The sequence below is a fragment of the Neofelis nebulosa genome, chromosome 10 (assembly GCF_028018385.1).
Source record: "Neofelis nebulosa isolate mNeoNeb1 chromosome 10, mNeoNeb1.pri, whole genome shotgun sequence".
NCBI classification, from domain to species: Eukaryota; Metazoa; Chordata; class Mammalia; order Carnivora; family Felidae; genus Neofelis; species Neofelis nebulosa.
Window position 1 is genome coordinate 80,668,833 of NC_080791.1, and position 72,089 is coordinate 80,740,921.

Genomic DNA, 72,089 nt, shown 5'->3' on the forward strand with positions numbered 1-72,089 from the left:
TTTAGTGGACAAAGTGGATACAGATTGGTCACAAGGGAGAGAAAACACACAATCTTCTGCTGATGTGTGCTTAGAGGGAAAAAAGTTTTAGAAAAGGGAGGAAAGGGGATTTCTGTTGTTTCTAAATGGTTTCCAACACGATTTACTAGGGTAAATGGCCTCATACGTGTCTGAGACAAATGAGGGAAAGAAAGCATAATTTTGATATCATAGTATATCCTAACATAACCCTCAAGAAAAAAGACAGATGAAGGATCCTGGCTTTTATCTCAGCATATATTCCTAGTTTCATGACAACTTTAATAGAAAACTCTTGCATAGCTTTGCTCTATAGCTATCAATCCACTGTAGGAAGTAATCATGGTGCCTCCCTCTTGATATCTGCTGTGAGGATGAAGACAATGACTGCTACAAGGTAAGCATGAGCTACTCAAGATGACTAGCATATTAATTCACTAATGGGTTGGGAGGCTATTATTTTAATTATTACTTTCCCTTGGAAGCTATTTCCAGATTCTACACTCCAAATCTTCTCCTCCATCTTTCCTATATTCTGTTTTCTCCACTCTGGATGATAGTGTTATTTACCCTTGGTTCCATTCTATGCACAACAATCAAAAGTATCAATTCCATAATTGGACTTTAATCCAGCCATTCCCACCACAACTCGGCCAAGGAAGACCAGAATTTATTTTAAAGATAGTTATCTGAGGGGCGCCTGGATGGCTCAGTCAGTTAAGCGTTTGACTTCAGCTCAGGTCATGATCTCACAGTTTGTGAGTTTGAACCCCACATCAGGCTCTGTGCTGACAGCTCAGAGCCTGGAACCTGCTTCAGATTCTGTGTCTCCCTCTCTCTTTGCCCCTCCCCTGCCCATACTCACTCTCTCTCTCTCTCTCTCTCTCTCTCTCTCTCTCTCTCAAAAAATAAACAGTAAACAATTTTTTTAATTAAAAAAGATAGCTATCTGAGTAGTTATTAAATCAATTTGGTCAATTTAGACAGCAAAGTAAGAGGATGCTAGTTAAAGAAACACCAGACTCATTTTCATCAACTGTTACATTTACATCTTAATATATCTGTAATTCTCTACTTCACTTGGGCAGAATATTAAAATGACACATAAACTTACTCATTTTTTTTATTCAGCAGTTACTTGTTGAACACCTACTAGGTCCCAGATATTATTCTAGGCACTGGATATATTAATGTACAAATTAGAGACTGTCTCTGCTTCATGAATTTTCCTTCTGGTACTGAAAAAAAGGATAATAAGCAAGTGAACTAATATTCAGCACTAGTAGGTATCATGTAGAAAATATGAGTAACTTAGAACATGGTGGCTGCAGGTGGGACAGGATGGAGTGGATGAGTGTTCAGGAAGTCTTGGCATGTCTGTACACATCTTGGAACTTGAGGACACAGAAGATCCAGCCATGTGAAGAATAGGGGAAACAGGAGTCCTGACAAAGGTGGTAGTAAGAGAAAGAACATCTTGGGATGCAAGAGTTCTCAGAGTGTTTGAGGAAGACAGAAAATGTCAGTATGGCTGGCTTGGTGGAGTGGGGTGGTTAGAAATAGTAGGGATGAAAAGGAAAGAGGAAGGCCAAGTTTCAATCATAGAGCACATGGTAACACAGCATTTCACCCTAGAAACCAAACACAAATATATAGAAGAAGGTAAAATAGAAGAAAAAAATGAAAGAAAGAGAAAAGAAAGAAACAACCATGGAGACAACTAGTAGCATTTCAGCAGATATTCAACAGTTTCTGTCTTTGAGTATTTTTGTGTTTCTGTTCTCTAATTCATATTATTTTTCTATTTCTGCTACCTCTTTCACTGTATGTATTTTGGAGATCGCAGTTTCCTCACATGTTCTCTCCCATGTTCTAATTGTTCTATGCCTCCCCATTTGACATATCCACAAGACACAGAACTTATTAACTCTCCTTCAGGATCCTTTAGTTTAAAGCTCTATATATGGAGCCCCAGCCATGTATCAGGCCTAAGCTAAGTTGCTTGGGCTATAAACATGTGTAAGACACCATCATTGCCTTCTTTCAAGCCATAGCCCTTACTTCAGACTCTACTGACTTTGGCATGAGTCAATGGCCTGGGCTTCACATCTCTCTGATTTTAGCTGAAGGGACAGGCCCAGGGGGTATTGGCTTTATCAGATCATTAAGGCCCTTAATTATATTGTCAGAGTTTTGAGGGAGGAAACTCTAGATAAGCATGGACTTTATCCTCATATGACATTCAAATAAAATATTAAAACTATTATAATAAAATAGGGTTTAATCTGTCACTATTTTACCAGATCATTTTGGACTTGTTCATGAAGAATGTTTATTCTCCTGAGAAATAGTTACTATAGAGACAAAGCAGTAGAATACAATAGGAAAAGACTGAAGGATCTTTTATATAGTAAGCTTGAAATATCAGGACTACAAGTCTGCCTTCCAGACCCTGACAATTTTGATCCTACAGAGAAAGTATAGCATTCGACATCCTTTTAAATTGAAGGTTGTTCACCCTCTCACTCCATCCCTACTTTCAGCATTATAAGACTTTTTAAGTAATAAAAAGTGAGATGACAGAATCATAAATTCTAAGAAGAATAAAGGCTCTTAAAGGTCGTATCACCTACATTTTATGAGTTGGATGGATATCTTCTATACCATAAAAATTCAGCATACTTGGCTGAATGTTGGCAAAAAATTTGTGATCAAATTTCATTCTTATAACTTGTGCTAGAAGTAAGGCATTAGACAAATGGCTTCTCTGAGAACTGTTAAATTATTTTAGTGCAGCCTTTATCCCTATCTTGCCAGTATGATATAATTACCATAACAACTTTGTTCTAAAATTTCTGGGTAATTCAATCTGACAAACAAAATGCAATATACTGACTACAAATTATGGGTTATAGGAAGATAAATTAAAATTAAAAAATTAAAAAAAAATGTTAGAAATAATATTGTTCTTTAAGAGATAAATTTTGAGATCAATATATAATTGGGCAACTACAAATCTACTATGTCTATGGATTTTTCTATTTTGAACATTTCATATAAATGAATCATACAATGTATGATCTTTTGTGAATGGATTCTTTCACTTGGGTAAATGTTTTAAAAGTTTATCCTTGTTGTATCATATATCAATATTTCAGTCCTTTTATTATCAAATAACATTCCATTGTATGATTATACCACATTTTACCTATTTATCAGTTGACAGACATTTGTGTTGTTTCTTCTTTTTGGCTATTATGTATAATGTTGCCATGAATGTTTATGCACACGTTTCTGCATGGACATATGTTTTCATCTATCTTGGGTGTATACCTAGGAGTGTTTTCATTTCTCTTGGGTATATATCAAGAAATTGCTGGGAAATAGAGTAAGTCTATGTTCAATCACTTAAGGAACTTCCAGATTGTTTTCCAAAACTCCTACATCAGTTTATGTTCCCAACAGCAAAGAATGACTATTTTCTAATTTTTTCACCTTCTTACCAACAATTATTATTTTAAGTCTTTTAAATTCTGTAGCTTCAAAGACAAGTTTTGGGAATGAATTCACACTTTATTTTTATTTGAGTCACAAAAGTTGGTTTCAGCAAGGACAATCATAAATAATTATGGTTGTGTGTGTGTGTATGTGTGTGTGTGTGTGTGTGTTTCAATATAGACACTCAAAGACAAAATGAAATTGACAAAAATAAGCCATAATCCCACCTCCCAGAAAAACTTTGGGCTTGTTGATGATGAACATTTAAAGAAAACAGAAAATTACACTATGAGAAGTGAAAAGCATTCCTATCAAATATTAGTGGTTTTATTTCAAAAGCATTCTCTATTCACATTTAGATTTTCTTGCTTTCAGAAACACTCTGGTTTATATACCCGATACATGCATAACACACCCACAAGCACATATCTGTGTTCTTGTCTTTTGTACAAAAGAGATAGATCATGCTTTATACTCTTATGTTCCCTTTTTTTCAAACCAAAAATATTTCTTCAAATTGATATTTTATATCAATAATGACCCAGCTCACTTTTAAGTAGCTAGTTTTTCATTCTAAGAATATATATATGTTCATATATATATATATACATATATATATATGAACACACATATGTTATATATACTTTTTAATTTTTTAAATGTTTATTTTGAGAGAGAGAGCACACACGGATGCAAGCAGGGGAAGGGCAGAGAGGGAGAGAGAGAGGGAGAGTGAGAGAGAGAGAGAGAGAAGGAGAGAGAGAGAGAGAGAGAGAGAGAGAGAGAGAGACAAGAGAGAGAGAATCCTAAACAGGCTCCACACTGTCAGAGAAGAGCCCAACATGGGGCTCAATCTCACCAACCATTGTGAGGAGTTGGATGCTTAATTGACTAAACCATCCAGGCACCTCTAATCTGTTACATATTGATGGATATCTTTGTTGTTTTTAATTATTTACTGACATAAAAAATACCACAATAAAATCCTTGTGCCTATGTCCTGGTAACTGTTTGAGAATATATCTGACGGAGAAATTTCTTTAAATGGGGATTGTCGGGCAAACAAAAAAGAGATGAATTTTTTTTAATTTTAGATACATAAAACTAAATTTTTCCTCCAATTACATTGTCTCAATTTACAGTCCAACTAAAATCTTCCTACACCCACTCTTTCCTCTCCCAAATATCATGAAAGAATATTTATAAAGTTTGTAGTTAGCTTTACTGTTTAATTAGAGGTTTATGTTTAGAGTGACACATACTGAACAGGTAAGTATTGATACTTCTATAATTTAAAAAAAAATGGGAGCAGATCCTCTGCCCATTTTTTAATTTTTTTTTGTTGTTAAGTTGTATAAGTTCTTTATATATTTCAGATATTAACCCTTTATGGGATATGTCATTTGAAAATATCTTCTCCCATTCCACAGGTTGCTTTTTGTGTTTGTTGATGGTTTCTTCATGATGCAAAAGATTTTATTTTGATGTAGTCTGGATTGTTATTTTTTGCTTTTGTTTCCCTTGCCTTAGGAGATAGATCTTGAAAAATGTTGCTACAACCAATGCCAGAGAAATGGCTACCATATGCTTTCATTCATATGTGGAATCTAAAAAACAAAACAAATGAATAAACAAACAAAAAAAAAGGGAAATCAGACCTATAAATACAGAGAACAAACTTATGGTTACCAGAAAGAAGAGGAGTGGGAAGATGGGCAAAGTGCATAAAGGGGAGTGGGAGACACAGGCTTGCAGTTATGGAATGAATAAGTCACAGGAATAAAAGACACCACCAAGGGAATATAGTCAATGAGATTGTAATAGTGTTGTGTGGTGACAGATGGTAGTTAAACCCATGGTGAGCAGAGCATAATGTATAGAGATGTTGAATCACTATGTTGTACCCTTGAAACTAATATAAATTGTGTGTCAACTATACTCAAATGAAAAAATATATATATTTAATTAAATTAAACTAAATTAAAAATACAAGTATTTTAAAATTAGAACAGAAAGATAAAAATGTCATCTAGAGCAATGGCTTCTATTAAATTTAACATGGCAGCAAGAGAAATTTACAATTTCTATTTAATATCTTCCTAAGATTTGTGGATTAATCAGCAGTGCGAAATTTATCTTCTACTTTGACTTTTAATTTTTTTTTCAACGTTTTTTATTTATTTTTGGGACAGAGAGAGACAGAGCATGACCGGGGGAGGGGCAGAGAGAGAGGGAGACACAGAATCGGAAACAGGCTCCAGGCTCCGAGCCATCAGCCCAGAGCCTGACGCGGGGCTTGAACTCACGGACCGCGAGATCATGACCTGGCTGAAGTCGGACGCTTAACCGACTGCACCACCCAGGCGCCCCATCTTCTACTTTGACTTTTATTCCTACACCTTGTTAGATTATTTTCAAGCTCCAGCTCCTTGGCACATTGATCCAAAAACACTTCCATGGATTCAATAGCCATCCTCCAAATAAGTCTATTTCCACAATTTAAGTATATTAAAGGGTTATGCAATGAACCCAGAAATACCAAGAAACGGTAACGGTAAATATATAAATGCACAACTGGGGAATCAGACCTTCCACTAATGTGAGTAACCCTAGTAAGTCCCTTCTCCTCCCTGGCCCTCAATTTGTCTATCATGAGAGACAGCAGATGCCCATGACTCCTCCTTGTCCTCACTATGAATCTCACACTGAGAAAGGATACTCAATAATAGAGCTTTCAGCCACAGAGAACTGCCCTGGAGATGGAGATACACACCAGGCCTCCTGCCACCACTGCCATCATCACCATCTCTTAAATATAAATTAAATGTAAGATTATACTGCCTTTAATAGTGTCTTTTTCTGACAAGAGCTGGCTTCTTTACAAGAAGATTTCCATTGTAAATGAATTTTAATCTTGATAACATTTCATGATGTATTCTCTCTCTCTCTCTCTCTCTCTCTCTCTCTCTCTTATGGAGAGAAGAAAACCAACACATTAAGAGCCATACCACTAAGGATAGTGGAGGTGATATTCAAACTTATGTCTGTCCAACCTCAGTTTCCTGAAAATCTGGAGTGTATAGCAGGAGGACTGAGATTCCATCCCATTAATCTGTGTTCTGCCTCAAAAAATAATCCAAAAATTTCAGAACATATGCTTACTCATATGAGGACCTGTCTTCCCTAGCTCTTCAAGGGTTTTTTTTTTTTAATTTTTTTAATGTTTATTTATTTTTGAGAGAGATAGAGAATGAGCAGGGGAGAGGGAGGGGAGGGAAGGAGGAAGGGAGGGAGGGAGGGAGGGAGAGAGAGAGAGAGAGAGAGAGAGAGAGAATGAATATGAAGCAGGCAGGCTCCAGGGTCTGACCTGCCAACACAGAGCCGATGTGGGGCTTGAACCCACAGACCGCAAGATCATGACCTGAGCCGAAATCAGTTGCTTAACCGACTCAGCCACCCAGGTGCCCCAAGTGTTTTTTTTAAAGGTGATGAATCAACAAATTCAGGAATGGAAGAAAGATAGTTAGTCACGGATAGCAAAATGAGCTGGGGTGTATCTATTCCACACTTCTTAGGAGTGTCAGTTAGCCTCAATTTAAGAATCAAACCTAACCATGCAGGAGATTTTTCTCAGCCATAAGAGGAAATATATCTTCAGAGTAGTCTCTGAATGTTCAGAGTATTCTCTCAGCTCCTACCTTTTGCTTTCTATTACAAGTGAGAAGGAAGCATGTTTACATATGACAAAATAAAATTACATTCTTGGCTAATCTGTGGAAGTTACTTACTCAGGTATATTATTTTTCTCTCCAGGAATTACCACTGATGGAATAGGGATAATTTAAGTGGAAGATCTATAATTTCTTTATTTTCTTATGCCAAAATTCCTTTTTCCCTTTCCTTTCATGTCTCACCCTTACTTTGCTAGTCTCTTGATTTATGCTTTCCTGTAAACATTGCAATCTACTACATTGTAAAGCAACTGTCCATGTAATTTATGTTGTGTACTCAGAATTATTGTCTTTTGAAAATGAGTATTCAGGAGAAATCCAATCTGTTTGTTCCTTGACCGCCTTTTAAATGGTAGTTTTAAAACTTTTATTCTGCCTTTTAAACATGTTAAGCCTAGTTAATAAGGCAACTATATCAGACGAGCTTCTGGAAGCATAGGAAAACTCCAAATGCTCTAAGAATTTTGTAAAACATTAGAGATCTTTTAGACATCTAGCATCATGACATGATGTATCACTTTATCAAGCGATTAAAAAACAAAAAAAACGCAAACAGTTCATGATTACCAAATGCGAGATAAGGTTTACACGTAATCTCCTACGTTCGATGCTAAAATTTGAAAAGTTAAATGAGTGCCAAATAATTAGTTAACATAAAAAAAACAGATAGTAAATATGGCTAAAATGCTCCCTTTTGAGAGTAACAATGTTTATAAATGTAACTGTCAGATCAAAGAAAATGTGGACATATGTATATTGAGGCATTATTTTTATAATAACAAATTGTAAAAAATTATAATTATAGTATCCATTGCTAGCAACATGCAGTAAAATTGAAGCATAATTACATTACTTCTCACATTGTAAAGTGGTAAAAACTTTTTTAAAAAAACAAGGTAATATGTAGTCATAGTTTGAATTACTTCATATTCTCTCTTCAGGGAATTTATTTAACAATTACAGCTCAATAGAGGAAAAAAATTTAGAGCTCACTAGTGTATCATTTATTTTTAGAAAAAAAAGATTATGAAAAGGTGAATTGTATAATAGCATTGAAAACATACATTAATACAACTGATATTACATATCTATTAAATTCTCATTACTATAATGGGTAAAGAGAACCATGAGAAACAGTTTTTATAAGGTTATATGAAATCATAAAACAAAGTTCTATTTATCTAATAACTATAATTGTATGTGTATGTGCACTACATACATATGTGCGTATACACATATTTTGTAACTCACCTTCCCTGTCAGAATAACGGAGAAAAATATGATTTACTTCATAATTGTGTTGGAAAGATTAAATGTGATAATGCAAAGAAAGTGCTGAAAGCACTTTCTAACTCAAAGTAAGCCTTCTATAGATGCAGTTTATTATTTTGTTTGTTATAAACTGACAAAAGTCAATTTGAACTTCACCACTGTAGGTAGTTTGGGTATATGGGCAGATAGCATCTAAAATCACATAAACTATGTGACAAATACTAAATTTGTAATTAATTTTTGTTCATTTTTTAAAAATAGTTGCATGTGGCTAGCTTCTATCAAAGTGGACTGCCCAGCTCTGCACAGGTGCTTGGACACAGGACCAAAACTGAATCTCCACCTGGGAGAACTAGCTGTTAAATTCAGTAGATTTCTATATCTTAATAATATCAAAGTACATTTCTAATTAACCCCCATATCTTAATACCATGTATTTCTTCAATGCAAAATATTTATTATCATTACTGTAATTAGGAAACAGTCTAGTGAAGGCTAGATTAAAGCACTTGTAGAGCAGCACATTGGAGGGTACGTTACTGATTAGAGAGCTACTAAATTGACTATCACAAGGTAGAGATGAGACCAAACTAACACCTATAGGCTTTTTACATTGCTTATAAAGAAGCAGCTTAAAACAAATTACAAATGACATGATAAATATAATTATTTACAATTTTATTTCACATAGAAGAGTAGAAATATTCATTATACAACAAAATTCTGGACTACTGGAGTGAGAAGAAGAGGAGACTTGAATTATAATATATGAAGTAATAGAGTCAATAACTTCTACACAGAATAAGATCATTTTATAGAGATAATTCTATTAGACGATATTCTGCTGAGTCAGCCCCTCCTTTAACTCTCCCAATGGTGCTGAGCTGCAGAGAAAGTGCTTCAGGAAGCTGCAACAGGCATTTTTAAAAAAGAGTAGAGTATCCTAAGCTTATGTTTTATCAAACTTGCACAGTAGCTAAAAAGGACCAGAGTAGACAAGTTAATGTAATTAGCCAATAAAGACCGTGACTGAGCTACCACACACAGAGAGACTGAGATCTTTTTATAATTAATACAGATGCTCCAGTGTAAAAAAAATAAATAAATTACTAGTAGCCATTTCAATGCAAAATGATGTGAGAGTCAAAAGATCAATAGATGACATAAAATTACGATGCATTAAAAAAGAAAAATATATGAGTAGCATCAGATATGTGCTATTTCCTTTGCTATATCTGCATAATGGTCTCAGCAATTACCTAGTGAAAAGACACTAGATATTAATATGAGAACTCACTAAACATTGTATTTAAAATTGAAGATCTCTGGGCGCCTGGGTGGCTCAATCAGTTAAGCATTTGACTCTTGATTTTGGCTCAGGCCATGATCTCATGGTTTGTGAGTTTGAGCCCCATGTCTGGCTCTGTGCTGACAATGCAGAGCCTGCTTGGAACTCTCTCTCTCTCTCTCTCTCTCTCTCTCTCTCTCTCTCTCTCTCAAAAATAAACTTAAAAAAAAATTTAAACTAAAATTGAAGATCTCTCTATACATACATGAAAATACATATTAAAGTCTGTACATGCTTACGTTACTATTAAAGCAAATGTATATAATACCAATATTTGCATATGCCTATTGCAGATGCAGATGCAGGACTCTGCTGACAGTGCAGAAACTGCTTAGGATTCTGTCTCCCTGTCTCTCTGCCCCTCCCCTGCTTGTTCTCTCTCTCTCTCTCTCTCTCTCTCTCTCTCTCTCTCAAACAAAACAACAACGAAACCAACTTCACTTCATTGCTAAAAATGGCTAACCATCATCTGAACTAACTAATAAGCAAGTTGTAATCTTTTTGCTGGTGGAAGATCTTGCCTTGATATTGATGGCTGCTGATTGATCAGGGTGGTGGTTGCTAAATGTTGGGATGGTTGCAACAACTTCCTAAAATAAGACAACAGTAAAATTTACTACAGTGACTGACTCTTCCTTTCATGAATGTTTTCCATACAGCTGGTGATGTTAATACCATTTTACCTACCACAGAACTCCTTTCAGAATTGGAGTTGACCCTCTCAAACCCTGCCATTACTTTATCAACTATGTTTATGTAACATTCTAAATTCTTTTCTGTCATTTCAACAATTTTCACAGCATTTTCACCAGGAGTAGATTCCACCTCAAAAAACCATGTTATTTACTCATCCGTAAGAAACAACTCATTCATTCAGGTTTTATCATGAGATTGCAGCCATTCAGTCACATCTTCAGGCTCTACCTCTAAGTCTAGCTCTTTTGCTATTTCCAACACATCAGAAGTTATTTCCTCTGGTGTGCCTGGGTGGCTCAGTCAGTTGAGCTTGAACGTCAGACTCTTGATTTTGGCTCAGCTCATGATCCCAGTGTTATGGGATCAAGCCCTGCGTCGCACTCCATGCTAAGCATGGATCCTGCTCAGCATTCTCTTTCTCTTTCTCCTTCTGCCCCTCTCCCCTGCTCTCTCTCCCTAAAAATAAAAAAAAATACAATTTAAATTTTTTAAAAAATTAAAAAAAGGAGTTACTTCCTCCAATGAAATGGTGAACTCCTCAAAGTCGTCCATGAGCGTTGGGCTCAACTTCCAAACTCTTCTGTTAGTGTTGATATTTTGACCTCTTCCCATGGATCCTGAATGTTCTTAATGGCATCTACAATGGTGAACCTTTTCCAGAAAGTTTTTAATTTACTTTGCGAGATCCATCAGAGAAATTACTATCTATGGCAGCTACAGCCCTAGGAAATGTATTTCTTAAATAATAAGACTTGAAAGTTCAACTTACTCCTTGCTCTATGTTAGCAGTTATGAAAGTAATATGAATCTCACTAAACATTTCCATCAGAGCCCTTGGGTAACCAGGTGCATTATCAGTAAACAGAAATATTTTGAAAGAATTTTTTTTTTCTGAATAGCAATTCTCAGCAGTGGGCTTAAAATACTCAGTAAACCATTTTGTAAACAGATATATTGTCAGCCAGGCTTATTAACTGGCCTAATTTCAATTAATATTGTCATGTCTCAGGGAATAGGAAGTCCCAAGGAAAGGGAGAAAGAGGGGAACAGCTGGTAAGTGGAGCAGGCAGAACACAGACATTTATCGATTAAGTTTTCCATCTTATATGGGCTCAGTTCATGGTGCCTCAAAACAATTACAATACTAACACCAAATATCACTGACCACAGATCATCACAACAAGTAATAACAGGAAAATTCAAAACATTGTGAGAACTATCAAAATGTGATACAGAGACACAAAGTGGGTAGATGCTGTTGGAAAAATGGCGCTGATAGACTTGCTCGACGCAGGGTTGCCACAAAACCTCAATTTGTAAGAAATGCAATATCTGTGAAGTGCAGTAAAACAAAGCACAAGAAAACGAGGTATGTTTGTAGTACCTTCTTCCAGGGGAAACTCATGAGTACAAGTCAGCACCTCATTTCTTGGGTGCCAAATAAAATAGGTAGATTGTAATTTATTACTTGTACTGTTTAATATTATCTGAATAACATTGGATAGAAAAAAGCCAAAGGTGCGACTGGGTGGCTCAGTCGGTTATACATCTGACTCTTGATTTCATCTCATGTCATGAACTCATGGTTCGTGAGTTTGAGCCCCGCACTGGGCTCTATGCTGACACCGTGGATCGGCTTAGGATTCTGTCTCCCTCTCTCTCTGCCCCTTCCCCACTTGCTCTCTATCTCCCTTTCAAAATAAATAAAAATAAATTTAAGAAAAAAAAAAAGAAAAAAGCCAAAACTGTTTAGGGCATGGTTCAGCATGGAGGATGTGGACCAGCACCCAGTAATCCTCAAATTCACTTTTCACAGACTGATTGAAACTCCTCCCAATTTGTAAGGCTTTATAAATGGGAAATTATTATCACAACCATGTACTGAGCACTTGCTTTGTATCAGCCATTTGGGGGTGGCCAACTGTTATACATACTGTATACTACACAATCCTAGGGAGCACCATTTTCTTGGTGATGACTGCAATTATATATTACAACAATTTACTGGTAAAGTGTATTGAGGAAGAATCTTCTTCAAAAACATACGAAGTTATCACATAAGTTACCTGTTCTCTGAGCTGTGCTTAAATATTATATGCATTATCGTTTTTTCCTTAAAATATTCTTATAATAAATATTACATAAATTTACATATATAATATATAATAATATATAATAAATGTTAACTTAAATTTTTCAGATGAAGAAACTGAAGCTAAGAAAAATAGGTATTTGCTCAAGATCAAATAGCTGGTTACTTGACAGACCTAAGATTTGAAACTAGGACATTGTAATTCCAAAGCCAATACTTTCAACCCAAATTCCACATGAAAATGATGAATACGGAGGGGTTTCAGACAAAAATATTTTAGTGTGAATAAAAGGTCTAGAATTATATTTAGAATATATCTGATAGCATTTACCAAGTTACTTGGTTTACAGAGAAGATGAAAAGAGCATCTGCCGTGTTGATAGATGTAGTTTGTCATTCATGTAACAGAGAATATCCATCAACAAGCCAAGTCTCTCTCTCCATGGAGAAATACTTTCATGTAAATTATTCTGAAGACATCATATACTGAGAAGACAATATGAGAATGCATGTCACATTTACTTATCCAATATGATTATTTGTTCCTAATGTATAGACACTAATTCAAAAGGGCTTTTGGAAATAGGATAATTACAGTTGCTATAAAAAAAATTTAATGTTTTATTTATTTTGAAGAGACACAGAGAGAGAAAGAGTGCAAGAGAGGGAAGGGCAGAGAGAGAGAAACACAGAATCCGAAGCAGTCTCTAGGCTCTAAGCTGCCAGCAGATCCAGAAACGGGGATCGAACCCACAAACCATGAGATCATGACCTGAGCCGAAGTTGGATGCTTAACCGACTGAGCCACCCGGGTGCCCCTAAAAAACAAATTTTTAAATATAATAACTCACTGATGGAAAAATCATTTCAAAGATCTATCTGTTGTCAGTTTGTATTTTCCAAAGTTCGTCTTTGAATGCATCCGCATTTTCACATCTTGCGTCTGCTGACTATTTTCATACAAAATCAGCTGACAGACTCCTGGACTATTGACTAGTCTGGTTACCAGAATGCTTCTGTAAGCACAGAGTGTATTTTGAAGACTGAATGTGCCCTATACTGTTCAAATCACATTAGAAACAGCTTGAAAATGTAATTCTCAGTTACTTTAACTGAAGAATGTACTATACTTGGAATTTCCAGGACAACATATTAATCTTTCATCTCCATTATCTGATGGTCTTTATTACACAATGATGAACATTATTGTGATGAATCATATTACCTGAAAAATATAACTATTAAATCTTTTAGAATGTTACTGGATACAATAATTTTCAGCATCCACGAAATATATCCATTGAATACTCCATGAGATTTCTTTTAAAACTCACAATAAGCCCCGGCTTAGATACAATTATTAATATTTTAATAATGAGGAAATTAAGACAGAGAGAAATGTGTAACTTATTTAAGGGCCCAAAGCTATCAAGTGCTGGACTCAGGAAACAAATACAGTCTTCATCATTGCAACGCTCTTACTATTAAACATTATTCTGTACTTTTTATTCATGTTTGTTTTCTATTTGTTTTAATCAAATATCAAATCATACATATAAATAGGGTCTGAAATGTAACTTGTGCTTCTGTGTTTCATCAATTCCATCTTAACCCCTTTGTTTTAGGCTGGCGCCATTCTTCCCGAGATGCAGCTTCCTTTCCAAAATTTCTAAAGTCTAGCCAATGGGTTACCCTTCTGAAAACATAGATCTAATCACACATAACTCCCTTGCTTAAGAGTGTCTCTCTGTTGTATACTGAATAAAATTAACATCCTTAACTCCATGTTTTCAATATTTAATTGTCTAAATACTATCTGAATATTTATTTAAAATGAAGATTCCCGGGGCACCTGGGTGACTCAATTGGTTAAGCATCCGACTTCAGCTCAGGTCATGATCTCACGGTTTGTGAGTTCAAGCCCCGCATTGGGCTCTGTACTGACAGCTCAGAGCCTGGAGCCTGCTTCAGAATCTGTGTCTCCCTTTCTCTCTGCCCCTTCCCCACTCATGCTCTGTCTCTCTCCCTCAAAAATGAATAAACGTTAAAAAAATTATAAATTTGTCTGTTTTCCACCTAAATATGCTCATCCCAAAGAGCAAAGCCCCTAACTTCACACCTTACCACCTTTTGCCCACACTTTACTGCTTTAACAACACGCCATTTAGATCCCAGTGTCCGGTGGTCTTGGAACTCCTAAGCTCAGTTCTCAGGAATATGCCACCATCTTTTGGCTCCCCCAAAATGATGATGCTATTGATTTTTTCTCAGATCAGTGCCCTTCTTTCTCATGCTCTAGCCCAAGGCACTATCATCATCTTTCATATCACGTTAGCTTTCAGAGAACGTCATAAAAGAACCTCCCACAGTCATTACTGTTTCCAATTATTTTGTAAATTCCTCCAAGCTTTCACATTAAGCTCTTCTTGTGTTGGGATTCCATCCTTTCCCTAAAGTAGTAGTTAAAACCCATTTAGCGTCTGCAAATGGCTTATCCTACAAAGATAAATGCCATTGGCTTCCTTGCTTATCCATATACTGTTACTACAGTGGGCGCAAGGTGGACTTCAGTGTCTGTAGTCTCTCACGGATAAGAGGAGAGCACTGATGAACCCGGGGGAATTTGGGGAGAAGGGTCAAGTTTGAAGGAAAACATACTGAATCTGTCATTCTGGCTGTGGCTTGTCTTTTTATTGCTCAGCTATAATAGTATTATACCAAAACTATTAATTCAATTTTAAAACCCCACAATATTTCAACATCAAGCATATTTGAGAAATCTATGTCTTCTTTTTGAGGAAGTTTTGACTTCATATGAATATATATACTGACCATATTGTGTCTTGCCCTAGCTACTTCATAAAGTTTTGGCTTATTTGAAACTGGAGGTAAGTAGATTTTATTACCTCAAGGTTAAGCATAGGTAAATGGCCTGTTAAAACATTTTCTATATAAAGCCATGTTTTTATACCTTTTTAGATAATCATGTTTACTTTAATTAGCTACATATTTTAGGCCATAAATAAATATATTTCAGACATCATTATTACCTATTCTTTGGGTTGATCTCTTAATATAGTGCATTTTCTAACTAATTTCCATTTCCTCAAAGTATTAGTGATTAAAAAATAATAATATAGGGCACCTGAGTGGCTCAGTTGGTTAAGCATATGACTTCAGCTCAGGTTATGATCTCACAGTCCGTGAGTTTGAGCCCCACATCGGGCTCTGTGCTGAAGCTCAGAGCCTGGAGCCTGCTTCGGATTCTGTGTCTTCCTCTCTCTCTCTGCCCCTCCCCCACTCACGTTCTGTCTCTGTCTCAAGAATAAACATTAAAAAAAAAGTTGCTAAAAAAAAATAATAATATAGAGCACTTTTCACCTGGAATTCTTTATTCCTTCCTTCCTTCCTTCCTTCCTTCCTTCCTTCCTTCCTTCCTTCCTTCCCTCATTTGTTCTTTTCTCCTTCCTTCCTTTTTTCTCTCCTATCATATTTGTGGCAACTTGTCATGTATGATCTATAGTTAGATGAATCAGATTAGGAAGCTGAGGGCCAAAATAAAGGAAATAGGAATTCATGTTATTAATAAACAGTTACACAGACATGTGGAAATATTCTGTTCCCTGAAGCCTATCTTTTGGCTATGGAATACTCACACCTTCTCAAACCATTCACATGATATTTAGAATAACAATGTAGGAAATTGTGTTCTGTAATATAGCAAACATTTCACTTTAATAGTAGATGTGCTTGTCAGTAAGTCTGAACCTTCCAAACCAAGGATAGCGTTATACTCTGTGGTTCTTTGTCCCAATACATAATCAAACCCCAAATCCAAGGTATGGAAAGAGTAAACTGATTCCTTGGTTAAACAGAGCATCATTTTATATTTTCCCTCAAAAGTATTAGTAATTTTTCCTAAGAACACAGCTTTTATTGATTTTCTTAGAGCATTTACCAGTCATATGAGAAACAATTTATCAGTACAGGTTCTGATGTATGGGAATTTTCCTGATTAGTGTCAATTTCGATCATCTCTGTAGAAAAACTCTGCATGGTTGGTATTGCCTTCCTACCTGCCTGTGTTCTTTCTTCTCTCTCTCTGTCTCTCTCTCTCAAGATATCTAGTAAATAAAAAAGTGGAAGGTCCCATGTGTTTTATGGCAACTCTTTTTTGAAATCAGGGTAGACTGGATGCAAATCCTAGATTTGGCAGTAAGCTTCATAACAATGATTGCATTCGTTTTTTTATTTGTTTGCGAAACAAATTACCATAAACTTATTTTAAGAACACCCATTTATTATCTCATAGTTTCCTTAGGTCAGAAGTCTTGGTATGACATTAGTTCTCTGCTTAAGGTTGCATGAATTTAAAATTAAGGTGTCATCCAGGGCCGAGGTGTCATCTGAGACTAGGGGTCCACTTCCAAGCTCATGTGGTTGTTACAAGAATCAATTTCCTTGTAGCCACAGAATTTATGAAGGCTGATTCTTCAAGAAAAGAATCTCTCTGACCTTTAGACCTTGAATTGAAAACTCATCTAATCAGGTCAGGGCCGCTGATAATATCATATTTTATTAACGAAACTGATTAGGGATCTTAATTCCATCTGCAATATTACATTTTACCATAAGTATACACAATCCAAGAACGATGCTCTGTCATATTCAAATGTCTCACCTGTATTAAAATGGAGGACATTATTTAAGGTTGAGAATCTTTGGGAGTTACATTAGAACTCTGCTTACCTCTCCACATAAACTTGATAATAACTCTGTATTTTTAGCTTCCTGACTTAATATGGAAGGTTACTGAAAGAATTGAATACTATAATTCATATAAGCCACCCTGTATATTGCTGCATTATCTGCAAAATGATCTATTACTTGAAAATAATGATCATCAAGCCTACAATTTTCACTACAGATTTATAAATGTCAAATTGAGGCATAAGGACTATAAGAATTTGACAGTGTTACTTTGTATATCATCTCTTCCTGACAAGAAGCCTCAAGTTAGGTGTAAGTAAGTAACTGAGTGGAAGTAAGAAGAATTGGTAAGAAAAAGGTAAAAATATACTGAGTAATATCACTAATAATATGAATCAAAACTAACAGTTTATAAAACAGTAAAAGAAAAATAATGAAACTTGAAAATTATAAACTTCTGAATTTATAATATTTTGGACATTTGTGTTAGGGCTCACTCAAAGAATAATTAGTATAAATATTACGGAATTAATAGATTTATATGAGAATCAGATCTTATACATGGTGGGAGGTGATTTAGGGAAGCGAGGATCTGTAACAGAAAGTTGGAGGATTATAGAAAGAGACCTTAACCATTCATCTAAAGCACGGGCTTGAGTGAACAAGTTGGAGTAGATAAGGAAAGAGGAAAAAGAATGTGCATCAACAGAATAAAATAAAATCACAAAGGAAGAGTTTGTGTTTAAGTCTGGGGGAAGCTATTCCCTTTATGCAGATGCTGCCTCTATTGGTCTATAGCCAAGCACCTGGTGATGCACCTGGGCTTGCTATTCAGGGAGATGAGACGATTAGTTGAATATAAAGTCAGGAGCATGAGTTCAAATGGAACCCAACGAACATTTCTGTGATTGTCAATCCTGTATCTTATGGCAATGACCTTCCAAGTGTAATGCTTCTGTTTCACTTCTGCCTTCCAAAGTTTGTGGAAGTTTCTTTTTTTGGCCAACCTAACTTGGAACCATAAGGCAAAGTTGATACCAGGAACATAGTTCCCAGCTTCACCAATTGGCAATGTGCAATCCATCAAAACATCAGCTTAATAGAAATTAACCATGAACAAATTCAGCCCTAACCATAAATTCAATAAACCAGTAAGTTATGGTTAATCATTTATAAGTCTATGATATGAAAGGACTATGGATATCATTCTCATACATGGATTTCTTTTTTTTTTATTTAATTAAGAAGGGCATCTGAAAAGGAAATATTTTTTGAATCTTATAATAGATGAGTCAATATACCAGGAGGTCTCCCTATAGATGGTCTCCCTCAAGTCTAAAACAAACCTTCACAATTCAATAGTAACATACCTTTTTTAAAGATGTCAAAACTGAACCTAAGAGTCACATACAAACTTTCATTTATTTAATATTGTTTGTTGCAATAGTACATAAGCGAAACAGATTTAATAATATCGAATTGCATACAAATAGCTTACGATGAACCATTACTGAAATAAGGACAACAATAGAAACATAATTTTGTAAAACTTGTCCGTTATATAGTCCAATGCTCTTATGCAAAGTCCTCATATAATGCATTCTCCAATGGATATAAATGCAAACATCATGACAACAAAATGTAATTTGCTTTTGACCTTTAGAGACTGATGACCTTAGATTAGTTACATAAACCTTTATAAATCTCTATTATCTTTTCTGTACAAAAAGGGTAATTATATCACACAACTCACATTTGTTGAGAGAATTAAATGAGAGGATAATTTTTCATAATACCTAGGTAATATTAAATACTCAAATAATGCCAACCACTATGAGTGAAATAAAAATACCAAAAATCTGATCATCCGTTTATCCATCCATGCATCCATCCATTCATCGTTGACTGCCAAGTAGTTCAGCAGAGGTAAATGTAATGCCAAACTACAGCTATCATATTAGTCCAGAAGATTTTGCCATAAAATGCTCATATATCCTCTTTGCCATTGTATTTTATTTCATTCTCATCAGTACCACTCCACATATCTTTTATAATAAAGTCCTCCAGAAAACTTTTGAGGAAAAGAGTGGTAATAAATCAATAATTAAAGAAATGCCATTAGCCTTGTCTTTCATGGGCAGTAATTTTGCCCATTGAGTATGACATGATTACTATTTTTAATTTGGAATATTTACTATGGTTGCAATATTACCTTGCAATCAAAATGTTAGAAGCCTTCATAACTCTCTGAACCATATAAAACCCAATGATGCATTTCTCATAATGGCAAGGACAGGTTTTTTGTGTGTGAATCTCTCAGTAAGCTGACTTAGTAATAATTCACCTGCCTTCTGAGAGCTGATCTAAGCAGCCTGTGCATATCAAAACTTTGAACTGTAAACCATTTGGAGGAATGTAAAAAGAACAGCACATGCACTGGTGTTAGTGGCTCCTTAAGAAACTTCAATGAAACTGGTAAGAAACCCCAGATCATATACTAGTGATGGTGAGAATTGCTTTTCATTAAATTTAATATCAGACAAGATGATTTTATTCATAATCATTAAATAGACTTATTTCCTATAGTCTTCTATTAACATTATGTACTGGGACTCCTTGTCTTTTAAGGATGCAACTGGATGGAAAAACTAGTAATATCATTTCATGGTTCAGTGCTGCAAAACTGCTGCACCTAATAGAGTATTGACTGAGGCAAGCAGATATACAGACAAACAGTTAAGAACAGTCCCAGGACACCTAAGAAGTTAAGTGGCATTACATTTTAGTTTGGCAAAGTGTGCACACAATTCCCTTAAGAGCTGCTGTCACACTATTTCCAGTTGTTCCCTTAGAATAAAAATGCTGACAAACATCTAGAAGGCAATCAAGAGCTCCTGGGAACAGAAGTTCCTTGGCCTTAACACAATCAACAGAATATCCAGTGACTCTTCTGGCAAGATTATTTTCTTCCTGTAATATATGAATGAAACATGTCCTTCGAGCTTTCTATGGCATTTGCTCTAAGTAATTTCTGTATAAAATGAAAATATAAGTGTAGGTCAACAATTAGGTAAGTTAAAATTTATTAATGGCCACTTTTTTGCAGGTTCTCAAAAATAGTCATTATTGTTATTATATCAGCTGGGTTTCTATTAAGACTGTTTTAAATCACAAGAGGAGGATCATTTTTTTTCCCCAACAGTGACTCCATGCAAACTAGGGAAAGAGAGTTCTGGAGACAAATTTGGCAGTTGGTAGGAGAAAGCAGAACAAATAATATACCTTTCCTTATGTAAAGAACTAAAAGAAACCAAACAAACCTGATAGTATAGAAATGTAAAATAAGATTCAGAGATTCTAAAATTATTTTTCCTGCATCAAAGCTTAGCAAATTTAAGAAACATAACTAGAATAAATACCTTCTGATTACCAATTACTATTTTGCATATTCAAATATTGATAATGGCAGGGTTTTTACTTAGTGTTTTCATGTACTTCATTAAATCCTTAATTTAATTAAATTGTATTTAATACAGCACTAATTTTAAATTAATTTAATCCTTAAAAAAATTTATAGCCCAAATTTCCTTGTGTTTAAGTTCTCCAACATTTGAGATCACATTTTCTCTTACTATTTAGAGAAAACAAAGATGGGAAGAACTATTTTCACATTTGATGGTAATTCCAAATCTTTACCAAGATTTCTGTAAGTTTCCAAAACGGATCTGTTGGACTAATCTTACTGCAATTCCATGTTCTTTTTGAATTTGATGAATTTTTTTTCTCAACTACTCTGTATGTTCTCTTCTTTCTACCTAATATGAATGCAAATATGGGTGTTTCTTAATCCTAATAGTTCATCAACTTAATAGATTTATGGGTAGCATATTTCCTGAAAGTTTAAAATCATGATGCAATTTGAATATTGCATATTAAATTATATACAGAGTTCATGAGATCAATAAAAATCTATATATATATATATATATATATATATATATATATACACAAACATACATGATCATGTGTGTGTGTGTTCATCCTAAAGACACTCCTGCCGTGACATTTTCTCACTCATCAACTTTTTCCAGCATATCTTCTAGGCCTTCCTATTACTGTGATTGTGACTCCCTTCTTCTCTTCTTATCCTGGTAAACACTGATTCTGCAATGCTTAATGAAGTGCCTTTTAGCATGCAAGTTTGTTCATATAATTCCTTATCAAAAGTTTTAATGTTCCCCTCCGAAAGCAAGAGCACACTGTATATACTGTATGTTAGCTAACTTGACAATAAGTTATATTTAAAAAAAAAGAAAAGAGAGAGAAGACAGAGTAATACTAAGAATAAAGAGGAGGACCAAAATACAGATATCAAGGTGGAGTTTAAATCTCACAAAGACTACTCAAACAATTCTAGAGTGAATGATCTTTTATGTATACCATTTTGCAAGTATATTCATAGATTAAATTGGTGGAATTAAGAGTTACTGTGTCAAAGAATTAAAAAAAAAAGTTTTAATCTTCCTCTTTGCTTTCAGAATAAAATCTACATCTTGCCTAACACACAAGACAATATTGAATGGTAACTCTGCTTATAGTAACTATTTCAACTCCAGTAATTCTTGTATCAAAATTAACTTTCTTTTGGTGAATACTTTTATCTGAAACTAAAAAAAACAAAAAAACAAAAAAAAAACCCTCTCATGAGTTATGTTACATACTGAACACAGATTTTTAAGTAAGTGCATCATATTTCTCTGCAGTCACTTGGGTCTTGGGCTTGTGCCTGCCTTGGACCACAACAGAGGCAGATGCAGGGCTTGGCCACTGCAAAATGTCCAGATTCCAAAAGGAATTTTTCATTATGGCAATTTAATTAACAGATTTCTGTAGTTCAGCAGAATTCTTCTTTTAGTGTGAAGGAGCAAAGTGACCCACAGTAATAAATGAATGACTACAGTTAATTGCTAAAAGTTAAACAGGATGAGAATAGCTGTTCATAAAGTAATATATAATAATGAGGAAATATAATGGTAGTTAAATATGTCAAATTGGTTATGAAAGGAAGAAGACTTGATTATACTTAAATACATAAAACTATAACAAAAACTATAATTAGTATTACAAAACAAGTGACAACTTAATCATAAGAAATAGTAATATCTATGCTCATTTTATCCAACGGCATGCAATATTTTATGTTCTTGATGTTTTATTAGAGTAGAAATTGTATATAGTTTAGATAGAAGCACATAGAAAGCAAATGTTATGCTGTGGAGTAGGAGTAGTTAGAAAGTAAGATCCAACCACCCACTTTTATGGTGTCCAGTATATAAAACAGCAGTGTAACTAGTAATTATGTTCTTTGGTGCTTCAATAATAGAAGAGTTTATCTGTAAGTTCATCTCAGTCATCAAAAGGGAATACGCTTTCATTTTTTGGTTAACATTTTTATTAAGATTTAATTTATATTCAATATGTTGTACATAGGATAAGTATATTGTCAAATGTCTTGACACACGTATATACCCATGATTCCATCACCACAATCATGAAAATAAGCGTACATATTATTCCAGAAGTTTCCCTGTGCCCTTGGTAATCTCTTTGTTCTGCCCCTACCTGGAATCTCAGCTCCACATTATCAGTTTCAGGGAGTTCAGTGACCCATCTGTGCTCCCAGTTCCTAAGCACTGACCCAGATACTTTTATAAGACAGAAATACGGGAAATTTTTAGAGATTTCCCTACTTGTTTTGCATCCCTTAGCGATCCCTGCTCTTCATTGTCTGATGCCTAGTATCATGAACATTATTGTTTCACTTATTTCGTCTGTTTTGTTATTGTTGTTACCGCTTCAGATGGGAGCTTAAACATAGTCCCTAATACTTTAGCTTGTCCAGAAGACCATGCTTTCATTTTTAATTAATTAAGCAGCCTTTTGTTTTTTGAATAGCTCACTCTACATAGGAACAAAAACATTCTTGTCACTTAGGAAAAGAGGTCGAGGTTACTTCCCAGGAGCTAGGGACAAACGCTAACCAAATTCTATATTATACTATACATTATCCATATTAATTTATGCTTTCCTGACAGTAAATATGAGGTTTCTGGATCAGAGACAGACCAACTATGTATTTACAGAATACCTTAGGGCTAGTTCCCCATGCCCCTTTCCCCCTTGGCATAACACAGGACATGCCATATAGACCTTAAACATACAGGAGAAGAATCCCCAAATTATGCATCTCAGAGCTTATATAGGAGTTAATACATCATTCTTTCTTCTCCTTCTGAGAAAGGCAGACAGTGCTTGGAGCATTTGACTTCAGATACACACACACATACATATATGTGTGTATATTATATATATAGTAATATATAATATATAATACATATATATAGTAATAATCATGTATATTATATAGTAATAATCATATATAGTAATCTGTGTTAGTCTGCTGAATCTGCCATAACAAAACCAAAATCCCATAAACTGGGTGGCTTAAACAAAAGATTCCTCTCCTATAGTATAGACACCTCTGTGTGTGCAAGGTCTATGTGGCATACGTTATATTTGACCTGCAAATATGGTTTCTATTTATACCATATATTGACTGCCTACTCTGTTACTGACAGTGTGTTGTACATCTCCGACACACACATGTACACACGCATGTACTCATACACACCCACACATAAGCAGTCCAGTGCATGGGATGCTTCCTTCCTGTGTTCAGTGAGAACTGACCATATCTCAGTTACCAATTCTGATAATTAATATTTTATTTCAATTTAACGATAATGTGCAGTAACCTATAATGTCATTAATGAATTTATTCAAGTTTGTTATGAGTTATTTATACATGATATATATTTTAAACATGTGTATGTATGCATAAACTATACTGTATATACTACACAATGTATTTGTGAATACAGTGTATTCAGTTTTTTCATTCTACAGCAGTAATTAAAATATTTAGCCAGTGTTGTAAACAGAATTGAATCTTAATGCCTGCTCTATATTCTTACTCTTCTAGTTTTTACAGATGCTCTTTTGCTTTTTTCATAATTCTTGTTCTACATCTTTTGTTCTAGGATTCTTAATATTGTACTTCAGAAAATAGATTTCTATTTTCGATAATTCCTAATTTATGAATTGATAAGGGCTCCAAACTCAATTAAATAAAGTCTTGATTAATTGGTATCTTAAGACACTTTGTTTTTCTTAGACACACAGAGCAAAGTGCTAGCTGTTCTGTATTTCTAAGAACAACTCCTGTCTTTAATCTGAGTGTTATATACTGGTGACAAGATGTAAATATTTTCTGCATGATCAGAGCGTTATAAGCAATGGAAATTGACTTGCACTTACATAAGATTGGCCAGAATCTGGTCAAATAGCGACTTTCAGAAGTAAGACTGCTGTAAAATCAGGAAATATGACTGACAGACAATCATGATCCAAGACACGAAGACACACTGGAAAGAAAAACAGATATTGTGTACGTCCCTAATATATTTTTACCTTTTTGAAGAGTTATTGAGAGAATTAAGTGAGAATGTATGCAAGTAACCGTCTCAAGGGGAGTACTCAATGTATATCAGAAAATACTGGATATAGTTGCTTTTCCTACCTAATATTACTCATTTATATCTTAATTAGAAGCAGAAACTCTTTTAAATTCATTTTTCAATATTTTTCACTATCTAGAATATTGAAACTGAAATTAACATCTTAGCAATTAGTATATTTACATGCCTTTTTTTTTCAGTTTAATTCCTATGACTGCCACTGTTTGTCACTTGTTACCATTTGTTGGAAAATCCAAAATTAGATTGTACTACAAGCCTAATGAGACTTGGAATCATGGGTACTTTTTTTCCTGAGTAAATTCTTTGTATTATAAGCATTCAGTCTGTTTCTGAATAAAATTGGGTAGCTATATATTAAAACCAAACATAATTTATGTTTGTCATCTTTAACAGTCATCTTGTTAGGTTGACTGACTAAATTTCCCTAAATTGTCTTGATAAAGCCATAGACTTGACTTCTTATTTGTCTTAAAGAGTGTCTACCAAGACTTTCTAATCCATGCTACTAAGATATTCTTCATATGCACTTCTTCTCACACACTCCTTAACTGACACAGAAGGAGAAGAGTTAGAAACAAAAAGAGACTTCTCCTTGGAGATCTTTAAATTGACTATGGATTGCTAACAGTTTTCTAATATTTTTTATCAAGATGAAATTCCAGTAGATAAAGCACACATAATCAAAGACTTCCTGTTATACGATGGAAATTGTTAAAGAAATCCTTGGAACAGATGGACACACTCCATCTGCAAAATAGGCCAGTTCTCTTGAAAACAAAAATTATTTGCCACGACTAGTTTTTCTAAAAACTTTCCAACAGCGGACATCTTGAACGCCACTCAAAAAGGGATTCTGGGGCATGTGGGTGGCTCAGTTGGTTAAGCATCTGACTTTAGATCAGGTCATGATTTTGCAGTCCGTGAGTTTGAGTCCCACATAGGGCTCTGTGCCTACAGCTCAGAGCCTGGAGCCTGTTTCAGATTCTGTGTCTCCCTCTCTCTCTGCCCTTCCCCCCTCTCGCATTCTTTTTCTCTCTCTATCTCAAAAAATAAACAAACATTGAATTTTTTTTAATAAAATAAATAAAAAGGGATTCTGAAGCCCATTAAGTCTGGATGAACTTGGTGACACATTAAACAAATTTGTTTACTGAAAGATCCTTTAAAAATTATTACTCTAGTATAAATGATAATGTGGAGCCCTGGGATGATTGAGAAAATACAGTTAAATGAAATTACTTCCTGAGGCATTTGTAGGTTCTTTTTTGTCAGTTATGCTACAATACTTTATAATTAAGAAATATATCAAATACACAATCACAGAAAAATTAAAACCAACACCTACATGGATTTTTTCCAGTTAGTAACTGTTAATATAACAGCCATATAGTATACTCTGGGGGTGCATGGGTGGCTCAGTCAGTTGAGCCTCTGACTCTTGATTTCAGCTCACATCATGATCCCAGGGTGGTGGGATTGAGCCCCACATCGTGTTCCACACTGAACATGGAGCCTGTTTAAGATTCTCACTCTCTCTCTCTCTCTCTTTCTCTCTCCCCCTCTACCCTCACTCTCCCATGATTTCATACTTTCTTCCCTCTCTCTCTCTCAAAAAAAAAAAAAAAAAAAAAAAAAAAATATATATATATATATATATATATATATATATATATATATATTCTGCAAGATTTCAGTCCTTTTATTTAAAAAAAATGTTTATTTTTGAGAGAGAGAAACAGATTGTGAGCAGGGGAGGGGAAGAGAGAGAGGGCAGACACAGAACCTGAAATGTCTGCACAGAGCCTGGCGCGAGGCTCAAACTCACAGACCATGAGATCATGACCTGAGCGGAAGTGGGACACTTAACCGACTGAGTCACTCAGGTGCCCCACGATTTCAGTCCCTTTAAATTTGTTGAGATTTGTTGTGTGGCCCAGAGTATGTTTTTATTTCACTAAACGCACCATTTGTATTTTAAAAGAATGTATATTCTGCGGGTTTTGTGTGACAATTATTATTTTCAACTAGGTCAAGTTGCTTCATAATGTCTTCAAGTCTTTTTATACTGAATTTCTGTATACTTTTTCTATTATGAGAGAGGCGTTTTACTGTCTCCAACTAAAGTGGAGTTACTTGTTTCCCTCCCTTCAGTTCTCCGAGTTTTACTTTACCTATATTGTAGCTCTTATATTAATTGCATGTTCATGTATGGCTGACATACTCGCATTGAATTGACCCTATCATTTGATATGTCTCTCTTTATCTTAAGAATATTCTTTAATTTGAAGATTACTCTGTGTGATATTAATATCCCACTGTATTTATCTTTGTCTAGAATTGGGCATTTCCCTTTTAACTAATCTGACTATCTCCGATCAGGTTTTTTTAATCTGATCACACATTTTGTCACCACAAACTACAAAGCTTGATCTCTTCGCCTGTGTGGACTCCTGGTGTGATTTCGGAAGTACATTTAGATGAAATTCCTCTTTTATGTGATTGTAGGTCTGATTTTGGCAACTATGCTGGAATAATCTTTTTATTTAGAAATACATCAGACATATAATTTCAGAAAATAATAAAACCATAACCAAGATGTAACAGAGGTTAGTATTTTGCCTTTGCTTATAGACTTTTTAAAATTTTTAAATTTTAGAGAAATAGCTGAATCCCCCTCATAATTTTCTTCTCCTGAGTTATAATAAACACCATTCTGAGGACTATGAGAAATAGAAAAGTCAAAAACTAATTCTATATCAGAAAATTGTTGCTTTCCATCATTTCTTTTGAGCACTATCAGATGTTTAAAATGGTGGAGCTAAGTTTTGTTATCCATTTCGAGAGGCCATACCCAGGTTGATTTAGTGTGATATAATGTATTTGGACCAATTCTGCAAGTTTCATGAGGAAAAACAGGCCAAGAGAGGAGAATGAACTCACTCAGTGCCATCCAATCAGTGACAAATCAGAGAAGAGATCCCAAGTGCATGAAAACCAGTCTATGTCCATTGCTCTGACCACCACAGATTAATGTGACAAACACAAAGATATTCTAAGCGGCATTCTTTCTTTTCTCCCAGCAAAGAGTAGGCACTTTGAGTTGGGTATTTCCTTCTCTCTTCTTCCTGAAGAAAATGCAGCAAACTTCAGAGTTCTGTACCCTGGGGATTGGACTTATAAGTATGTTGGACTTAACCCCCCAGGAAGACAGTGCTATGGCAGAAGTTCAGCATCATTAAATCCAGGCATCAAAAACCAAGTCTGGAATCTCTCTAGTGGGTTCATATTTAACTTGGCAACTCAGCAGAGGGGAACAATTCCAGTTTTCTGAGATTTAACTCTAAATCATGTTTATATTCATGGAAATGCTGCTCCTTACAAGTTTCTCCTTCTTCTTTTGTACCTAACTGAACTCTTCCCTAGGATCCTTATTTATGAAGAAAAAAAAAATGATACAGCAAATGCCAGCTATCAAAAGGCACTTTTCCCTTCTTACTACAAGCTTGAATCCATGCAGTCAACAAACATTTATTTTAAAGGTTGTCTAGATGTCAGGCCCAAAACATACCTGATGAGATATAAAGGAGAAAGAGTAGGAAAGACATGAGGAAAGACTTAGTATAGAGGATGAGTAGTTGAATGTAAATGAGCTTTCCTGGGGTTGACAGAATTTGAACTAAATGTTGAAAGGGAAATGAGATTTCTTTGGAGAGAACAGAAGGAAAGGCATTGCAAGATAAAAGTAAGGTGCAAAGCTTCCCTGAGCTCTGGTTACTTGTCTCTTAGGCACCTTTGGGTCTTTTTGGGTACCTCCAGTCTTCAGCCCTCCTTACCATCTTGCCCACTGAACTTCTTGTTGGTACTGATGTCCCTCTATCCACATATTTATTATTGGTATGTGGAGTATTCTCCCATGGAACATAGTTCCTCTGGTGATTTTCTTACATAATATGTCAACTTTAATATGTCCATTACTATAAGTATTTTAATCCTTTCTTCTACCACCTACCATGGGAATTTGGCATTTTGCCTCATTAGTGTGGACCATTGCTTTTTCTTCATTTTTTTGGAATTGCCATAGCATCATATCTATATTACTTTCTAGAATCTTTGCCAAAGTATTGAATTCTGTAATCCACGAGAGTGCTACCATATTGATAAAATGTATTTTATCTAAATACATGCTTCATTTTGCTTGGTTCAGCATCCTCAGAATCCACTCTCAGGTGTATATTCCTAGCTCTTGCCAGTCAGTGTACCTTGGTTAAGTCACTTAGAGTCTTGAGTTTATTAATCATTAAATAAGGGCTAACTTTAGAAGTAGTGACGTCTGCATATGACCACCATATGGCCTATGTTTCAGCTTCATGGAAAGCAATGCAGTAACTACAAGGAAACATAATAGGTAGATCAATATAAACATATGGTGAGAACCACATTTGAATTGCTAGATTGAAATTTTCAACCTACATTGAAGTTTATTTATGAATATAAAAGGCCTAGTAAAATGTACAGGCATTTCAACACAAAATGATATAAAAATTAGGAGACTGAGGATAGCATGAAATTAGAAAGAGTTAGAGGGGAAATAATAAGTATATCATGAGGTTTTGTTGTTTCCCTTAACCTTATTCCCCCGGGGGTCTCACCAATTTCCTAGGGAGAAGGATCAAGACAATTAACAGTAATTTCAGAATTTTACTATACTTTAAATATAGAGTATGTATCTTTTTTTTCTCCCCTACCTTCTATGTGTGTGTGTATGTCTGTGTGCGCGTGTGTGTGTTACTTGTATTAACTCAGAATTCCATACAGTGGATTGTTATTCTCCTAGTCCATTCTAGTAATTTGACATAAAATTGAATTAAAACCCTCTTTCAGTGTAGTTGAAGTTTTACATTTAAATTGCTGATCACCAATGGTATCAATACTCTGATTCCTCCAGTGATCCATTTGATTTGGCTCATCTATTGCAGAGTGTTGTTCCATCAGCCATTTTCCTCTTAAGTTTGTCTCTTATTATATGACCATGAAAATAAGATTAGCACAATGGCCTTCAATTAGCCAGTCAAGAGAGCTTAATCTCCATTACCTATGGAGCTTTCTAGATCTCATGTCTTGTCTTCCTCCCTCTCCTTCCTCAGGCTCAAGTACATCACTTCAGGGTGAGGCAAGAGTAATTATAATATGAGAATCTCAGTGTCTGTATAGAAAATTATAGATTATGTAAGTTTGAGCTTTTATCCCAAAGCTTCAGAATAGCATAATTACAAATAGGTAAACAATTTTCTTTTTCTACATTATAAAAACAACATAACAAAATTTATATAAAAGTTATATAAATGTTTGCAATAGCATAGAGGGTAGAAAATCCTTACTCAGGAAAATGTTTTGCTTCCCACTACATGAGACTATAAATGATTTCAGTCTTTGGACAAATGATACCTTAATAAGAGGTAACAGAATTCTTAAACTTTGGTAAACTTTGACATAATCCACATTTTAGATTGAAATCTGGATTCTTTCATTTACTAGCTTTGTGATATGCAGAAAAATCTTCCTTTCTTTGTGCCTCTGTTCCTGGTCTCTAAGTCAGGAATAATAATAATGTCTGCCACATCAGTCTACTATGGATTCAATAAGATAATGTATGTCACTGCTTGGTATATGGTAATTCCTCTGTAAATTATGCTTTACTATTATTTTATTTGATTAAATTTAGAAGATTGTATGTGTGTAATATAAATTTTTTTATTTTTCCATGCTGAATTTATCACACTCTAAATGTGATAAAAATGTGCATGTAGTTTACTTTATAATATAATTGTTGAATTTATTTTAGCCATTATTGTTGGCATTAACAGTAAGTTCATTAGTAATATTTACTCACAGTGATTAAATATTATAAAGACATTTTATAATAACATTTACATTTTTTAAGGTTTATTTACTTTTAAGAGAGAGACAGAGTGTGAGTGGGGTGGGGGGGCACAGAGAGAGAGGGAGACATAGAATCTGAAGCAGGCTCCAGGCTCTGAGCTGTCAGTACAGAGCCTGATGTGGGGCTGGACCCCACAAACCGCAAGATCATAACCTGAGCCTAAGGTGGATGCTTAACCGACTGAGTCACCCAGGTGCCCCACAAATTTTATAACATTTAAAGTTGATCGCCTTTAAGACTTGGTACTAAAATATAAATCAATGAATTAATCATGTTAATTAATCTTTATTAATTTCAGCAAGATGTGGCTAATTTATAAAATCCAATATTAATTAAAACAAATAGTATTTATCTGCGCAGTTAAATGAATTACTCTAAAGTTTGCTAAGAAAAATAACTACAATTAGCAAGCAACTTTCTAAAGATTTTCTTAGGTTTAATAAAAGTGCTGGGTCAAAAAAAATTCCCATCTCTTTATTTTTGAATCCTGTTTAAAAAGGTATCTTTAGTCTGTACAGTTACCATGTAGAGATATGATAGTATCAAACAAAATATTATTCATTCCATGTCATTCAAAGGAAACTACATCTGCTTATCCTTAAATCTCAGCTTCAAAAAGCACAGACAACCTAAGTGTGGGAGGAAGGTGGAATAGTTTGTTGAGTCTAGCTACCTCATTAGCATTTCTTTGCTCAACACAGTCTCACAATTCATAAAATGTGCCTCCACTAAGCAATTACAGAAAATGTGAAGCTTCACTTATTTTTCATTTCGAATATAATTTGTATTTGTTGGCATAATTATTTAGGATTTATGTCACATTTTCTCTAAATCAAAACTATTTGAAGCAGTTTGCAAGATAAACATAATGCAAAATAAGACAATTAGGGATAAAAGCCAAATGGAACCATGGAAAGTGAGCTGAGGCTGCCCCTCCTCTAGGGTAAACTATGCTTACAAAGTTTGGCACTGGGAGTCCACTCTTCAATTTCCTTGTACGTGAATTAAAATGACCTATTGGGAAAATTTTGGACATCAAAAATTTGAGACTAAATTAGATCAGAGGGAACTGGGAATATTGGATGTGTGTTGATGACTCTCAAATTTACTTCCTGTGCTCTAGAAATCTCACACCTGAAACTTCAGTGTCACTACTTCCTACTATTGTTCTTCAGTTTTACTCACTAAGAATTATTATACAGCACTGCATTTCCATGTATTTTATCCCATACATCTAATACTGCTGCATACAGTTTTGAAGAATGTGTGCCCCAAAATACTGATGGTATCATTCTCCTTTAAGTCATTGTAAATTTGTATATTCATTGTAACATTTTCCTGGTAGATGACAGAAAAGTGCTGAGAAGGAAAATATTTTTTTATATTCACAAAATAATATTACATGGTCAAATCATGGCTCTGAATTACACTTGGAGTGTTTCAAGTGTTACCATTGATTTTGTCTTTTGTTTATGAAGAAATATTATCCTAATTTTCAGGTAGTAAGTTGAAGTTTGCAATGTTTGAACTGTTTAAGAACACAGAGGTAGGCATTTACCAAGCTAGGATATACACACCAAGATTTCATACACCAAGATATACATCTCTACTATGAAGAGTTTCAAATATATACAAAATAAATAAAGAATACATATTAATTGGCCATGGACATGCACCTACTTAAAAAGTTATCAATGTTTTTCCATTATTGTCCCATCCTTTCCTCTAGCCACCTGTAACCTCCACACAATTAGTTTTTAATCATGGTTATATGCTGAGCAGATGAACACTGGGCAATTACCAGTTTTTAATATTTTAGTGTGAATCAAAGTTTAATATTTGTATTGTAGCCTGGAAAGTAAATGAAGGCTCTTGATGCCCAGGAAGACGGAGTGAAGCACCAGTAATGATGTTTAATGATGCTCTTTTACACAGTGGTATAGCATCTCCAACAACAAGGTAGAAATCTATGAGCAGATATTATTTGTTTTACATAATTTATTCAGAAAAGATCAGTATCTTAGTAAGGCCCAATGTGAGAATGCATGACACATTCACACATACAACAAAAGTATTCATTCCTAAACTACACGTAAGGATCATTTCTACTGAGCTGAACTGGCAAATTGTTTTAATTCAAAGACATGCTAATAGATAAAATAATTTCAAATAATTTTTGATGCCGCCTGGATTAACAATGTTCATTTGTGAATTTATCTACATTTACATCTCTTATATCCATAACTAATTATTTTCTTCTGAAGTCAGCTGACTCGAGAACAATCTAGGATTCCATTTCTTTTCTAAGCACAAAGTATGAGTTTAAAACCTAGTAAACATCCCAAATACATTTAATCTACTTTTTCTGCATCTCCAGTATCTTTCTTAGCCATTATAATGTAGCTGCAGAATGAATACACTTGGAAATACACTTGAATATTACACCAAACCAAGCAATTGGGTATTATAACCATCCTTGTTTTATTAATACAACAAAATTCAGAGAGGCACATAACCTGTTTAAGGTCACACAGCTACCGTACATGGAGACAGTTAACAAACAAAGTCTCCCTAATATCAGAGCCCCTTGTGAGCCTGTCTCCTAAATGTTATCTTTTCTTTCATTTTTTGGCCCAAATCAACTACCAAATCATACAAAATCAGGTTCTAAAATTTATCTCTCACTTGTATCCTAACATCCATTCCTGTAGTAACTGTTCTAGCTTAGGCCAACATCATTCTTCCCCTTCTAACTGTCCTAAAAGTGGCTAACACTTATTCTTCCTAAGCTATAGCTCTGATCATGTCATACTCCTGCTCAAAAAGTATGACTTCCCATTGCCTACTAAATAAAATTAGTTGCCCTTAGAATAAAATCCAGATACCCTTTTTGCTTTCATAGTCCTTCTTGATCTGGCCACTACAGTCTTACTTCACATCCTTTTTATTTCTGAATTCCCAGCCTTCTCTAAGTTTTCATCAAGTTTCAGTCTCCATCTGTATATGACTTGTCCTCTCATATTAAATGTCATTTGCCCATTGGCTGCCAACCACTGAGGAAGAGGCTGTTTAGTGTTGAACTCCTTGGGGTGAAAGTAAAGTGCTGGTGAAGACTGAGGTGCAAACTGGAGGATTTCAGGAATAATGCCAGGTCCTCTGGTCTGTCTGGGTTTTCTCCTCCTATGTACTATCTAAATCCAAATAGGTCTGTACTGCAAGGAATATTTGCTTTCGAAACCACCCCTCCATCTCACGTTAAAGTAACACATACATTTGATTCCCAGTCACAACTAATTTACATTTATCACAAAAGTTTAAATTAGATGTAAGAAGATGTCAATAAAAATTGTCTAACTTACAGAATAGTGAAGAGATAAAATAACACTAAAATGCATTAGATTGATTATAAATTAAGGAAAACAGTAATGTATATATTATATATATTTATATATAAAATTTTAATACAAATAAACTAAAATATAATAGTTATAGCTTGATCATAGCCATCAATAATAATTAGGCCCAGGGTATGAACAGATAAACTGTATGCTATATTTTATGTACTAAAAATTTTCATCAAAAGAGAGGTTTAATGAAATTTTCATCAAAGCAAAGCATCCCTGAAACTGGGATATAAAAATCCAAAGGACATTTGGCTTGCTGTGGAGTAGGAATAATTCACATAGCTTTTCTGGAATCTAGGTGAAACAGAACAAAACATTCCGTCTCTTTGTGTTATATTTATAAAACGATATTCTGATTGCTACTGACTTTCTGGGTACCTGACTACTGGTAAAAGAAAACCTTTTAAAAGAACTCAAACATTTCAGTTACTGAAAGGAAAAAACTTGACTCTTTTGTTCTCCCATTGTCATGTTCCCTTGATTCAAAATACTTTGGAATCACTAAGGGGGAAAAAAAAAAAACAATCCTTAATCCTAAAGGTTCTGAAACAGATTTGGATTGTCGGAAATCAATTAGTGTTTTGACCCAAGAAAGTTCTGCATGAATGGACAGCTACCAAAATGACCTTTTTTATTTCTCTTATTTTCCTCAATGTTAGGGGGTTGTTTGATTTGTTCTTCCAGTTTGTTGGAATAACCTTTAGAAAGCCTTTGGAAACAATGGAACATTGTTCAGGCTATGCATGAGGATGATGTGAATGATGTTACTATGCAGTAGTAAACTAATGATCGTTTACTGCACTGAGAATTATGAAATTAATTTTCCTAAGAAAATGGAGAAGCCAGTCCAAAACCTTCCTGGCCAGCTGAAAGCTTTTCTAAAAAGTTCACGAGTGTCAAGTCACATCAATGTTTTTATTTTTTATCTTCAGTATGCTTTTTCTTTTTTGAGAGAGAGAGGGAGAGAAGCTGTGAACAAGGGAGAGGGGCAGAAGGAGAGAAAGCAGGAGAGAGAGAGAGAGAGAGAGAGAGAGAGAGAGAGAGAGAGAATCTTAAGCAGGCTTCACACTCAGCACAGAGGCGGACACGGGGCTTGATCCCATAATCCTGGGATCATGATCTAAGTTGAAATCAAGAGTTGGATGCTCAACTGACTGAGTCACCCAGGTGCCCCAATTCAGTACACTTTTTAAGAAACAGTGAACACTCAAAACTCATTATTGTACTTCTTGGAATTACTGATATTAAACTTCTCCTCCTAGCTAGTTAACAAATGTTTTCCTCATGCACCTATACTTTCACAAATTTAATTAATATCTATCAACCAATACCTATCCTCAGTGCAAAAGTTGACATTTAAAAATTTGTGATGAAAAATTAAAAGGTTGTGTTGCTGAGTTTCTGCTAATAGTATTGAATGGTGTTATACAGAGTGAGTCACAACAACAAGCAAAAAGGGCCAAATTTGATTTCTAGACTGAACACCAATCCAGATGCAACTCTCTCAAATACAACAGCATATGGCTCACTTTTCCAGTAAAGATTCTCAGAGATTAGAACAAGGGCTGCAGAAGAGAACAGAAACCAATGAAGATTAAGAAGTCGCTCCTAGGTGAATAGGAAAGTGAGCATTTTGTTAATAGCATTACAGAGAAGCAAAGAATTTATAGAAACTAATCGAAAAGATATAACTGAAAATAAATTTTGAGCATTTGCAAGTATCAGAGTTTGTGCAACCTTCAATGAGAAATACAAGTAAGAATATCACAAAACCTTTGCACTTGGTGTGGGACAAGAATTGTAAGCTATGCCAAAGAACACGAGCACACATCGAAAGCAGAGGACTTTATAGCAGGCAAATATATTGGCTAAAAATGTATTCACTTCTAGCAAAAGAAGAAGCTATAAGCTTCTGTACAGATGCCCTCCTATATCAATGTATAAAATATTTTTTAACTAACTTGTATTTTTAACAAATTTGAATACAATTCAACTGATTTGATTAATGGGAAAGAGATCTCAGATCATCCCAAAAGACAGTTAGTTTGGAACGAATTCATAGCTATGAGAGGTAGACTGACTGTGATGTGGTCACTTCCTCAGTCCTGATTATGCTTACAGTCACGCCTAATTGTAGCTGGATTCCCTTATATGCACAAGATGCTGTTGGCAGGTACTAGGCAGAGGAACAATGTACTGTCAACATATGGTATACACTCCATGAGTTGTAGATTTAGAAAATATATTTGAAGCTCATTTTATAACTATATGGAATTATATGACTTATTGATCAATGTTCTATCTATCCACATGTCTTTATCTTCTTCTTTACATTTTGAGGCTCCTAATATGACACTTAATTTTTTTATTTCAGTCTATTTTATCAATTTGATGTTGCCTCCAATTTTTTATTGTGTAACAAAAGGTCACACACACAGTTAAACACAAGTATTGGTGGGAGGTGTCATTAAGATTCAGTTCCTCAAATTTTCTTTCAAATTTTGTATTGACTTATTTTTTTAAAAAAATAAGACTTTTTTAGAGCAATTTTAGTCCTACAGCAAAATTTAGTGGAAGGTATAGAGATTTCCCAGATACTCCCTTCCCCCTACACATGTACCGGCTCCCCCATTATTAACACCTTTCGCTAGAATGGTATGGTTTCACCAAGGATGGACCTATACTGACACATCATAATCACCCAAAGTCTACAGATTCACTCTTGGTGTTGTACATTCTATGCATTTGAACAAATGTATAATGATATATATCCATCATTATATTATCCAGAGTATTTTCACTGCCATAAATCCTCTGTGCTCTGCCTATTAATCTCTCCACCCATCCAAGCCCTGGAAACTGCTGATCTTTTTATTGTTTACCTAATTTTGTCTTTTCCAAAAAGTCATATTAGTTGGAATCAAACAGTATGTAGCCTTTTCAGATTGGCTTCTCTCACTTTGTGATATGCATTCACAGTCCCTCCATCTCTTTTAATGCGTTGGTAACTCATTTCTTTTTCATGCGAATTAATATTTTCTAAAGTGAAAAATATGACAACATAATCTCAGATATAAAAGTAACTAATAAATAGATGATCTTACTGGAGGATAACAGAGGGATAATATGCGTCAAGCAAATGGCTAAAGAGACTGACAAGAATTTATCACCATGCACTGGAAGGAAATACAATTCTTAAAAATACCATATGCACATATGGTACTTAAAGAGGATAAAGAAAAATATATTTATATTTGACTGAGAGGAGGATAAAGACCCTCTTACAAGAAAATAGTATCTTAGCAAAATGTGAAAGAATATACAGTGAAAGTAGAAAAGAAATATCAAAGCCTATAGTTCACAAAGAGAATTCCAGACTAGACTAAAAGAAATAATTCCTCAGCCACAATGGATATTTCTTATGAAATTTTATTGATAAAATTGTTACAAGTCTTATCTTTAATTTGCATAGTGTTCTTAGAGTTAATCTCATACACAATTAAATTACTTCAGGGAAAATACAGGAAACTTGTAACAGTATATTTCTATTATCCTTTATCCTCTGCATCTTTGCTTTCATATATTATGTATATGTACCTTATAAACCCAACAATACAATCAAGGAAGCTATGAAGAGTAAATGAGAACACAGCTCAAAATAAAAAAAAAAAAACACAAACAACCCAGTTAAAAAATGGGCAAAGACTTGAATAGACATTTCTTCAAAGAAGATAGACAAATGATCAACAAGCACATGAAAAGATGCATAACATCACTAATCAGTAGGAAAATGCAAATCAAAAATATGATGAGATACCACCCTACACCATTAACATAGCTAATATATCAAAAAAAAGGCAAAACAGAAAATTACAAGTGTTGGCAAGGATATGAAGAAAGTGGAAGCTTTACACACTATTGGTGTGAATTTAAAAGGGTACAGCCACTATGGAAAAAACAAACAAACAAACAAAAAAACGTGGCAGTTCCTTAAAAAACCAACAAAAAAGATTACTCAATGACCCAGCAATTCCACTTTGGGGTACATGCCTAAAAGAACTGAAACCAGAGTCTTGAAGATATATTTGCACACCCATGTTCAAGAAGCATCATTCACAACAGCCACGGGATGGAAACAATCCAAGTGCTCTTTAACAGATGAATGGGTAAATACAATATTGTGTGCACACACACAATACAGTATTATTTAGCTTTAAAATGAGAGGATGGAACTGGAGGGTATTATACTAAGTGAAATTAGTCAGAGAAAGACAAAAATCATATGACTTCACTCATATGAGGTCTTTAAGAGACAAAACAGATAAACATAAGGGAAGGGAAACAAAAATAATATAAAAACAGGAAGGGGGACAAAACAGAAGAGACTCATAAATATGGAGAACAAACTGAGGGTTATTGGAGGGGTTGTGGGAGGGGGGATGGGCTAAATGGGTAAGGGACACTGGGGAATCTACTCCTGAAATCATTGTTGCACTATATGCTAACTAATTTCGGTGTAAATTTTGAAAAATAAAAAAAATAAAAAATAAATAAAAAATAAAATGAGAGGAAATGCTGACACATGGATGAACCTTAAAAATAAGATGTAAGTTAGTCACAAAAGGACAAATACTGTATGATTCCACTCATATGAATGACCTAGAATAGTCAAATTCATAGAGACATAAAATGAACAGTGGAACTGAGATTCACTATTGTTTAATGGGTACAGAGTTACAGTTTTTCAGGATGAAAAGAGTTCTAGAGATGGACAGTGGTGATGGTTGCAAAACAGGATGAATGTACTTACTGCCACTGAAACATACACTTAAAAATGGTTAAAGCTCTAATTTTTACATGGATTTTACTCCATTTTTTTAAAAGAGGAAATGAGCACATATGTGAAGATTAAATATAATTACATATCCATATACCATTTAAGGGGATTTCCAGGCTCCTGAGACACAAATATTGTGTCTGATATTTAGAGATATTTTCTTATTTACACTACCATAAATTTTCAACTCCAATTTATGTAACAGGTAGTAGAACATGAAAATATATGTTAAATGGAGGAGATATAAAGAACAAATAACCTTACTTATATACCTCTCTGGTCAGGCAACCGGGTGGCTCAGTTGGTTAAGCATCTGACTCTTGATTTTAGCTCTGGTCAAGATCTCAGGGTCACGAGAATGGGCCCCACCTTGGACTGAGTGTGGAGCCTGCTTAAGATTCTCTCTCTCCCTCTCCCTCTGCCCCTCCCTCCGCCCCTCCCTCCACTCTCTTTTAAAACACACACACACACACACGCACACACACACACTTCTCTGGTCAATTTGGAAAGGTGTCTGTCTTATTCTATTATGAAATAGGACCAAATTTGGGCTATTAACTAAAAACAAGTATAAGAAACTGTATTCCCTCTGCTTCTTTAATTTAGTCATGAAATATTTAGTTTAGTCCTACAGTAATGAGACAAAAATGAACAAAACAAACCTGATCACTGATGTCATGACCCTTGAATTAGAGCAGAGAGAATGTTAATTGGTAGGTAAACGACTGAATGCAGTAGGAAGATATTTCGAAAAATCACAATTCTATAAATAAGAGAAGAATGTGATAAGGAATGAATGTGGTGGGGTTTACTTTGGATCAGATGATTGTGGGGGTAAACAAAATTTGAACTAAGGCCTAATAGATGAGAAAACCAGCTGTGATACAGCACTATAACAAGAAATACATGTTTTGGTCTTTGTCCCTGGCTTCTAGCCAGAGCTCCTAAAAACTTTGTAATTTCTCAAGCAATAAAGATGTTAGGAGCCTCTTCTGTTCTGATATTTGGTCTTTCACCTTGTTCCTGACACAGAGCTCCTGAATCCCTTGGAATTTCCTGAGTAACAGAAACATCTGTTGCTCTAACAAGGTGACCCTTGGGCTCTGGACAGCTTCAGGATGGGGGCAGGTCACCTGAAGACCAAGCAATGTTTAGAATTGGATCTTTCAGCCCCCTTCTCTACCCTCCGGGAAGTGGAGAGAAGCTGGAGATTAATAAAGCATGCGTATGTGATGATGTTTCCATAAAAATCCCTGAACTATAGGGTTCAGAGGGCTCTGGTTGATAAACACATCTATGTGTCATGGAGTGACACACCCCAGCACCACTGGGGCAAAAGTTCTTGGGCTCAGGAACCTTCAAGACCTCACCCTGCGTATATCTTCTTCTGGCTGTTCATTTGTATCCTTTACAATATCCTTTGCAACAGATCAGCAATAGTAATTACATTGTTTTCCTGGGTTACATAGTCATTCTAGCAAATTATCAAACCTGAGGAGGATGCCTTGGGGACCCTGATCTATACAGCCAGTTGGGCAGATATACAGGTGACAGCCTAGACTTACAGCAATATCTGTAATGGGGGTAGTCTTGTGGGACTGACCCCTTAGCCTGTGGGGTCTGCACTGTCTCCAGAACTAAACTGTAGGACACACAGCTGGTATCAGAGAATTGGTCAGTGTGGAAAAAACCTACACATCTGGTATCAGAAGTGTTGTGTGTGAGAGAATAAAGGAAAACGAGAGTTTTTTCCAGACATGTGCAGAGAGAACAGCACAAATAAAAACCTTAAGGTGAGAATAAGTTGGATGCATTTCAGCTACAGAAAGATAAACCAAGATGACTGCACATGGTTCCATGGGAGGATAGGGCCAAAGTGAGGCCCTAGACAGAGGCAGAAGTCAAATTACAATGTATCATTATAAAGGGTTTGCTGCTAGAACATCTCTGAACTAGGTGATAATAAAAGAAGGTGCCTGTTAACAGTGGTTCCTGAGGTTAAAATCCCTCTATTGTGAGTTTTTTATGAGGAGCCATGTACAAACCCCAAACACTAACCAGCAGAGGGAGGGCTGAGCAGCAGAGGAAAGACGATGAACTGGATTCTAGTGAGAATTAAAGATCCCGTCAAATCTAAATTGTGTTACAAAGAAAAGAAATGGCCCGAGTTGCCTGTTCCTTGATCTACCCTGAGTTCTCCCAAATTTTCTTTTCAGAGTCTAATTATCATGGGTCCTGACAAGAAAAAATATTTGCTTCCCTGGTTTAAAATGAATAAATATGGGGTGCCTGGGTGGCTCAGTTGGTTGGGCATCCGACTTTGGCTCAGGTTATGTTCTCACGGTTCGTGGTTCAAGCCCCGCGTCGGGCTCTGTGCTGACAGCTCAGCGCCTGGACCCTGCTTCCAATTCTGTGTCTCCCTCTCTCTGGCCCTCCCCCGCTCACACTCTCTCTCATAAATAAATAAATATTTAAAAAATTTAAAAAAATAAAATGAATAAATATGTAAGGGAGGACAGAAGGCACAAGACAGAAATAGGAAGGAACATCCCAACACTTAGAGGACTGGGGAGAAAATGAAAAGACAACAAGAGAGGCTGAGAACAAACTGCCAGAGAGACAGAAAACTACATAAAGTTTCCGTATAGCAGCCAAGGGGAAATATATATATATATACACACACACATATATATATATATATATATATATATATATATATATATATATATACATATATATATATACACATATATATATATACACACATATATATACACATATATATATATACATATATATACACATATATATATATATACATATATATACACATATATATATATATACATATATATATACACATATATATATATATGTTATTGAAATACATAAAGATCTAAGTTATTAATTACACGCTTAATGCTCTGGTCAGGAGAACCAAAAAAAAAACTGGAGGTAGAGTATTTAGAAGATGAGATAAAAATTAATAACCCAAGAGAAAACACTAGGGGAGAGAGATCTATATTCCACAGTCTGAGATGAACAGCTTCAACATTCGCCAAGCTACAGTATCCATAAGCACTCTGGTGTGTGAGCTGAGAAGACAGAGAAGAAAGAACCTACTGATTATGGATGACATGTTTTGGACAAGATAGCTTGCATTGTGGCTAGGTTAAGAACACAGGTCTGGAGCCTAATTACCCGCTGTGTGACCATGGGGGCAATTTACTTGGTTCTATGCTTCCGTCTCCCCACTGCAATGTGAGGTTCCAGTTCCCACCTTGTAGGATTTGGGTGAGGTTTAACTGTGTTTAACATGGTCCTTGGCCTACAGAAGTAGTCCATAAATGTCAGCCATTATTACTATTCTTTTCTTAAAATTCTTTTAAGTTTATTTATTTTGAAAGACAGACACAGCACAAGTGGGGGAGAAGAGAAAGGGAGAGAGAGAATTCCAAGCAGGCTCCACATTGTCAGCGCAGAGCCTGATGCAGGGCTTGAACTCACAAACCGTGAGATCATGACCTGACCCATAACCAAGGGTCAGATGCTTAACCGTCTGAGTCACCCAGGCACCCCTGTTTCCTTAATCTTCACAGTAACTCTGTGATTTTATAGATGAGGAAAAGGAAGTTCAGGAAAACTGGGCTGACTTGAACATAACATCCATGCATGGAAGCTTAAAGATTAACATCCCGGTCTTCCACATCAGCAGACCAGTTTTCCCACTCAGCCTTGCACCCTAGGACAGAGATCCCATCTCAGTCTGCACTGAGTTGGCATGTGGACATCGTTCCAAGATTCGATGAAAATTTTCATTCGAAGAAACATGTCAAGAACTGCTCCAAGTGGAAATTCCACACTCTACCAAGGCTACTAAGCACACAACTCTGTTTCAGAACCAGGGTTAGAGAATACAACCAAGAATATGAACAACCAAAATATGAACCCTATCGATTAAATTTCAAAGCTAAAGTTGGAGGGCAAAAGGGACTTGTTCTCTCCCAAGCGGCATCACCACAGTGAATTCAGTGCACTTGAGAATCTGCCTTGGAGTCTTTCAAATTCTGTCAGTATCCTGAGATTTACCTCTCAGAGACTAACTAACATTTGACTGAGACTCTAAAAACATGTTAAAGTCTACCCAACCCTCACAGGAAACGTCTTTGAAATATTAAAGGCATTTACATCAGATTCCCCTTAGCTCTTTATATCAAAGTGCAGTTGTTATGAATTTTACACCATAATTCATTAAGACCCACTGTTAAACAAAAGGAAGATATTTTTAAGCTTAATTAAAGCATTTGGGTAGCTCTGCAGGGCCTTGACAATTTTACTCTGCATTTATACTTTATGTATCAGGGATTTCGAAAAAAAAATCTCTACAGGACTCTTAGGAAGTCATTTTATATAGAAATTTTCTTTAAAAAGAACAAAACCTCAACATGGGCAAAAAAAAATAAAAAAATATTATTAAATGATTGTAGAAGAGATAACCATGCGTGTTAAAAATTCAGGCACATAATCACAAGATAAATTTTGAAATGAGGAAGTCAGAAACCGTATGCCTCTGCTAACACTTGGTTGGGGATTTAGCACAGAAGGAAATCAAGGAACAGAACCATCAACATGGCAATTAATTTTGTACAAAATGTTAATGACCCCATCAGTTACACGTAGAAACCATTTTGGAAATTCTGTCATGATTTAAAAATCAAGGAGTTTGTCGTGAAACCCTTGCTGGGTGACAGGCTGTCCTGGCAGAACAGCAAAAAGCTGAAGACAGCATTACCTCAGCAATCATCAATCATCATTAAAGCACAACCATACAAATATTTTCCATGGCTACAAGAATTAAAGAGAGATACTGCAGCCAAATTGTTTCACTTTTTAGGGAGGGGGCGGAGGAGAAAAGAATGCTAATCTTTTTAAAACATCCACTTTGACCTAAGTGATATATCAGACTCTTGAAATATATTATCTTATTTTTTAGGCTTTGGATAATTGAAAGTTTTAATAGAAGGATAAGCTACATCAAACAGACTTATAAGAAATGACATGTAATTAAACATATGGTTATTTAATTTAGTAGAGGTTATATGATAATTTACAGTCTTAGCTGTAAAGGGTTATGTACTTTTATCCTGAAATGTTGGTTGATTGGTTTGGGTATCAGCCAAACATTAATTTCCTAGAGAGACTGAATTGCTCGCAGGTGATCAGAAAGAAAAGAAAAAATAAAGAAAGGGGTATCTAAATTTTGGAAGGTCCCAAAACTTTGCTCTAGGGTATTAAACCAAATAATCATTCACAGAAATTTAACTTTTAATAGGTTATGTAGAATAAACCTGTTTTTTCTCATTTATCTGTTTTATCTTGTTAGTTGAAAATTCAGTAGAAGACCAAGCTGATCTTTAAGCTCTATCCCCAAATATCACATTTATATAGTTCTAACATGCATGGATCTGTTGCCTTTTTCTTCTACATTGAACTATAAATTGCTGTCTCTGAGTTATTTGTCAGTAAAATACTTCTAAAGGCAAAGAACAGTCCATAAAATTCAAATAATTCTCTTATGGCTACTTTTAGGCAGATTAAAATCGGACAAAATAATAACTTTTCCCATTTTTCCCCAATACATTGGTTAAGAAATTGGTTTTTTTTTATGTTTTTTTTTAAATTTTTGAGAGAGAGAACGTGAGCAAGGGAGGGGCAGAGAGAGAGTGGGAACAGAGGATCTAAAGCAGGTTCCAGGCTGACAGCAGAGAACCTGATGTGAGGTTCAAACTCATGAACTGTGAGACCATAACTTGAGCCAAAGTCAGACACTCAACCGAGCCACCCAAGAAATTGTTGGATTTCCCACTTTCCAACTCTAAACATGTTCCTGGTTTGGACTTTATATGCATAATCAGGTTTGTAAAAGTCTCACTTTTTGTTCAATAATTACTTTGACATGCATAGAAAGGAAAGAGTGAGAAGTTAGAGACATAGCCTAGCACTGTCACGAGCAAAATGAACTAGGCTTCTACATGTTTGACATCAATATAAGTCTGTAGGACGATTCTATTCACCTGTGTTTTGCCACATACTGCTTTGTTTTTAATTATTCAAATGTTTTTTTTAATTCCAGTGTAATTAATATGCAGTGTTATATTAGTTTCAGGTGTATAATATAGTGATTCAAGAATTCTATAAAGTACTCAGTGCTCATCACAATAAGCGTACTCTTAATCCCCTTCAACTTTTTCACCCATCTCCTCACCACTTCCCCTCGGGCAACCACCAGTTTGTTCTCTATATTTAACAATCTAGTTTTTTGTTTGTCTCTTTTTCCCTTTTTCATCTGTTGTGTTTCTTAAATTTCACATATGAGTAAAATCATATGGTATTTGTCTTTCTCTGACTGACTTATTTCATGTAGCATTATACCCTCTAGATCCATCCGTGTTGCTGCAAATGGCAAGACTGCATTCTTTTTTATTTGCCACATACTGTTTTACATGTTCTAAAATTGTTCATATTCTTCATTGCCTGATAAGCTAATGCAGCATTTAATACTTATTTCAAACTAATATCTTCATTTGTGTAAACTTCTCTGTGCCTGTTTATTCCTCCCACTATGATTCTACATCACTTCATATAATTTCTATCATAATAACTATCATTTTAATAACAATTACTCATGGCAAAAATAATTTATATGAGGATAAAACTTCGCTATAATATATGAGGATAAAACTTATCTTCAGTGACTAGCAAAATATTGGCATATCTTGTGACCAAGAAGGATTTCTTTCAACCATGCCGTCACAAGTGAACATTAGGTTCTGAAACTATTTCTGACCCTCATGTAAAGTTATGTTCCCTAGCAGAGAAAGAAAATGCCTTTTAATTTACTTTTAATTAGTTATTTTTTTCCTTCTCTGAATAACTACATGCCTTTCAGTCATCCTTGATTATTAGGCCATCCCTTTGAGCAAAGCTAAGATGATGATAAATACTGCAGAAGGGGTGCCTGGGTGGCTCAGTCAGTTGAGCATCCAGCTCTTGATTTCAGCTCAAATCATGATCTCAGGGTCATGAGGCCCGCATTGGGTTCTACACTGAACATGGAGCCTACTTAAGATTCTCTCTCTCTCCTTCTCTCTCTCTCCTTCTCTCTCTCTCTCTCTCTCTCTCTCTCTCTCTCTCTCTCCCTCCATCCCTCTCTCTCAAAAAAATAATAAAATAAAATTTAAAAAAGAAAATAATAAATACTAAATAATAATAAATACTAAAGCAATTCTATATACTATAAAGCATATAGTAAATTCCCTAAACTTGAAAGAACGGAAAATACAGTGGCCCATCAAATGTGACAGAACCTGCAACATAGCATTAAATAACAAGAGCCACAGATACTGTGAAATACAAATAATTGTCTTTTAGAGCTTGGCTCTCCAATTGTAAATAAAACCAACAGGATGTTTCTCCCTAGGATGGAATAAAAAACTATAGTATTTCATTTGGAGCCATTATGGTTGGATAAATCAGATTTTGTGATACAGTCCAGCCATCAAAGCTCCAGACATAGATTATAAAGCAAAACTGGATTTGAGGTTGGGTCTGGCTACTAGTTAGAGTCCTACATGTCAAGACCAGAGTCTGGAGGTAAGAGGATCAGAAAAGAGGAAATGGAAGTCAGGGTCACTGTAGATCATTGTCACATGGTTTAAGCAAGTTCAGTTATGCAGGACACTGTAGTGAGCAATAAAGAAATAATATAATAAATCAGTCTAAAGCTCCAGCGACACATGAATGCCTGTGAATATTAGCTAAATTTCTGTACCTAATTATTTTCTCCTCATAACATTAACCTATGTTATATATAGGAAACTCTGTAAGTTAATTATATAATGATTTTACAATTCATATTCTTTTGTACAGATGAGGAAAATGAGACAAAGAATCTAAGTAACTCATGCAAAACATAATAGCTAATAAATGCTATTCAAAAATAGGCACAATGTTTCTAGAACCTGTGTAGTCTGCTATTGTGCCTGTCACAATTGGTCAAAATGGTACAAATCTCTTCTTACGTGCCCTTTCTGTAACTGACAATGTAAGGTTGGCATCAGGTCCCTGGAGAAAAATGAATATGGCAAAAAGGGGAAAAGAACTGGGAGATGGGGAGAGAATTAGATATAATAGAGAGGCCTTTAAAACCTAGCTACCTGATGGAATAAAAAAGAATGTATAATTGCTCTTTTTTAACTTTTTTGAGTTTATTTATTTATGTTGAGAGACAGAAAGAGTGAGACAGGGACAGAGAGAATCCCTAGCAGGCTCCACACTGTCATCACAGAGACTGATGTGGACCACAAGATCATGACCTAGCTGAAACCAAGAGTCGGATGCTTAATCAACTGAGACACTCAAGTGGCCCCATAATTGACTCTTCCTTGAACTGTGTGGGACCACTTGCAGGTGTATTCAATAAATCCTTTCAATAAATACAGTGCAATACTGTGTTTTCTTTTCCTTTGATTTTCTTAATAACATTTTCTTTCTGTAGCTTACTTTATTGTAAGAATACAGTATATAATACACATAACATACAAAATATGTATTAATTGATTGTTTATGTTATCTGCAACGCTTCTGGTCAACCGTAGCCTATTTGTGGGGCACCTGGGTAGCTCAGTCAGTTAAGCATCCACCTTCGGCCCAAGTCATGATCTCATAGTTCGTGATTTCAGGCCCCACATCAGGCTCACTGCTGTCAAAGACAGAGCCCACTTCGAATCCTCTGTTCCCCTCTCTCTGCCCCATTCCTCCTCACCCCCCATTTGCACTCTCTCTCTAAAACATACATATTTTTGAAACAGAGGCTGTTTATAGTTAAGTTTTTGTTGAGTCAGCAGTTACATGTGGATTTTTGACAGTGCAGGGGTCAGTACCCCAACCTTCACATTATTCAAGGGTCAACTGTAGTATGAAATGACCAACTTTGTCACTATACAGATCTAGGTTCAGAACATGCATCTTGCAGTTCCTTGAGATCCAACAAAAACAATGACCTTTAAAATTCACTTTCCTAAATTTCAAGAGGTTAATATCACCTACCTTTTAGAGTGGAGATTTACATAGAATTTATTTTAAAGACCTTGCAAAATCAAGGTTTTTTTTTTTTAATAATTTTGTTCCTTCCTTCAAAATGATTGTCATCATAATAGTTCCATCAAGTGAAATAATAAGCTGTCTTAACATGAACTCAGATTTTCATTAACATTCAAAGATGCTACCCATGGGTCAAGAGGGTAACACAAAGTTAAATCCCACTGTATTAAAGTTCAAGAACAGATAAATAACAGCACTCACTTGAGTGCCAATTTATTCAAAACAGAAAACAGAAGAAATTGTCACTTATATTGATGCAGCTCTAGAATAAAATACAGACCTGAAGCAAACCTTAGAGTCAACGCCCTACTTATACAGATGAGGGTACTCAAGCCCAGAGACTTTCTGAAAGTCTTAGAGCTGATTAGTGACAGAGCCTGGATTTAACTTTGTTTTGCATCAAGAGTGCACACCAGAAGAATCACATCTTTGGAGTAAAACTAATAGCAACAGAAGATGAGGGATAATAATACACACAGAAAAAGATAAAGAAGGTAAAAATAAATAAATAAATAAATAAATAAATAAATAAATAAATAAATAAATAAATCTTCCCTTCATATACTGAAATACTTACAGTTCAGTAACCATATTCATTTTTTCCAAGCTGCAAAAGTCTTAAATAAAAGTGATTTTGTTCATAAATGTCCTGCATAGTTCTGACTCAATCACTTTACATATACAAATAATAATACGCATGTTAATTTGAAGGAAACAAATCACATCAGCAGCTAAGGAAAACAGAGGAGTCTTAATTCCAGACATCTACCTACATTGCACTTAAACATGGAAAGATAAGGGAGGGGGAAGGGAATGAGATGGGGAGAGAGAGCGTGGGGAGAGGAGAGAGAGGGAGAGGGAGGAAAGGGAGAGATAGAGAAGGAAGGAGAGGAAGACAGAGAGGGGGCGAGAGAGGATTTTTCTATGGGTATGAATAATTTGTTTCTCTAAACTCACTGTTTCAATAAATGTAATATGTGTTTATACATGCATGAGGTGGTATATAATGTTCCATTGCCAGGATGTCAAACCCTTTCAGGGAGGGTGCTCCTCAGTTGTCCTTCCACATCCAGCTTCAAATCACTGCCTCTCCATATTTCTTACCCATAACTCTCAAGTGAACAGTCAAAGGCCATGAGCCTTTTGTAATTAATCTTAAAGTTTACCACATCAATGGCCTGGTTTGTCTAAATATAGGAAGCTCCAAACCTTTTCTAGTTCAGGAGAAATTAGCAGCATATTTTATCTAGAGTGAAACTGAATATATTAAACATATGTATCATTGATAACCTGTTTGACTGTGATTTCTTGAAAGAGCAGGATAGACTCATAGATTCTATAACATACAGAACACCTACAGAATGCAAAACAAAAAGGAGCTATGTACTGAAGACAGCTAGAAAGCTAATGTGCATATTATTCTGAATACACTTGTTTCACAGGACATGTTCAGTCCGTGAAAATTAAAGTTGTGAGTTCCCATTCTACATTCATTTCTACGGTCTCACTTCTAAGAAGTACATTCACGCAGCATTCTTTATAAACATCACATATTCCATTCCTAGAAAGAAGAACATTTTTCGCTTGCTTCAATCTTAGCAAATGCTTCCACTAAGGAACCAGAGAATGTGCTTATCTTCAAAACACAATTCTTCATAATATGTACTTTCCTATTAGAAGGGAATTATCTCTATAGAACTTAAAAAAAAAAAAGAAAAAAGAAAAACAGGGCTTAAGGAGGAAAATATGCAGAATAATTGTACCTTAAAATCAAAAAATATCTTACAGCAGTGCATTATTCTTTTATCACTTGGAAATGAATTGTTACAATAATTCAGTAAAAATGTTTAAGCACTAGAAGAACAGGAATAATCTCTGGGACATGACAGCTGAAATAAAACATGCATAGCTTGCCTGTTGAAAAAGCAGTGACCATGAGTATATTTATCAGGTATTAAAATGCTATTATCTAAAACATGAGATGCCATTTCACAGCAGTTTGGTAGGAAAATATGCAATTTGGATATTAGTAATGGTCTCTAATTAATGTCAGAGTTACCTTTCACTAAAGTTTTCCTTGACTCCATTTACTTGTTATTAGTTTATGGCATATGAGCTACTGAGCAAAGGTACCTTTAGAAGATTTATAATTTTGTTGAAGATGGAGCTGTTATTTAAAATGAACTACTTGAGGAGCGCCTGCGTGGCTCAGTCGGTTAAGGATCTGACTCTGGCTCAGGTCACGATCTCACGGTTTGTGAGTTCAGGCCCCGCGTTGGGCTCTGTACTGACAGCTCAGAGCCTGGAGCCTGCTTCGGATTCTGTGTCTCCCTCTCTCTCTGCCCTACCCCTGATCATGCTCTGTCTCTCTCTCCTTCAAAAATAAACATTAAAAAAAAATGAACGACTTGACATTCACAGGGTATCCTGAAGAATAATAAAGTGAAAAAAATACTAGAGCATCCAATTAGAGGAAAATTATTCAGGCCAAAGAGAAATGTAAGGTTAGGATATTTATTTTTAATAACCAATAATGATTTTTGCTAGAGAGAAAGCTACTTGTTACTAACAACAAATTAGACTGTCTAAATAGTCACAACTTCTCAGGGCTAGAAGGCACATTATATGTCACTTCATACAAATGATTGGTTTTATAGAATGGAAAAAGAAACAAGGAGTTAAGAAAATTGCTAAGTTAGATTATAGCAATATTAATATCTCACATCACACAGAATAAAAATACGTGTAGAGTAGGGGTGCCTGGGTGGCTCAGTTGGTTAAGCATCTGACTCTAGATTCTGGCTCAGGTCATGATCCAATAGTTTGTGGGACTGAGCAGTGCCATCAGGCTCTGCTCTGACAGCAGGGAGTCTGTTTGGGCTTTTCTCCTCTCTCCCTCTGCCTCTTCCTCTGCTTGTACATGTTCTCTCTCAAAATAAATAAACATTAAAAAAATACTTGTAATTATGGTGATGATTTTCTACCATATTCAGTGTGTGTTGTCATACTTCTTCAGCCAGTGGTATGTTTAATCTTCGGAGACTAGACTGGAAGTCTTTTTCCTCCATTTTTTAAACTTCTAATAATAAAAATGAGGTTTAAACTTAAAAATACAAGGGTACCTGGGTGACTCAGTCAGTTAAGCATCCTACTTCGGCTCAGATCGTGATCTCACGGTTTGTGAGTTCAAATCCCGTGTCAGGCTCTGTACTGACAGCTCAGAGCCTGGCACCCGCTTTGGATTCTGTGTCTCCCTCTCTCTGTGGCCCTTCCCTGCTCATGGTCTCTGTCTCTCAAAACTGCATAAATGTTAAAAAAAATTTTAATTAAAAGTATAAAATTTTACCTATATTTTCCCTGATTTATGTAAATAGGTAATCTTTCAATTGACTATCAAATGCAGGCTGGGTTATTTCGAAGAAGAGTTTTCCCTTCATGACCTTTCTTCTAAATAACATTCACTTTTATAACTTCCAGTTAAGAATGGATAAAGTAATGTCACACGCATACCATTTTCTCAGCTATAATTTTCAAATGAATTGGTTCCATAAAAATCATTCCAAAAATGAATCACTGTATTTCTTCCAAATCAGCCTACATATAGTTTTAAAAATACACTATTGAATCATTACCTGTCTCTTCATTGGCTCACTTCTGGAGTGACATTTATAGTATTTCCCACTTATTAAATGCTCACTCTCTAGCAATTTCAGGCTCCTCTGTGTGGAATTATAGTGATTAATGACTTCATTCTGACATGACCCTCAATCACAATGGAACAAAGTTCATTAGCTGCAAGATTGCACTCTAAATTTTCAGATCAGTACGGAAATAGAATTAAAGTATCTTTCAAACAAACTTTACTCAAACACACAGTTTTATTGCAGGCAATATCAAGTGGAACATCAGTCAACAGTATGGCAGCTTTACAATACTTTGTGTTGTATTAAAAGAAACATGGTAGTTGGAATAATAAATTCTGCTTTCAAGTAACATTTTTGCCACTTGCAATGCTTTGATCACATATAATTTCTTTGCTGCCACACATTGCAAATATCTTTATAAGAAGTAATTATGTCTTATAAATATAAGATACTCAATTAAATGATATGATTAATGCAATATAAAGGTTTTCAAAGGTTTTCAAACTATCTAAAACCTGCCTAGCAAATAAAAGTTGCACAATAAATAACATCTCACTAACCAGTAAGGGTCATATAATATATATGAAATTACTCATACACCCATAATGTCTAAAATACTACCTTTGTCCTCATAGGACTAACTTATAAAAGAGTTCTCAATAAATAATAATTGTTATAAACTAATGGGATAGCACCTCATTTCATATGGTATTGATATTCCAAGACACATGGTTGGGAATAAACTGTGAAAAGAAATAGATGTAAATGAGCAAGACAGAAAAAAAAAAAAAAAGAAAGAGAAATGAATAGCACATGAGAAGTAGATATTTCCATTGCAGTAAGAGAGAGCAAAGGGAAGGAGAGGCAAAATTCCATAATCCCTTGAAGTAAATTTGGGTCCATTAAGTACTGACAGTTGTCATTTATGCACAAAGACCATAATGTCAGGTTAGAACAACGTGGTAGACAGTGATTAGCATAGGCATAATAGTACCATAAAGAGAACTACAGTTATATATATACTTGTATCACATGGAAAGGGATGAGAATTTGGATTGGAATTTTTAGACAGGAGAGTCTATTTATCTAGACTTGAGCAATGCAATCGTGTAGATTACTGCACAAAATTATTGACTTAGTGCTCTACAGAGTATATCCTGTATTAAAAGTATTTACTTCCCCACCCCACCCCAACTATTAGTTGGCCCTGTCATGTGGCTTGTTTGGTTTCATGGCGGGAGGAGTGTGCATTCTCTGCTTAACTTTGCTTATTTGACCTGTGGCTTCTGATATATTAGCAGGCATGAGGAAAGCAGTGTCTTGATGGGCTTGAGTGTTTGGATATATTCAGTAAGCCTCCCTGGACATCACGAGCAGAGCTTCCCCTATGCCCTGAAGCACGATCTGCAAGTCCAGTAGAGAGTCATTACAAGAAACCGAATCACCAGGACCTTGATCATGGACTTTTATCCTCCCAAACTGTGAGAAAATAAATTTCTGTTGTTTAAGTCATATAGCCTATGGTATTTTGTCAGCCTCAGCAGACCGCGACACACGAAAATAAGGTCATCTAAAGAAAATGTGGGTTTCCCAGCAGAGAAAACAAATAAAAATAAACAAAAATGTGCTGAGCTGTTGGGAGAGGGTAAGCATAATATGAAGTAGGTGGTGGAAGAAAGCAGCTTTGATTAATGCTGCCTCCTCGAAGCTACAAATGAAGCAACTATGCTTTATGTTAATTTTAACTCCTTTTTACCTTTTTACCGATGGTAACTCACTTTCAAATTTAAATTCAGCTAGCAGTGTAACTGAAGACATACCATCTCTCCAACAGTCTCCCCATTATCAAATACTTCCAGGTAACGAAAGAAGGAATGTGCATAGTTCTGATCTCCTGTTAAAAGTATCATACTTTCATATCAGACAAAGGGCTCGTATCCAAAATCTATAAAGAGCTCACCAAACTCCACACCTGAAAAACAAATAACCCAGTGAAGAAATGGGCAGAAACCATGAATAGACACTTCTCTAAAGAAGACATGCGGATGGCCAACAGGCACATGAAAATATGCTCAACGTCGCTCCTTATCAGGGAAATACAAATCAAAACCACACTCAGATATCACCTCATGCCAGTCAGAGTGGCCAATATGAACAAATCAGGAGACTATAGATGCTGGAGAGGATGTGGAGAAACGGGAACCCTCTTGCACTGTTGGTGGGAATGCAAATTGGTGCAGCCACTCTGGAAAACAGTGTGGAGGTTCCTCAGAAAATTAAAAATAGACCTACCCTATGACCCAGCAATAGCACTCCTAGGAATTTACCGAAGGGATACAGGAGTACTGATACATAGAGGCACTTGTACCCCAATGTTTATAGCAGCACTCTCAACAATAGCCAAATTGTGGAAAGAGCCTAAATGTCCATCAACTGATGAATGGATAAAGAAATTGTGGTTTATATACACAATGGAGTACTACAGGGCAATGAGAAAGAATGAAATATGGCCCTTTGTAGCAACGTGGATGGAACTGGAGAGTGTGATGCTAAGTGAAATAAGCCATACAGAGAAAGACAGATACCATATGTGTTCACTCTTATGTGGATCCTGAGAAACTTAACAGAAACCCATGGGGGAGGGGAAGGAAAAAAAAGAAGAGGTTAGAGTGGGAGAGAGCCAAAGCATAAGAGACTCTTAAAAACTGAGAACAAACTGAGGGTTGATGGGGGGTGGGAGGGAGGGAAGGGTGATTGGTATTGAGGAGGGCACCTTTTGGGATGAGCACTGGGTGTTGTATGGAAGCCAATTTGACAATAAATTTCATATATTGAAAAAAAAAGTATCATACTTTCTGGAAAACAGGACAATGATATTTTCTAGGAGGAGAGTCCATATCTATAAGATTGTTTTAGCCAGATGTTCATAATTACAACTGTTTATCAGAAATAAACCTAGGATATATGGATTCTTGGGGCATAGTTTCCTTGAAAATGTCACATATAATAGGCAACTATCTGAGGTATAAAATGGAGAGGTTTCATGAACTAAAAGCTACCCACGTATTTCATTAATAAGGAAGGACATACAGAATGTTCCTGAACGTGCCACAGATTTTCCTGTTTAGACTTTATCTCGTGATTGTTTGTATCCTTGAAATAATCAAAACAACCTACACTAGACAACATCCCTGATTTGTGTGAATCTGACCTGACAGTCTGTTCTCATGTGTTACCTCCCTTCATACTTCTCACTGCTCTTTTCTGTCCCACTCTACAATCCAGGAGACCAATCTCTATAGACTGCACCTATGTCTTGTTGTTGGCCAGTGATGCCATGGACAGGATTCTAAAGTGTAGGGCTATAAAAAAAAAAAAAACTGACATATTGATACTCATACCTGCCACCATCATTGTCTCCCTGCTTTGCAGTGGGTTTGACAATGGCAATGTTGTAAGGTACCACTGCTGTGAGATAGCACCTCTACCATGGTTTATTTCCAGCCTTCTTTACTCCTATTCCCTCCTTTTGCTCTTTAGATCTAGATGAAGTAAGTTTTCTGATGTGGTTAATACGTGGGTGCCTCATCATAGACTCTGGGCCTGAAGTTCTCTCTTGTCCAGCAAGAGAGCAGATGCAGGATTAAAATGTGAGAGAGGCCAATGTCCAGGAGGAGACAAGAGCCCCCAGGAGGGGTCACTGTTCCGTGTTTATTAAGGTCAGAAGACTTACAAGTGTGATGGACGTGCACAAAGAGAAAATGAAACTGTGAACATTAACTCATGGGTGTGAGGGAAAGGGGTCTTGAAGATATGTGGTGTTAGTGGTTTAGGTCAATAATAAACAAAATCCTGGCTCTGGGAGGAAGGTTGTTTACAGCAGGCATGAGGTCCACCTCTGTTTACCTGAACTGGCCCAGGGGACAAGAAAGACAGAGCATGCTACCTCAGGGTCAACAAGGCACGTTACTTTTGCTAATTAGCTCCACTCTGGACAACTTTGCCCTGCTGTGGTCTAAAGTCCTATTTTGCTGTTTTTGTCCTTCCTTCCTGTGAAAGCAGCTTTCTGCTATTGTACTAAGTTGAGGGGGCGTTTCTGCCCTGAATACCTAATCTTGTTTACCTCATTTTTGATGCTTTCATCCTCAGGCTTTTCTGTTCCTATACATTTGACACAGACTGTGGCCCTTTGCGCTGTTTACCTAATCTTGTGTACCCAAACTTGTATGGGTTCACCTTGTGGCTTTCTAATTCTTTATGTCTTGTTAACTCATGGGGGCAAGCTCCAGGAATTCCTAAGCTTATTCCCTACACTGTCTCACATTTTTTGTGGGATACTTTATCCTATTTATACTTCTGTAAATTGCCTGACATCAAATATTTGAGTATGAGGACCCATTTCCTGTCAGGATCCCAGCTCCTACAACGTACATAGATGAAGTTTTCTATGAACTCAAGATTTCTTCCTAGTAATATTATTTCCTTTAGTTTCTGCCTAATTTCCATCTAGACTAAAATTTTCTTTTGAAAGAGAATTTTAGTCTGTGCTTAGCAAAGATTTCAAGCTTTTTGTTGTCAAATAACTACATCCAAACATGAAATAATTTACTTAAATTACATTCTTGAAAAATGACAGTGAACTCAGGATTCAAGGAACTGGAGACAATGGAGCTAGTTAAGCCTGAAGGATTCCTGAAGGAATTTTCCTTCTTAAATATTCTACTTCTTATGTATTTATACTTTTAAAGAGTGGCCTTGAAGTGCTTCAGTTTTTCTAGCTCACATTCATAGATTATTAAAACTGGAAGGTGCCTTATAGATAATCCTGTCAATAGCTTCAACTGCATACAGAGAAACTCTGACCAGGGTTGAAGAATAATTTACTTCAAATTCCATGACTCATGAGCAGCAAAGCCAGGTCTGGTTCTCTTTTTCCCAATGTACCATTTATATCAATGGGAAAAAATTCATATAAATTCCTGCCTATCAATTTATACATAAAATTGTTAAATCTTTCTTATAGGGTATTTGTTCTGAATAAGAAATATGAAGCGTAGAGAACTATGCCTGGTATGATAAGTAATCAAAAATGTTTATTATTGATATGATAACATAGATAAACCACTTGAAAAATGGGGCATCACTCTTATTTAAGTTATAAATAATTTGGGATTGAAAAATGTTCATTAAAACATAAGGTTCTCAGAATGTGTGAAATAAATCAAAGATACATTCTTTTCCCGCACCAATCTTGCAAGATTTTAGTAGTATTTGCATGTTTTAAATATATGGCAGAATCTTAAATAATCTGGTATAGACTACAAAATCAATTAGGATCTCAGGGAGGAGGCATAGTAAATTGTGTGAAGAAACCATAAGGATGCCTGATGTGAGCTGAATATTGAATAGTGTTTAAAAATTGAGAAGATGTAGAGGAGGAAAGTAGTCATTTAAGTAAGAAGAAAACCATACACAAAGTCATATAATTTCATCCATGCATGCATGCATTTATTTACTCCACAGATATTAGGTACCCATAATGTAACAGACATAGTTCTAAGTAGGGAAATATACCAGTGAACAAAACAAAAATTCCTTCAGTATAGAACCATATTCTACGAGAGGAAATAGTTAATAAAGAAATATACAATCAAATATATGCCAGATGAGAACTACTATAGAGAAAATAACACAGTGTAAGAGCATATGAAATATGTTGGGTGAGTCTGTTAAGTAGAAGCTAAACATGAGTGGTGAGAGGAACACCAGAAGACAGAACCCCAAGTCGTTGAAGGATAATGATAGAGACATGAGCTGGATGCAGGAAGGTGATAAATGAACTATACATTATAAGCCCAGGAGCACGATATTCTGACCTTGTGGCTTCTAAGATCTTGTAGTTGACAGACCAAAGGGCCACAGATATAGAATAAGGGCTCTCCTCTTCCACCTCTGCTCCAGGGTAACCCATAAACTCATTATAATGCATTGGCATTACAAGAACAGTCCCACCCCAAAGGAGAAAGACTGCTATGATGGTTCAGGTACAAACCTGGTAAGATTTACTAGAGACCACCCCACTGAATGTCACAGCTCCTTCCAGCCCAGAGAGATCCAATAATATCCAATTCTAAAACAACATAGGGGCAGGTTCCACCAGCCTGCTCTTCCACCTTGAGAGTGTACTTTCACTTTAATAAATTACTTTGTGCTTGCTATTTTCCTCCTGTCTTTATTCTGAGCGCAGATCCCCAGTAAATCTCATTGGGAATCCAATGACCGAGACCTCCATTTGCACAATGCAAACTCTCTTACCTGGAACCAGTTGTTATATTGGGTGGTCACAGATACCCTCACTGACATACCTACATTTGAGCAGAACCGGATGAAGTAATGGAGGGATCCACAGAATTTCTGGATGAAAGCTATGGCAATGGCAAAAGTGCCATGCCTACAGGGCTAGTTCTGTGTGGTCCTGGTTACTTTTCAAGGAGTCCAGGATACAACAATTCTCGTTAATCTGTCAATGGTTTTGACAGGATTATCTTCATTTTAAACCCTTATTGCTCCTGTTCCTTTTTAAAATACTCTGAGTGGCACATGGGTGGCTCAGACTCTCAATTTCAGCTCAGGTCATGACCTTGCGGTTTTGTGAGTTCAAGCCTCACATTGGGCTCTGCACACTGACCACACAGAGTCTGCTTGGGATTCTCCTTTTCCCTCTCTCTCTCTGCCCCTCCCTTGCTTGTGCTTTCTCTGTCTCTCCCCAATAAATAAATAAATAGATAGATAGATAGATAGATAGATAAATAACTTAAAAATATTAAAATGCTTTGAGTTGTATTTCTATTTTATTCCTTCAATCCTGACTGGTATAGATTTGGGATAAGAGCTGCAGACCCACAAAAAAGAAAATATGAGATAAGTGATTTTCTTGGTTATACCTGTTTAATTATTGAGAAGACATCAGCATTGGTAGAAAATAGGACTCATTAGGTCATTTTCATAAAATGACAGAAGACTAGCAAAAAGTTAGTCAAATAATCAGCCTGTGATCACCTGGAATAAAGTGCATAATGAAGGCAAGGCTTTGGCAGACTCAATACCACCTATGATTATCTATTTTGAAGCCAAACAGAATAGGGTAGGGTGGTAGGTGAATTGCTAATTCTGATATCACTAGGATTTTAAAGAAAATAAACAAAAAGCTTAGATTTCAATACTATGCTTAGAAGAAATGCTTAGAGGATCAGAACTATTATGACCATGCTGGGGAAAAAAAAAAAATGTTGATTTCTTATAGCCACAGGGATGACATACTTGAAAATCACCTGAAAAACTTTCTATATGTTGTTGTATTATAATTTAGGTTACATTAATAACATTACCAGGTATCGTATTTGAAAGTTAGAACTACAAGGAAAGCATAAGATCTTGAAAACAGAAAACATTTCTGATATTCAGAAATGAATTTGAATATCACAAATAAAACTCTCTGAATGTCTTACCAACAGTAGTAATCATCCTCTCCTGTGTGATTTGTCTTGCCTCATTTAACAATCATCTGGAGTAGGGACCCAGCTAAAGAACAGCAATTCTCTTCATTCTCCAAGATCATCACCTTCACTCCCTCCAGATTATAATGGGACTCTTATCCTAGTCTTCTTCACTTAGGGGAAAAATTCAAAGTCTGACCCAGAAGTCGATAGATGACATATGAAATATAAATGACAAGAGTTTGCTCATTTCTATGAGCGTAATTTGTGAAATATATGTTGGGATGTATTTTAGTTTTGTTAAATAAGAGATAAAAGAACATAATACCAGATCAGAAAACACTTACTCACTAAGATTTTGGATCCACTGTGGTTAGCTCAACTAACTGGAAATGACTAACAGTTTTTTGGTATTTGGTTGAAACCTATACTGAACAGTGGCCTAAAATAAACTAAAGACTTAAGTAGATATGATTTTATTTAACAAAAAACAAGATTCAGCTATGTGTTATCCATAAATACCAACCTTAAATATAAAGACACCTAAGATAAATATAAAAGTATGAAAAATATATATCATGCCTGCAAATAATGAAAAGAAAGTTGGAATGGCTATACTATTTTTTTGCTACTGCACACAAAACATTTACCAAGATGAAATCACATCCTATTCTGTGCCATAAAATAGTTACAATAAATTTTAAGCAACTGAAAGACACAACGTTTCTTTAACCAGAATGGAATTAAATTAAAACTTAATAATGAAAAAATATCTGGAAAGGGCCACACAGTTGGAAACTAAACAATACCCTTCTAAATAACCCATGGGTCAAATAACAAATCACAAGGGGAATGTGATGATTCTTTGGAATAAATGAAATTTTAAAAATGGCATATAAAAATTTGCAGGATGCATCTAAGGCAGTGTTCTAAAGGAAATACATTGCATTAATTAGGAAACAAAAGAGGTTAGAGACTAAAAAAAAGAAGCATTATTTTTATAAAAGGAAAAAAATGTGTAATTAAAGACCATTTGCTTAAAGGGTGTCTGGCTGGCTCAGTTGTTAGAGCATGCAACACTTGATCTCAGGGTTGTGAGTTCAAGCCCCATATTGGGCATAAAGCCCACTTAAATAAAAAGGACCTTTTACTTGTAAAGACATATATTTTGAACTCATGTTTCTGAAATATCACCACTGTGTATCAAATGGCTATGGGATTTATTTTAAAATGCCAATTAAGCACTGTCTTAATATTTTTCTAAAACTCAGAAATACAACCATAATAGAAGAGAAAAAAAAAGTTCTAAAGTGAAACACAGGATGTCTAATCAAAGCAATGCCTTTCATTCCACTTGATGTAGTTGATGGTAAATGTTTAGATTGGGAGTTAGTCCTTCCAAAATTAATGGTCCCCAACTGACCACATCTTTAGGAAAGTCACACTCCTTCTATGAAATGTAGTTTCTGCAACTATAAAGTGAATGAGTTACATTTATTAAAATAAATAGTCCCATCTATCTTAAAAACTGTATATTTTTATTTGAAAAATATCATTAAACTCTTGATAACATGTATTTTATGTGATGATAGAAATATGAAGATTTTTATTGTCCCTTTTCTCAAATTACTTACAATCTATTGCATAAAATAAACCTTACACAAGTAATAGAAATGCAGAGTAGTCTGTGATATAGGCTCAAATGTAAATTTAATCCAAATCCTGAGAATCACAGAAGAACTAACATTATTCTTACGGTAGGTCACAGAATTATGGATATCTCTATTTGCATATCATTGATTTGGTAACCTCCTTACCAAACACAGATTTTCTTCATATACCCCATATTAACAACTGACACCCAATCTTTAGATGTCCATTGATTTATGGTAAGAAAATAAATCAGTGTCACATTACATCATGCTTTAAAGTCAGGTCTTATACAGGATAATTACCTAATAGGCAGTGCAACCAACTGGTCTAAAAATGTGAAAACTATTCACCAGGTCTCCAATATCTATAAGTTCTCTCTCTCTCTCTCTCTCTCTCTCTCTCTCTCTCTCTCTCTCTATATATATATATATATATATATATATATATATATATATATATATATATATATATATATATCACAGCAATGAGGTTTTGTATGAAGCAACCTCTTCAGTTTGTTTGATGTAGTGCAGCCAGAGTGATGTTTCTAGACATGTGTTCTGGGTCAAATTACAGCAGAGCACATTTGGCCTAGGGAAAAAAAATGAAGCTTCTGTCAAAAACTCATCAAAGGCTGCAATTGGGACACATATAGTAACGATTGGGAATAGAGCAAATGAATGTTTCACAAATTCCTGAAAAAATTCAGTTTTAACTTGTAAAGCCTGGCATAATTTTCTCTCCTTTGCTCCAGGACTTAAATTTTACACATTTTTCTTTTCCTACTGTCCCTAGGCAATGACTTGCTGTGGAATAACTCCTCGTGGTGAGGGATGTGCCCCTGAATGTAACAACAGGAAACCAAGCAAGGCCTCCTAGTGCTTGCCGTTTTTTTCTTTCTTTCCTGTGGTTCATTAAGAAAAAATGAATATTTGCTACATTTGGGAGTTGGAAACATTGGAAAACACATTTACATTGAGCATTAAGTCTTAATCCCTAAGTGAAAATGAAAATAAAATGCGCAATTTCTTCAATTCATGCTATGCTATTACACAATATGAAGCACAATTTCAAGCTGCAGGAAAATGGGAGGGAGCAGGTATATGTTTTATTTTCTCCATGTGACTCCAATATCATCTTTTAAAAAAGGATGCAGAAAATAACCAGTCATTTTAAAGTAATTTAAACATACGCTTAACTGCAAATTCAATATGCCCCCGAGCTATCCATGATCCATTTCAAGTTTTCTAAGTCTATTTAAAAAAAATACCAAAGAATGCAAAGGCCATTTCCTAAATGGCCCTGCCAGACTTCAGAGGGTGCATGCAGCATGTAGAATGAACCCAAGAAGCTATCTCAGAATAAGTATGGCCTCTGAGGCAAACCTTGACTATTAAAGATTCAGAAATCTAGAATATAAAAGTTGTAGAGCAGCTTTTTAAGAAGTTACAAATAAGGACACTAATGATTTTAATATTTACTAAAACACGGTATAGTTAATATTAATCATAAGTGACCATCTCAAAAAAATTTTTCCAAGATGTTAACATCAATGTTTCTCAAAGCATGGAACAAAGAATACTGAAAACAGACATGGGCCATTGTTTATAAGTTCACCGTGTATTTATAATTCACAATAAATTTGAGAACATTAGTCTACATTATACGCATTAGGAAGCTAACACTCAGAATAATAGCCACTTGTCCAAAGGACAAATAAAATCAGGATTCCAAGTCTATTTGATTTCAAGACTTTCTCTTCTACATGACTCAATCTCATGTGTGACCAAAAGAAATAAAAAATGTTTCTCCTTTGCTATTTATTCAGTAAAATATCAAGCGTGCTCCTATCAGCCTTCATGGGAAGTCTCTCGTGGCCATTGAATCTTGGAATTGAAAGGAATCCTAACATTACCTAGTCTTTACACTACTTACCCCTCACAGTCCCAATGCTTTGACTATTTTTCATTATTCAATGGTACAATTTACTATTTCTACATGGGACTCCTTCTATTTCTAGATACTGTTACTTCTCAAAAAGAGTGAATTTTATATTTAATTGAAATGCTCTTTCTATTGCTAGTTCTACTGGCTAAATTTAATTCTGCTGTGAATGTGTAACATATATAGATCTGTAAAACCACTGATATTACCTACTATATTTAAACTGGCCTTAACTAACTTCTTCACCAGTATAGTGAATCTCTAACACCCAGTATTGTTGCTGCTCCGTGACACTTAAATAGTTGTATTGAATTAATGCATGAGTGTCCACTACCAAACAGTAATTCATATAATGGTTCTATTCACAAAATAATAAGAACCCTGTGAGATTCAATCATTCTGTGGTCTTTGGGAATTGTAAAGACATAAGTGTAAGTTGTGAGCTCTTTCATTATTCATTTCATCTCTCTTATACACATGTCAAAAATGCTCACCTGGGTCACATAATACCTACTACAGAAACCCAATAATAGTACCACCCTAAGTATATAAGACAGAACCCAAAGACTCAGTGATTCATGTGAGATCTCACCATAGGTCCAAATGTAAACTAACAAATGCAGCTTTGTTTCTTATAGTCATTCCAGATGGAAACACCTCTGGGACTTAGAAAATGTTTATGACTTCCTAAAAGTCCTTTGCCTAAAAACTCAGGGCATTTTGTCTATATCTAGATTTATGTCAACATGTGATATTTTAGTAAATGAGCCTACTGTGGGATTGTGCTCTCAATTAGGGGAATGCATTTATCTAGGAGCTAACATGAAAATTCTAGTCTTGAAGTCAACTGATATGGAAGGATTTGGTTTATTCTGATTCTTACTACTGCCCCCTATGTCCGCCCCCCGCATCCTCTCCCTACTCACAGAATAGTAAGGGGAATTAAAAAATAAAAGATGAAAAAATGATTACCCAGTAATCTAAAATGGTGTGGTAAAATAATGATTACAAAAATAAACGATTACATTTGTCAGGAACTTTGTGTGTAGCAGGTGCTATGAATGTTAATTTCATTTCACTCTTGGAATGGCCTACTTGTAAGGCACTATCTACTTTTATTCTTTTTTTTTTTTAATTCATTTATTTTGATGGGGGGTGTGAAGCAGAGAGAGAAAGAGAGAAAGAATCCCAAGTGGGCTCCACACTGCCAGCACAGAACTGCATGTGGGGCTGGAACTCATGAACTGCGAAGTCATGACCCAAGCTGAAATCAAGAGTAGGAGGCTTAACTGACTGAGCACTCAGGCACCCCAGGTATTATCTACTTTTTTTTAAATATGAAACTTATTGTCAAATTGGTTTCCATACAACACCCAGTGCTCCTCCCGAAAGGTGCCCTCCTCAATGTCCATCACCCACCCTCCCCTCCCTCTCACCCCCCATCAACCCTTAGTTTATTCTCAGTTTTTAAGAGTCTCTTATGGTTTGGCTCCCTCCCTCTCTAACTTTTATTTTTTCCCTTCCCCTCCCGCATGGTCTTCTGTTAAGTTTCTCAGGATCCACATAAGAGTGAAAACATATGGTATCTGTCTTTCTCTGTATGACTTATTTAAAAGATTATAAAAATTAGGCTTAGTCACCAAGCAAAGAAAAAGCATTTGAACCCAGATCTCAAATGATCTTTCACTATACCATTCTTACTCTGTGATATGCTGGGTAAAAATGAAGAGATTATTAATTTCTATCTTATAATCGAAAACTTCTCATTTTTTTGTCTACAGTTTCCATAATTAATTCTCCTGCGCTGTTGTTAGTACCGCACTAGAATTTTTAAAGGACCAAAATCTATTGGTGCTTTGTAAGTAAGTGGATGATAATGCAGCCTCACTCAAAATTAGTTAAAATTTTGAGCTAATGTTTGAAAAGTTTCCCTAGGTAATCTCTAAGGAAAATATTTCTAGATAAGAAAGCTCCAGAATGGTGGAAATAGGTATTAAGAAAATGCCAGACTAGAATAAACTATCACAATGACATTAATATACATATTTGAGTACACATTTTTGTCTTTGAAACTATATTCAGCAAGACTTTTTCTGTATTGTACAGAAGTCAGCATCACTGCAAATGGAATGATGGAAAAAGAAACCTAAATATTTCTTGCTTTATAGGGAAATAAGAAGTGTGCTTTGTGACTATCCCAGCAAGGCATTGACGTGGCTTTGAAAATGGAACACCTGCAGTCAAGTCCTATCTCCATCACTTCCAATGTGAGGCTCTAGCCACCAGCTCACATAATCTAAGTACTATCTGTTTCTTCTTCTGTAAAATAGGGATAAGGTTAAATTTATATCCTGGGTTTTGTGAGTTTCAAAAGGGATCACGTAGTACACTTGTTTACCAATTTGTTTGCCTATTGGAATTACTTGGAGAGCTGTGAGAGCTACCTTCTGCCTGTATCCAGCACCAGGTACCATGGCTTAATTGGTCTAGTGTGTAACCTGAGATTTAGAGACTTAACAAGATCCCAAGATATGTATGGCTACTACTGGCCTACTAATATACTGATGAGCACTGTGTCTCAACATATAATGGCTCTATTATTATTATTGATAACACTAGATACGTAACCTGGAGCACAGTGATTCGCCTGTCTGAAATGGAGTTTCAGCATATGTAAGATAAAAATAAAAACATGATTATATTTACTAGATGCCCAGTAAAGTGCCTGGATCGGAGCACAGAGAATAAATATTATTTCCTCCCCCCCCTTGCTTCCAAATTACCTTGTGAATCTTCCTTACATATCATTATAAATATTAATAAAGAACCAATCTGAATATAGGTCTCTGGGTTCTATGCAAAGCATATAGCACCATATCCACTCTTACACAATTTATTCTCGCTTTACTGAAAGAACTACTCTTTCCTGCTCTAAAATCTCCTGCCTCTATACATTTGCTTACATAATCAAAACTTATCCTTTTTAAAAAATATAGCTCAAATGATCCTTGCCAAAAGCCTTCCTTAACTCCTGTTATTCCATTTATGGAAGTAAATCACTCCCTCCTCTGAACCTATAGATCAATTTCTACCCCTTCTTGACATTCACCTGTTCTACTTTGTATTATATTTGTATGTCCTCAACCTCTAAGATTTAAAAGCAAGATTGTTGATTAATTCAGTTTTTTGTATCCTCTTTGGCAGCTAGCACAAGTAGGGCTAAACTGGAAACTTACTTATTAGAGGCTACAGCCTAATTTTATTTAAGCACCAACAGTTTCCAGCAGCAGACATTTCTAATTTTGTCAACCATACTGAAGACTGAGTTTCAGTGTATCCAATAGGATCAATGACAGTTGCTGTTTTCCAAGTGAAATTATCTATAAGCTTGATTCTCTCAAAGTTCTAGAACTTTATTACATTTCTGGGGTATGGCAAAACACTGGACATAGCTTCATATGTTATGATACCATCTGCTAGTATCATTAAATGTATAAGTCTCATTTCCTTCAACATGATGCCTCTGTAGTCCAGGTTTTATTTATTTGCTAGAAATAATTCTATAGTAGCACTTCTTGACTTCTTTTTCCAACAATATTTGTGTAATGATTATGGAAACAAGAGATTGCTTAACCTGCTAGTTATCTATCAGAGAGGTGATCTTCATAACAGCCCTAAATCCCAATCCAAATTTTTTTTTTTAATTTTTTTTTTCAACGTTTTTTATTTATTTTTGGGACAGAGAGAGACAGAGCATGAACGGGGGAGGGGCATAGAGAGAGGGAGACACAGAATCGGAAACAGGCTCCAGGCTCCGAGCCATCAGCCCAGAGCCTGATGCGGGGCTCGAACTCACAGACCGCGAGATCATGACCTGGCCGAAGTCGGACGCTTAACCGACTGCGCCACCCAGGCGCCCCAATCCCAATCCAAATTCTTAGTGGAAATCTCATATACTTCTAATAGAGTCAGTTTGTTCTCACACTTGCTAAGAAAATTTTACATGTTTTTTATATATTTGCATGTTTTTTACATGTTTTTTAGATATGTTAAAATGATTAAATCTCTGCCTTCATGCTAAGGGCCATTAAACTCTTGTTCAGTTAATTTTACATCTTGAAAATTCCATTTCATGGAATATGGATTTTCTTCCTTTATTAACTAAACTTGAAGAGTTCCTTGTTTTAGGGCAGTTACTGTGGTAGTTAGAATAATGATCCTCCAAAGATATTCACACCTTAATCTCTGGGACCTGTGAATATGTTACTTTAAATGAAAGGGATTTTTCAGATGTGAATAAGGTAATGGACTTTGAGATAAAGTGATTATCCTGGAGTATCCAGGTGAACACAATCTATTCACTAGAGTTTTTTGTTTGTTTGTTTGTTTTGAGAGAGGGCACATATGAATGCAGGAGGGAGGGGAAAGAGAGGGAGAGAGGGAGAGTCCCAAGCAGGCTCCACACTGTCACTATGGAGCCCAAAGCTGCACTGAAGCCACAAATGATGAGATCATGATCTGAGCCAAAACCAAATCTGACACAACCAACTGAGCCACACAGGTGCCCCTATTCACAGGAGTCTTTGAAATTGGGAGGATTATTTCTGGTGGGAATAAGAGAGATAATAGAAGAGGTAGCAGAGATTCAGAATGTGAGAGAGACTCTATCTTCCTTTGTTGGCTTTGAAAATGGAAGAGTGTAAGAGTCAAGGAACATGGGTGACCTTTAAAAGCTAGGAATGGCCCCTCAATAGACAGCCAGCAAGGATACAGTCCCTCTCTCCTATTATAGCCTGGAACTGAATTGTATCAACAAACTTAATGAAGGACACAGATTTGCCACTAAGAACCTCCAGAAAGCAACACAGCCTTATTGATTTTGATTTTAGCCTGTGAAAGTCATGTCAGACTTCTGGCCTACAGAACTGTAAGATAATAAATATCTGTTTTAAACTGTTTGTGGTAATTTATTATTGCAGTATTAGAAAATGAATACACTTTGTTGAGGCTGGATAAAGAATAAAGTAGAAAACTTTTTAAAAGACAAAAGACTTTTAAAAAATTTTTTAAAAAGGGGGGTTGCTTGGGTGGCTCAATCAGTTAAGCTCCCAACTTCGGCTCAGGTTATGATCTCATGGTTCTTGGGTTGGAGCCCCACATCAGGCTCTGTACTGACAGCTCAGAGCTTGGAGCCTGCTTCAGATTCTGTGTCTCCCTCTTTCTCTGCCCCTCCCCAGCTTGAGCTCTGTCTGTCTGTCTCTCTGTCAAAAATAAATAAACATTAATTTTTTTTTTTTAAAAAAAGGACAAAAGGAATAGTTACAACAAATATATTGGTTAAGGTAAAATATGATCTGACTGCCACACTGAACACAAAGATTAACATAGAAAAAAATATATATATAGAGAGAGTATATATGTATATCAGGGTCCTTATATATTAAATTACATAGAAATCTGAATTTCAAAATTGTATCAAGTATTTCCTAATCAGGTTGACATTTATTGTCACCCAAAGTAATTATTTTCCAGTATAGATTATATTTCTTGCATAGCAGGGTTTTATTTTAAAGTTGTATGTTTCTCCATAGGTAGAAATTTAACCTTTTTTCACTGCTATAGTCCCCAGAATGCTTGGGACATAACATATGCTCATTACACTTTCTCAGTGAGTCAAAAAATGTTTGTTTTTTTTTTTGGTGTGTGTGTGTGTGTGTGTGTGTGTGTGTAATATCTCACTGTGATTTAGGGCATCACCTTAAAGTTTTATTAATAAAGATGTGGTTTGAAACATAAAATAAATATGTCTCCTTGAAGAATATAAAATGCCATTCTAATATATGTCCTTTTGGAAAGGGGAGAGAAAAAAATGCTACAATTTTTTCAGATCCACCTAAGTGAGAATAAGTGATGTTTAAGAAATGACAACTACCTAGTCCTCTTGGTAGGTCTTGTCCCACAGTAAAAATAAATGTATCACAATATTTCAGCTTGATCCCAAACACTGAGATTATCTAGTCAAATTTGCTTTATTTATCCCGTAATCCTAGAGCAAATTATTATTATTACTATTATTATTATAAACTGGTGTCATGTATAGACTTGTCTTAAAGAACACCCAGATTACTTTGATATTCTGCTCTAAGTAAAGATCTATTTATGAGTATTGATAAATAATTGAATTATTCATAAATCAGTATTTTCTATCATTAGAACTATGGAAATCTTAGAAAATTATATGAAAGAGGTGGGCCATCTTTTCAACAAGTGAACTGAAGTACAAAAATCTACATACAATGCTAGGAAAATTATAACCCTCCAGAAGTATTTCCATGGATGTTAAATAAAATTAATTAGAAATAAATCGATATAATGTATAGCATAGTGACTACAGTTATAGTAACGTACTATTTGAAATTTGCTGAGTGTAAATCTTAAACATTCTCAACTCCCCCCAAAAGGTAACTATGTGAGGTAACGGATGGGTGTTAATTAACTTGATTTTGGAAATCATTTCACAATGCATACATATATCAAATCATCATATTGCACTCTTCAAATATTTATGATTTAATTTGTCAATTATAACCTAATAAAAAAAGATAAAAGAAAACAAAAGTGGTAAATAGATATGGTCCAAAAAGCATCACATACATATATTTTTTTAAAAGTTGTTATAAAAAGTTGTTTTAGGACTGATAAATATAAGGACTCAGAAGTAGAAGAAAGAATTGGGATGAGTGGGGACAGGAGGCTTAAAATCTTTGAGATGTACCACCTACTGTGTGTAGAAGAGAGTGAAAACTAATGATTTAATTACTGTTTTTTTTTTCATTCAAGGCCAAGCTGTATAGTGACCATTTAAAAAGAAAAAGGAAAAAAAGTAGTAACAATGCATTATAAGGTTTAATAATACACATAAAAGTAAAAGTTATGAAAAAGAGGACAAAGGATGGGATGGAGGGAAATGAAGTATGTTGTTGTGATATGCTTATTCTGTGTATAAAGTGGTATAATATCATAGAACACTGGGTTGTTACACATTATAGATGTAGATTGTTTACAGGGATCCTTAAGACCACCTTAATGTTCAATGATTCACTAGAAGAACTCACAGGACTCAGCATATGGTCAGTCTTGCAGCTAAGACTCATTATAACAACAACAAAAAAAGATGGATGCTAAATTAGCAAAGGGAAAAGTCACATGGGATGAATTCTAGAGAAAACCAGGTGCAAGCTTTGAAGAGTCCTCTCCCAGTGGAGTCACAAAGAATGTCACTTAATTCTTCCAGCAACAAATTGTGAAAATGTATGTGAAATGTTGTCTACCAGGAAAGCTCATTAGGCACTAAGTGTCCAAGGTTTTTATTGGAGGATGGCTGCAGAGTCACCCTCTACCTGTCCTATTCCAAAATTCTAGACTCACAGAAGGAAAACAGGTCTTCAGTACCAATTGTTTTGTTTGTACATAGAGAATATGCACAGTGAGCCACTCTTATCAGGGAATGAAGAAAATTTTCCTGACACCCAAGTTACCCAAACTCTAAAAATTAAAAGGATAACCTTCATTTTAAATAAGACTTATATCTAATAACTGAATTTATACTTAGTAAATTCTTACAAAGAAAATGTCAGGCCTAAACATCTTCATTGATGAATGGTACCAAACCTTTGGAAAATATATGTGTGTGTGTATATATAAATATATATATATATATATATATATATATATATATGTATATATGTATACATATACATATGTATATATACATACATACATATATATGTATGTATATATATGTATATATATATATACATATATTTGTTTATTTGTAAGTAATTAATATTGTGTTTATTTTAAATAATATATACTTATATGTGTATTTTATTTATATTTCATTTCCTTATATATGTATTATATGTATTTATATATCTTCATATATCATTTATATATGATATATATCATTTATGTATACATCATTATACATATATGTGTATATATATATATATATATATCATAATATATAGAGAAATAATAATATATTATGGCCAAGTAGAGTTTAAGCTCACACATGGAAAGCCAGTTAAACATTCATATTATCAATCAATCAAATTTGTGTGAATGAAATAAAGGGGGTATACAATTATTTTATTAGAAGAAAAAATTCATTAGGCATAAATAACACCTGTTCATAACAAAATCTCCAACAAACTAGGAATAGAAGGATATATCCTCACCCTTAAAAAAACTTTCATTTCACAGTGCATTGAATGGCAAAAGATAAAAGATAGCAGTTCTGTAAAGACTGAGAACAAATGGATGATGTCCACAGTCAACATTTCTATTCAAAATTATACTGGGGTCTTTGAAAATGAGATAAAGCAAGAAACAGGAATAAAAGCATATAGACCGAAAAGTAAGAAGAAAAATTGTCTTTGTTCATAGATGTCACAATTTCCTATTTAGACAATCTTAAGGGATCTAGGAAAAGCTACTTGAAAAGATACATGAGTAGCAAAGATGCAGGATACATCAATAAAAATGTTTATTGTATTTCTATACATTAATGGACAATTAGAAATTAAAAACTTATTGTAGCAGGATTCTCACACAGAGAATCCTGACACTGAAGCTTTTCTTTCCAGGAAGCAATTTTATTGGTGCTGGCACAACTCACTTGGGATCATACCTGAAGAACTGAGCCCCGAACGCCACATGGCATAGTTTTTTATACATTTCCTATTTCTTTGTCTCCCACATATGGTAACACACAACATGAAGTCTGATTAAATGGTCTCATGTTACAAGGTTGTGAAGGATGTTGTCACGAACGCATGTGTCCAGGTTGCCTTGAGGTTTTGTTTTGTTTTGTTTTTTTCATTCCTTAGAAAGGGGACCCTACTACACTAGCATTTATAATAATGTCAAAAGATCAACTTTTTAGATAAAATGTAAATGTGTAATAGCTATACAGAACATTGCTGAGGGAAATTAAAAATATCTAAATATAGACAGGAATACTATGTTTACTTATTGAAAGCC